Here is a 60,124-nt window from a genome sequence, read left to right on the forward strand (position 1 = left end):
GTCCAGTATGGACCTAACCGATAATTACTTCCATGCATGCGAACGCCAAAACAAAATAGTTATCAGAAAATCTCAAGTAAAACTCCCACATTAATAGAGCAAATGAAAATACCCAACAAAGAATATACATTCCATTATTAGCAACGAGGCATCCCATGTAATGCTAATCAGCATTACCCCAACTAAGATTAGTGGTCCCATTCTTTTTGCGTTCGACATATGAATAATTGGAAATTATGTCCAGGAAAGTGCGTTCGCAAATTTATTTTTTTGTGTGACAAGTTCGCAAATTTAGTTATCAGAAAGTTCTACATACCCCCCCAATTGGTGGAGCCACACATAATCCCACTCGAGAAATGGAAATGTCCGGTATGAAACGCCCGGTTCATATTATAGATGGCAATATTTCTCATTCTAACGCGTTTAAGGTTGGAGATCATATTCGCAACTATAGCCTATAGGCATTCCAAATCAATTCTATGTAGGGAAAAAATACCCAATAACGAAGCGATTGAAACTGGACGAGGGCTTCCGTGTCGGTGACGGAAGCTGCGCAGCCGAGGCTCATCTGCTTCGCAGCGTCGATCTGGGCAGACTCAGGGTCCTTGCGGACATCAGAATCGGAGGCGCTAATAGCTAAAGCCAACTGCAATTGAAACTCCCTCCTCAGTAAATTAAAATCGGATCCCTTGTCGCCACGTAAACCACCAGCACCATCAATATCCGTCCGATCAGCCACCGATTCATTTGGCCGGACTGTGCCTACTGTATTCGATGCCAACGTCGACGAAGATGATGGGAGATTAGGGACGGGACTGGGAGTGATCACCGGGCGGGTATCAGGCAACCTGTGGGGTTCATTGATCCCACCACCTATATGAAGCTTTCGCAGTAGATGCTTCATTTTGGACATGGATCATCAAGAAGGAGAAGAATCATTCAGTGAGCTTCTCTTTCTAGTCTGAAAAGATGTATTGGGGTTGTCCCAACATCTCGAGTCTTCGTGCCCCTCTGTACTGTCTTAACCTACGCCCTTTACAAACAAAGCATATTCGCTTAACCTGCGCCCCTTTCTTCGTCAAGCTAACACCACTCGAAGGACTCAAATTAACCGCTCACCATTCCCCCCTCCAAGCTCCTTTCCAAATTCCAACTATAACTTGTTAACTCGGACTTCCACTCGTTTCTTCGAAATAATCTCCTCCCCCTTCCACCACAAATGGGCCCCTGCTACGGGCTGCATTTAATCCTCACCGTTGGCTTGGTTGACCTACACCAATTAATCTATGGGTTAAGTCAATGGTGAAAGTTTTTTCTTGGTGAAATAATGCGATTAACCTAATAGAGGGGACGAATTTGTATGTGCACCAGTTATTTTATGCTCAATAAACTGCATAGAAAAAAAATTTTTGCCAGTGTATATAGAAAGAATATTTAAATTTAATAAAACATTAAACACATAACGAGCTATATTATTTATGAGTAAGGAACATATGATTTATTCATACTTCACATAATATGGTATAGATGAAATATATTTAATTTGTAGCAAATTAAAAAAATTCCATAACGACAAAGTCCTTAAATTAAAGGATCGTGAAAAAAAATTCCTTTTCCCCCTACATCAGGTAATATTTCATTTTAATCTATTTTCTTAGACTAATATCCATGGCTTCAAATCAAGAATAATTGTTCATTTGTAAAGCAAACTAAAAAAAAAAACCTCTGCAGTTTCTGTCTTCTTTCGTTTTTGTATTTTAAAATCAGACAACCAAACTTCAAATTGAGAAGAGATTAAATACGGTAAATTCAATCAAGTACTATAAAGAAGGTAGAGGTAAAATAGGAGATTCACGGAATGAATTGAATTGGGGTTTAACTATGATTTGTGCATCCCGCTTGTGCTTCAACTCCCAACTGTCTCCACAGGAATTGCTACGCCCTGCTTGTGATTCATAAACAAAGGTTTCGAAATTAAATTATTAGCACCAAAGTATTCAAAAAGATTATTAGTACCAAAGTTTGGAAATTTTATTTAAGTGTGTTTAGATGAAAACTAAATCATAATCTTAAAAATAATTTTATAACATATGAAGTAAGCATATGAGAAAAAAATCATCTTAATTTGCGTGAAAACACTTCTTAAAAAACTTTTTTAGTATACTAAACACCTCCTTAGTTCCCTTTCGTAACTCTCACTACCTCTCTACTTATTGTCCTGGTTTAAATTTTCATTTTATTTTTAAATATATATCACGTTGACAGGTTTTGAATTTCAAGATATCTTGTTACTCGTTTCTAATAATATTTCTGGAGAGCACAAAAAAAAAAAAAATAATTATTGCATGGATCGGACACGTAAATAAGACAGATAAGTAATAATTAGTGATAAATTGCATTTTCACAAATGCGTGATTATACTTCCCTCTGTTTTTATACACTCTTCGATCTGTAATATATGATCTACTTATTAAGTTAATTTTGATCCCAAATATAAAACATATTTTTTATATTTATCAATTTTTTTTCTAAATTACCCTTATAGATACTCTTTCAACCATAATCAAATAAGTGAGAAAATAAGGATATTAAGAAAAATGATTATGGTATCTTAGAAAAAACATGTCATATTTCTTATCATTAACCAACTTACCTAACTTTCTTAATCTAATCAATTAGTTAAATAGATCTTATAGTAATGATTGGAAGTATAAGCTTTACTTTTACGTCCCGTTTGATAGGAAGCATTGAAAATGAGGGATTGAGATTGAGATTGTAATTAAAAAAATTATTAAAATAGTATTTAGCAGGGTAATTACTTGTTGTATGGGACTAGTGAAACCCATAGAGGTGGCATTGGGGAATACCATTTCCCCTTATGGTATTCTCCAATCTCACATATATGGGTTTGACTAATCCCATCTAAAAAGCAATCTCTTATGCTAAGTATTTTTTTTGATAGATTTTTTCAATCTCAATCCCTAATTTTTAATGCTTCCTATCAAACACATCCTTAGAGAGAGTTTTGGTTCGAATATAAGCTTTAATTTTTTATTTGCATGAACATTTATTACTTTTTTTTTATTTTACCTTTAATGGACTATATTTAGTACTCATTAATATTACCCCATATATTTTTTTTATCATTTTTCATTATTGCCTCTGTCATTTATTCTATTAATAAATAAGGGTAAACTTTAAAAAAATTCTGACTACTTATTATTTTAACTAATTTTTAACTGTTAATTCGCTAAACATGATTCAGTTATTTGAAACTTACATATAGAACCAAAGGGAGTATCATGTTTTTAGTGTCAACTAAGGGTGTGTTTGTTGGATGAAACCAACCGTGGTTTGGAAAAGTGATTCTGGAGAATGATTCTGGAAGAATAGATTCTGTGAAGAATAGATTTTGTAAAAAGTGATTCTGAGAAGTGAGAGTGTTTGGATAGTTGTTATCAGAAGCACTTTTTATATATACAAATTACTAAAAAAAGACATAAGTTAATATGATAATTACAGAAAAAATAGATTTATGATATATTTTAATTTGAAGAAATAAAATTGTTAATAATCTGTTTTTACCAACAATTAATAACATAAGATAATATAATTAATAATAATTAATGTCTATATATATTTATAAAATATAAGATTAAAATATTTATAAAAAAATATGTTTAAAAAAAATAACAAGATACATATCATATAGGCCTTCACCCTCTCCCTTTTTTCTCCAAAAGCAAAAAATTTTTGCTTTTTCCAAAACATGGTTTTTGAGTCAAAACCATGGTTTTGACCCAAAACCATGGTTTTGGTTTTTGGAGAGGCTGTTTGGGTAGCATTTTCCCCAAACCATGGTTTGGGTCCCCAAACCATGGTTTGGGTGCTATCCAAACAGAGCCTAAATTGAACTGTAAGTACGGTTTTGTTTTTCAAGTCACATGTAGACAATTTTCTTAAATTTTGAAAAGATAATAAGTACTATAGTTTTTAATTAATTTATGACCTTGTTAATAGAGCTTATTAATACTACCTCCGATCCTACCCAGTTGACTAATTTGAGGAGATTAAGAAAGTAAGTTAAGTTGGTTATTTGTAACAAATAAGTGTTGTCATTCCTAAAATATCCTTGCTAATTAAGTGTGTTGGTTAGAACTATCATTATTAGAAGGACTATCTTGAAAAAAAATGCATAAATATGAGAGACAAAATGGATTGGGGTCTTATAATTAGGACCAAACTAAAAGTCAAACGGGATCTTATATTAAGGATCGGAGGTAGTATTATTGTAGAATATGCTTTTGCCTTTTAAGTCATGTGCAAACAATTCTTTTTAATTTTTAACCTGCATATTTTTCGTGTCATTAAATAAAAAGTAGTAAATTTGCAATGATATAAATATAACTATAACGAATATTACTAGGAGTTTATTTTATGTGGGGTAAGAACTAAGAAATAGTTTCATTTCTGACTACCAATGGATCGTATGATGATGATGGTGATGATTGATGAAGAATTGATTTAATTTAAATAAAAAAAATGGAGACTCCCAATAATTAAACGTGGAGGATACGTAAAGCTGTGCAAGAAATAAAAAGACCCGAAAATAGAAGGCAATGTAAGATGAAGCAAAATTCTGGCTAGGAAATTAATTTCATTTTACAGCTATGAGGTTGCAGTAAAATTTCAGATTTTTATGAAGGCATTTTGACATATATTAGCTATAGTGGCGTTAAATGAAATTTTCCCAAAAAATAGGAGGGGAATTGGAGCCATATGGACCTCACACTCTAAATAGAAGCATTTGTGCGGAGATCTAATATGCCAGCTCCATAAACATGGTTCTGCGCTTTATGTTCATATATGAATACGAATTTTATGAGTACCTAAGCTTAAGCTTCCTAATAATTACAGATATTTACTTCGCTGTGATGTGTATTACGGTCCATGGATAAACCCCCCAAGACTTGACCTTTTTAATTTTTCCATGGCCAGCGCCATCCTAATATATGTCGCAAATATTATATTTTTCCCTTCATTACAGCAACCACCCGACTATTCAACTTTGAGAATTTAAAGAATGTTAAACATTACAATAAGAAATAATTATTAAAAAATTTAAAAAAACTTCATGCATCTAATCGCACAAGTGATAAGTCGCTAATTAGCTTAAAAATAAATTCTCAAAAAATTGATTTTGAAATTGTATTCAATGAAATTTGTTGAAAAAGAGCAATTTATTTACATGTTAATTAATTACATAAAAACAAGATGAGAAAATACAATAATGAAAAAAATCTTCAATCCCAAAATACGCGGCAAAATTTTCTGGGGCTGCCAGCCTTTTGAAGGTCCCAAATTCAAAATCGGAAAAAAGAAAAGATCTGAAAATGAAACTAGCCAGACAAGCCATAATTGACGTGATGGCAAACCGTGAGAAAATCTTTCGGCATTTGATATTTTTCCTAGATTGCAAATTATGGCCGTTTCAAGTTGATACATTAATATCACAGTGGGGCTTTCTATTGAATCTTTGATGTTTCACACAGCTGTGTTAAAATACTAGCAAAACATTCTACAATTCTATAAGGCTATAAGCAATGTTGCCGAGAACCCCTACCTCATTTTGGGACAGAAAGTAAAATGATACATATTTGGGAAGTAAATAAAAATTAATTCCGAGGTTTTCTCATTTAAGTGAGATACATATACATGCTACAGCAAGAACCAGAGGGTTTCTTACTTTCTACACGTATCATATCAACTTTATTCTAAAATAAAAGTAGTAAATGACAGCACGCGTGAACTGTTATTACTCCAGATGTTTATTTGTTCTCCATTGTTCTTTTTTTTTTTTTTTTTTTTAGAGTGGGTTGGGGAAGGGAAAATATTGGGTCGTAGGATTGTGTTGGATGAAATGAAAGAGCATTGAATTATGGCAAACGAGAATAAGTGCAAGGATTGTAGGAGAGTTTATGTACACATTCAGGAATGAAGATAGCGCTCAATGAAACACTAAGCAGATGCAGCAGCCTGTTCCTCAGCAGTCTGCGACACTGAGAGGAGGGTGCAGATGAGGTTACGGTCACCGTATACATTGTCCACACGTCCTGATCAACCGAACCACATTCATTAGTATTTCATTAAATGAATCAATCAATCATTCAATTCCAACACACTCTCAGATTCTGCTTCTATGGAAACAAAGCCATTAGTTAATCTGAACTTCAGTGAATTCCATACAAACCAAATAAAGATGTGAAGAAGGAGACATAGCTGGTACCTGTGGTAGGCCAGAACTTGGCAACGCGGAGCCAGGGAGCTGGGTATGCTGCATATTCCCGAGAGTATGGTTTGGTCCATTCATCTCCCATTAGCATCGAAGAAGAATGAGGGGCTCCCTGTACAAAGATCAATACCATTTTAATTTAGATAAAAGGGATCGCCGATCGACTTGCATTCTAATGATCACATACATGGAGAACATTTAACAGGGAACTCTTTTTTTACCTTGAGTACATTATTATTAATATCAGCTTTTCCTTTCTCTATCTCTCTGATTTCTTCTCGAATGGAAATAAGAGCATCACAAAACCTGTCTAACTCAGCCTGCAATGGTATTTCTTACTTAGATATAAGAAAAGATTATACCTGCTATGAGAAGAGAACAAAAAAATTACCAAGAAAAGCATGATGATACCTTGCTTTCACTCTCAGTGGGTTCAATCATGAGAGTACCAGGCACGGGCCATGACATAGTCGGTCCATGAAACCCATAGTCCATAAGGCGCTTGGCCACATCTTCTGGCTCGATCCCAGCAGTATTCTATGACACGAATAGTTTCCAGTTAATCAGACTATAGCGGATACACTTAAAAAATAAATGAATACAACAAAGTGAACTACCTTAAAGCTTCTCAGGTCAATAATAAATTCGTGAGCAACTGTTCCATTGACTCCTCGGAAAAGAACAGGGTAATGATTCTGTAAATACCAAAGCATTATTAAAGGTTAGTAAACATAAACATTATAACAAGATGCTCACATGAGAGAGTTTCAGGATCAGGGGGGGAAAGCAGAAACCTCTAATCGTTTGGCCATGTAGTTAGCATTCAAAATGGCTATCTTGGATGCTTCAGTGAGTCCTTTCGAACCCATCATGGCTATGTAAGTATAAGAAATTGGCAATATGAGTGCTGAGCCCCAAGGTGCTGCAGAAATGGTACCAAGAGGCTGAGTCTTGTCAGGGACAGGAATGCCGCCCGTGGGTACCTTAACAAATAAGGATGGTTTACTGAGAACATAATGTGCCTTATCAAGAATAATGTCAAACATAGTGTCATCAATAACAAACAAAAATCTATATATTTTTACCACAGGATGTGAGGGTAAAAATGGAGCCAAGTGCTTTTTTACACCAATAGGACCCATGCCAGGACCACCTCCTCCATGAGGGATGCAGAATGTCTTGTGAAGATTGAGATGGCAAACATCTGCTCCAATCCAGCCAGGGCTTGTGAGTCCCACCTATAAACACGAACCCATAATCCAAATTGATCAAGGTACTACATTGCTTGAAATTAGGCACTAAATCTAAGCTGGCATCCAGAAATGCAGCAAAAAATAACCATTAACTTGTACAGTTGAAATATGCATCTAATGTTGACCAACACCACAGTTGAAAATTTTGGATCAACTCACACCATGAAAAATAGCCCAAAAAGTGCACGTGCATGTGAAGATTCACATAGAAAAACAAACCTGGGCATTCATGTTAGCACCATCCATATACACTTGACCTCCATTGTCATGAATTATCTTGCATATCTCATCAATACCTTCCTCGTAAACACCATGAGTTGAAGGATATGTAACCTATAATTTAAACCAAAATCAAATGAATATCAGTAATGCTCAAGTTTTCCCCTCTTTCTCCTCTCAAGCCAAATACAAGTTCAACAAGGAAGCAAGCTATACCATAAGTGCGGATAGGTTGTCCTTGTGAGTTTCAGCAGCTTTTTTCAACTCTTGAATATTGATATTTCCTTGGGCATCAGTTCCAACAGGGACAATTTTCATTCCACACATAGCAGCACTGGCTGGGTTTGTGCCATGTGCTGAGACAGGTATGATGCAAACATTACGGTGGTGGTCTCCCCTTGCCTAGAGTTTCCAATCACCAAAAGAAGCAAGAATCACAAACACAAATAACGTTGTTTGTGAAAGGAGCTAATAGAGGGAAAGAATCGCATCACTTGCAGATTCCAGGAAGAGAAAATTTTCCAAGTTTGAGATTATCTGCTACACCTCAGAATAACATATTCTTAACATGCAAAACCAATAGCAGGTGAACTAACTCTATCATTAAATTTTGAATCAAAAGAAACTAAGAATGTCCTGCAGAATTCTACCCACAAAAAGTAAGCAAACAAAATTATAATGGCCAGCCAAAGTTGTCATACTTTGTGATATGCACGAATAACCATAAGTCCAGCATATTCTCCGGCAGCACCAGCATTAGGTTGCAAAGAGAATGAGTCAAACCCAGTGATGGCACATAGGAGATCGCCCAAGTTAGTGAACATTTCCTGATAACAAATTTTCTCTTTTAGACAGACACAGAAAAAAGCAGATGCATACCTCAAAATAATGGAAATAAAAGCATTCATAATATTTCTTCTATCAAAATTATCATAATGATTTTATTTGAACCTTTATAAATTACCTGATAACCTTGAGCCTGTTCAGCTGGTGCAAAAGGGTGAATGTCAGTAAAACCAGGCCATGTCACGGGCATCATTTCAGCTGTGGCGTTCAGCTTCATTGTACAAGATCCGAGTGGAATCATACTGTGGCACAGTGAGAGATCCTTTGACTGTAGCCGATGAATATACCTTAGCAACTCATGCTCAGTGTGGTACCTATTCGGAGCAAATGAAATTCAGGTAAGCTTCAAAACAAAACCTTGTAGCTTCGGATCTGGTGGAAAGGGATGTACTGTACGTGTTAAAGATAGGATGCGTCATATAAGGACTCTCCCTAGTTAGTCCAGAAGGAATTGCAGTCTGAACCTCTGGAGCGAGAGAAGCGGCTGTGAAGGGGACCTGATAAAACAGAGGTTCAGATGGACTTGGAGGGTGAAAAAAAGCACAATCGGTAATTAAGAAAAGGAAAATATAATATTCTCACAGGCTTGCCACCAGCAAAAACTTTGAAAAGCTTATCAACATCCTCCAAAGTGGTTGTTTCATCAAAGGAAACAGTGATCTGAAAATCAGTCAGACTGCATAATCAAATATATGCAAAGAGAGCTAATTAGATGCAAAATAAGTAAAACACTTACAGAGTTTCCATCAACAACTCGCAAATTCATTTCACTTTTGTAAGCAGCATCAGCAATTGCATGGGCATTAGCAGTCTTAACCTTCACAGTGTCGAAGAAGGGAAGATCCTGAACATCACATGTTCCGAGTTTCTTTAATCCAAGAGCAAATACCCCAGCGAGACCATGAACTCGTTGGGCGATAGTTTTAAGTCCTTCAGGTCCATGATAAACAGCATACATAGCAGACATGTTTGCAAGCAGCGCCTAAAAACAATCAAATCAGATCTAACCAAATCAGCAAAATGATATGGGACCAGAACATGGCTCCAGAAGTATTCTACAACAAAGGTTAATCCGTTCTGCAGGAGATGTTGATTAGACATAAACTTTTTCATGTTATAAATACCCGCAAGTTCATTCTAAGAGAACAGTAAAGGGTAGTACCTGGGCAGTACATATATTGCTAGTCGCCTTGTCTCTACGAATATGCTGCTCTCTGGTTTGCATTGCCATACGCAAGGCTGGTTTTCCAGAAGCATCAACACTGACACCAATAATTCTTCCAGGCATCATCCTCTTGTACTCTTGGGATGTGGCGAGGAAAGCCGCATGAGGACCTCCATAACCCATCGGAACTCCAAACCTCTGAGCCGAGCCGACAACAATATCTGCTCCCAACTCACCGGGAGGCTTTAACACAGTCAAAGCAAGAAGATCCGTGGCCATTACAACCTTAACTCCGTGAGCATGAGCTTTCTTGATAAACTCTCCATAATCCAAAATCTCACCCTCGGTGCCCGGGTACTGAACAAGCACACCGCAAACATCGCCCGATTTATAATCAACATCCTTGATATCTGCTGTAACAACCTTGATATCAAAACCATCCGCTCTAGTCTTACAAATATCGATTGTCTGAGGATGACAGTTGGTGGCAATGATAAAAGTCTTTTTCTTCCCCTTCTGAATATTGTTACACATTGCCATTGCCTCGGCGGCGGCAGTTCCTTCATCCAGCAATGAAGCGTTGGACATAGGTAGACCAGTAAGATCAGTGATCATGGTCTGAAAATTAAGCAAGGATTCAAGACGTCCTTGGGATATCTCTGCCTGGTAAGGAGTATATTGGGTATACCAAGCTGGATTTTCCATTATATTCCTCAAAATCACAGGTGGAACATAGGTGTTATAGTACCCCATCCCAATGTATGACTTGAAAAGTTTGTTCTTAGCCGCCAGATACTGCATGTGCTCAATCATTTGGCTCTCCGTCAGCCCCTCATCAAACTTGTTAAACTTCATTTCATTCAACCGGATCGATTTAGGAACCGTGGCATCGATAAGCGAGTCAAGATGGTCGAATCCGCATGACTGAGCCATTTTGCTCTGTTCCTCAGGGGTTGCAGAGTTATGGCGCCGAGGAAAAGTGTCGCTGGGTTTGAGTGCCTCAACCGAAATCGATCGAGCTTGGGAGGCAACACCCCAAAACGCAACATTACGTGACAGAGCATTCCCGCCCTGCAGGTTCTCAGATTTGGATCCTCTGCCCCTAAAAGCAGAGGGAGAAAGAGATGATACATACCTAGAAGGTGTGTACAATACAGGTGTGGAAGAGTTCAGCGACGATTCATTCTGGCGATGCTGCTTCGCCTGTGAAACGAGGCGTCTCAGAATCGCCCTGTTCGCGATCCGCCGTGCCCGTTCCATGAGAGCGGTTTACAGAGAGATCTAAAAAAGGGAGGGGGTGAATATGAAATGAAGAACTGACGAAATGGAATCTGTTTTATTGGGAGTTGTTCTATGATTCCATTTCAACTGTGTAAGTGGAGAGTGTGGATTGGGGTAGGTGACTATAATATAGTCGCTTGGCCTTTCTGTATAAATAAGATATATAGATGCTTTAAGTGTTGAATAATGAATGATGAGTGAATAAATCACAATATGCGTGAATTTTCAGGACGAAATAGCCTCAAGATCTGGCGGAGATGGTAGGTGGTTGGTGTGTGCACGCCCACCTATGAAGGAAAACGACAGATTCAATGGCATCACTATCGTACTGACTTCCAAATCACCACAGGCTGGGAATTGGATGAATGGAAGGAGTTGAAGATGTAGAGATTGAGTTTCAATGGATCAAAATGCATTTCATGAGCTTTCAGAGTGAAGAGATTTTCTGCATTTTCATTTTTATCATTTCCAATCGTGCTTTTTCTGGGCAGTAGGGTAGGGGGATTTCTGATTTTTTGGGAGTATATTTTCTGAATAAGAGCCCCTTCGCTGGCCGATTCTATTTCACAGCAGGCTTATCCTGGACGCGCAGAAAGAAACAAAAAATTCCAAGGGTTAGGAATTGCGAATCAATGGGTGTCATTCAGATAAGATTCAAGGGGCAAAATGCGAATCAGGCTCTGCCGCCTGTGCCAATGGGCTCCATCCGGCGTCTGTGGAAGCACACCTATATTTGGTGGAGGAGATAATTTCGGCATATGTGTATTTATGACTAACCATGTAATTTTCATTGAATGCAAGTCTCAGATTGTTCTGTGAGGTAGACGTGTGTGTATTCCGCACCTCTTGCCTTCCTAAACATAAAAACAACAATGATATTTATAGATTATAATCACTTATAATTTTTTCTGCCTCAAGTTATAATTTTAATCTTTCATAAACAAAATACCATCTCATATATTTAATTAAATATAAGATTAATAATTTATAGTCAGATTTAAATTATAAATTGTAACAACGAAGGGCGTACATTTTTATATACAGTTATGTCCTTTGTTAGGCTGTCGTAGGTATCGCCTGAAGTTATGGGGACAGGGTCAAAGATTCTGTTTTACATTACATGAACCGGGAAGAGGTTAGAAATCTAATAGACTTTTGTAAGATGCCATCCTTTCCATGGAAACAGGAAAGGGGAAGGGATATACTAGCACAAAGGCGCCCCTCCCGGTTTAGCCTGTATTTAGGGCGTGTTTGAAAGATGAAAATATCATTCAAAAAAAAAAGATGAAAATAGAAATTAAATTAAAATCCACGCTTCTGCAGGTTTGGTGTGCTTAAATTAGAATTCTATATAAAGCCAATTTCGTTGGCTTTCATGGGGTAAGCATGGAATTTTCGGACTTAATGGAATTATAACCAAATCATCATCATGGCCCATTTAATAATTGTTGGGTTAAGCTACATCTAATATTCTGAAATATTTTCTTATGTGCATTCAGCAATTTAAAATATTTTTTAGGCACGTCTAATATTATGAAGTATTTTTTTGTCTTAGTAGTTGATGTACCAAAAAAATATTTTTTGGTGCTAAACATATCTAAAATTTTTTTTGAGATATTAAACGTATCAAAAAATACTTTAGATGCTAGACGTAACTAAAACAAATTTTACAGTATTTGATACACCACAAAATACTTTAAAATATTAAATGTATTTGAGACGAGATATTAAATGGATTGTAACTCATAACCGTTTAAAACCATTATTGCCTCCCATTTTTGGACCCCTCTCCCTCCTTCACCTTCCTTTTCTTTGATTACTTAAATCTTACTTCCACTTGTATTTTTATTATATTTATATCTCCATTTTCATTTTCTCCCAAAACCTTTCATAATGGTAAACACGCCCCTCCAGGATACAGGAATATTTGTTTAAATTTAAAAATAAGTAACTTATATGATGTTTTATACACACATATATACATCCTCATATGTTTTAAACCACTTTCTCTTAATATCTATATATAAGAATATTTTTCATAATTTTTAAATTAATTTTAAAAAATATTTTGAAAAATCATTAGATGGCTAACAAGGTTTTAATTTTACGGAGCATATAATTTGATGCCGCAGCCGCTTTAGGTCCACCTTATGTCATCATGAGTGTCGTTGAAAGCTCGTACCTTGAGAATCCGCGGGCTTTACTTTCCTCCGGATGCTGAAATCTCGTACTTTTTTTTTTACAAAAAAAAAAAACGTAGGAATCTCCTGCTCAACACTCAACAGGTTTTGTTTGGCTGGCATCAGTCTTCAATATCAACCATTGAAATTCTATCAAATGCGAAATTAGACATTATAATCTTGAGTAACATCATTCATTCTTTAAATTCCATATAATAGACATGCCCCATGTCTAATTGCCTGAAAAGGAAAAACATTATATTTTTAAGAATAAAATATAGTTATAACAAAATTTTATAACGAATGAATGATAAGCTTTAGTAATAAATAATGCTCTTCCGGTGCTTAATATAAGACATATTTAACTGATTTGACTAGATTAAAAAAGTTAGTTAAGCTAGTTAATCATAAAAAACGTGACATGTTTTTCCTAAAATATTATAATCATCTTTATTAATATCCGCTCTCCCTCTTCTACTTGATTATGGTTAAGGAAGTATCCATAGAGACAATTTAGAGAAAATTAATAAATATAATAAATAGGTCTTATATTTATGACCAAAACCAACTCAATAACTGGGTCTTATATTAAAGATTGAAGGAGTAATAAATTTCATGTTGCTTACTAATAGTATTTTTTAATAATTATGTTTTTTATTTATAAAAAAAAAAAAGGAATCAAACTGATGCAAGAAAGAAACGGAGACACAACCTGTCAACTACTAATGAAAACTAAAAGGAAAAATACCACCCTCTGCCTCTTTTTTTGGCCAGCAAAGGCCGTCACCTACCGCATCAAAGGCTTTCTTCTTTTCTTTTGGCGTACGATTACATGCACCAGGAATATTAAAACGACTTCACCTCTAGATTTTGGCTGGAAAACTTCTTTCCCTCTTTTGTTTTCCTAGGGGACTTTAATCAGTTCAACTGCGGGGGATCACCAGTTAGACGCTATGTTCTTTCTTAGTGAGTTGGGAAATTAGATAGACTCTGAGATGAAATAGGATAAAGAAAGATGTGATAGAAAGATGATTTTTGTGAATAAAAATAAAAAAAAAGTCACCATTGTTAATCGTTAAATCATAAAAAAGTGACACCAATATTTCTGGTCCAAAAAAAAAAGGACACCCATATATGTATATCTTAACCTGGGGAAGAAAAGGAAACACATCTCCAATTATCTGACCGACCGCTCGACTCAAACAGACTGGTGAGATATTTATGGGGCGTTTTGTGGACTGTTTCTCATGGGCTCAAATGGGCCGCTCAGAGCCTGTTTTCTGGGTGTTAAAACTTAGAAGACTATTGAAAGAATCCCGTAAATACCATCTAGTGCTCTAAAATATTTTTTCAGATATATTTAGTACTCTAAAGTATTATGTGATGTATCTAGTATTCTAAAATATTTTTTAAATATGTCCAGTATCTTAAAATATTTTCTTTCTTAGTACTAGATGCACCAAAAAATATTTTTGGGTACCGAACGCACAAAAAAAAAATATTTTAAAGTGTTAAATACACAAAAAAATACTTCACCGTATTGAACGTATCTGAAAAAATAATTGAGGGTGTTGAATACAATACAAAATACTTTAAGATACTGAATACACTCAAAAAATATTTCAGGGTGCTAGTGCACCTTAACCCAATACATTATCAAGATAGACAGACAGATACATACGCATAGGAGTGCATAAACAAGTATAATAAATAATAAAAATAAATATTCTCATGCAACATTTTACTTATTTATGTTACTTTTCTTATCCTTAATATAAGACTTAATTGAGGAGTTGATCTTGGTCTTATATGCAAAACTTATTTTATGTATTTATTAATTTTTTTCAAATTAACTCTATTAATATTTCTTAACAATAATCAACTAGAAGAGGAAGGGAGGAAATTAAGAAAGATATTTAAGATTTTTTTAGAAAAAATATATCATTGGATGTCCTTGAAGGGACAAAAAAATCATATTAACTAATTTAACTAATATTTTTAATATACTCAAATTAATTTATTAGGTCTTACATTAAAAATCAGAAGGGTATAAAAAGGGATAAAAATATAACTAAGTATTCAACCTAATATTATGTTAATTTATATACGAAGGACATGATATTTTAAGTATCTAAAAATGTTCTAGAAATTATAACATATTTGTAAAAGATATTTCGAAAATTTAATCAAGCGTTACAAAATTATACCCGTTATATGCTTTTAAAAAAAATTATGTGTGCGTGGGTGTCATGTTATTATTAAAATTTTGGATACTTGTTGTATTTTAGTTAAAAAAATTTTATAACAATATAGATCATTTTCTCTAAAAAATAGCATGCATAGAGTTACTTATATCACACCAATAAGTGGTTGGTAGTAACACAAATTTGAATCTCAAAAAACATTTATTATGAGAGTTTTAACCGCTTTCAGTATGATAAATATTAGTTTTAAATCTAAAATGATTTGGGTAAACTCCGAGTTTACGCGAGGATAAAAAAGCTATTCATGCCTTGGGAACAAAAGGAGTAATTTTTCACGCATTCATAAGCTGTTTATTATTTATTTGTTGGGTCGACAATTACATGACATTAAAGTTCTAAAGCTTGCTAACGCTACAAAACTGGCAACAAAATGAGCGACAATGGCTAGCTATGGATGAAGGTAGTAAATTATAAAATAGATAAAATGGAGTGAGCTAATCTATCTAAAATCTAAACAGGAATAGAGGCATAAGATAAATCCATAAGAAGCAGCGCCGCTTGAGCTACTTCATCCGCAGGAAACACTTGCTCGACCACCGACACGTTGTTCCTCAAACTATATGCCAAATCCGTCAAACCAATATTCTTCCTTTCTCCCTCATCAGGCATTCCTGCGCTGCCTGCAGCAGTGGCCTTGCACTTATTCTTTAATGCTGCAAAATTGTTTGTGCGAGCCCTCTTCTCCTTGCTATTCAATCTGCAACTAACTACACCATTTCCAGCTTCCGCCATTAATGCCCTTCTCGCCTTCCTCTGCCTAATCCCACACGCATTGCAGAGTGACTGTAAATGCAAAATGTGTGTCCGTTAATGAATATTGTGAGGTTCTGATAATAGATTAAATCTAAGGGATAGTGTTATCAGAAGAATTAATCTTATTACCTTTGGACCTTTTGGGCCCCCCCTCCAAAGTGGGGTACTGGTTGTGTTACAGTCGGCGCAAACCCTAGTAGTGGTGGTGTTATTTCTGTGGTTAGGAGGGCTTTTATGGGTTTGGGTTTTCTGATGCTCTCGAGTTTGGGTATTTGGAGTGATATTCGATTCTTTACGAGGGACAGGATGACTAGTATTGGGGATCATCATCTTTCGCATCAACCTTATCTTAGAAGGCATCCATTCTGCAGACTCGTACCCGCTTTTGCTTTCTTCCTCCTCATCCTCCTCTTTATAGCCGCCACACACGTTTCTTCGGTCATCCTTGACTTGTTGAGGCTGGCGTGAATTAAAGGGTGAATTCCAAACTTGGTGACTGCTTGATCCTCCGTGCAGCATCAGTCCAGCTTCCTGCACGCACACATACATAATCAAGTTGTATTATCTACAAATTATATGGAGGGATATGATTTAGACTACAAGTGACCAAGATCTTACAGTATTATGAATGATGATCATTATTTTTTCAAACCAAACTGACCCAAGAAAGCAAAACACGAATATATGCGCAAGAAATTAGAGCTTTATGCGTACATACCCATCACAGAAATCAGTCCTGAATGCATAAGAAAACAGCATACATTTTATCAGCTTTTCATTCCCTACTAATCAAGCCATATATATATATATATATGCGTCTGTATACACGTATGCGCATCAATGGTTCATCACCGAGCCGACTATGAAAATTCGTTCACGTTTCAAAAATAAGAAAGTGAAGATCAATAAATAGCTACACGACTACTGATAATGGAAATTTAGACCAATAAGATAAAGCATATATATGAACCTGGAGAGAGTGAAAATGATATAATTATTGATTGCAAAGGGAGAAGTTGACGGTGAGTTTTCAAATAGAGTATGAAATAAGATTGAATCTTGCCTCTTGATCATGTCTTAACTCACTGCGGGTTTCTCTAGTCTGTGTTTGATCAAGTAAGCGGAAGAAGCTAGGACATGATGAGAGAGAATTAGCTGAATCCCGATTAAGAGGAGAAACGAAGAGTTGGTTTTGATCTTCTATTTGATCCCTGAGAAGGAAAGGGCTTGATGGGTTCATAGCAGCAGGAGTCATCGATCGATCCAACAAAGAGAGAGAGGGGATGTTACCGCCTGCAAAAATGGACAGAACAAGGGATGGAATATTAAGGTATAGGGCAAGAAGAAGATGCCTAAATGGGGATGACTACACAGTAATAGGGTTATGAGAAGGGGATAAATTGCAGAAAGTGAGAGAAGAGGACTGAGAGGCATTCACGTGATATGATATATATAACAAAACAAAACATATTAATATATACATGCAAAGAGACAAGATAAAAGCAACTGTAGAATGCTATTCGACCTAGCTCCAGTATATGACAAAACCCTATCTGCAGTTTCGGTCCTCATATACGTACCCAATTGATCAGTCTCATTTACTCGGAACGGTCATTTGGCTAGAATATGATATCTCTTTTTATATTTTTATCAACTTGACCTACATTCTACTCGTTAGGGAATTAAACATCATAAGACCGTGTGGCCCAAAAACCAAAATCATCATCAAACACCACCACCGCCACCACATTTGATTTATGTTATGAAGATTCAACAAAGTTTTTCATTGTAAATCAGAAATCTGTGATACAACCCTTCTCCTTTATATCTGGTTTTGACGCCATCCATGAAGAAACAGAGGCAGAAGAGAAGTTCCTAAACAAAATCCTGAAAGTAAAATTTCATACACACAGAGTCACTATGAAGTTTTCTTAAAATTAGCGGTTAAGGGAAACATATATATTATAATGGGAGAACGTTATTGGCAGCAAGAAACTTCAACTTGTTAATTTGACTTCCTAGGTGATTTTAGCGATAGTAATATCTCTTTAATTTATACATGCCATTCATACATATACCCCCATTTGTTAAACTTAGTTTTCAATGAGCTGTACGGTAGAATTTATGGGGAATAAATGTTTTAGGAATGATGAGGATAGTGCCGCAGATCTGAAGATATAGGAGCAGATACGCATGATGTAGCGCCTTACTTCCTTAGTGTAGCCAAAAAACATCACCGTTGGCACTGCAGAGACAGTTTTTGTGAGATAGACAGCGTCTCCCAGCAGTCCCCACATACACCACACCTCTTGCAATATCAATCATTTACGCCTTTTGAATTTTCTATCCCTCTTGTTTTATTTACCTCCTGTCAGAATTATTTTCACTCATTTTCTACCTCCCTTGTAGATATTTTAGTTCTGTGTGTATTTGGTTTTTCCTCTCGGAAGCAAACAGATAAACTGTGTGCCCCGCCCCATTCATATGCATGTGGCCATGGCATTTAAAGGCTCCCCCCCCCCCTTTTTGACCCGTAAAAAGGCTTTTCACTTTGGATTTTAGGTAAAATAATGGATCTCAACGAGCAGTAACGAGCTAACATGAGGAATAATGATTATATGCTTTCCCAATATAGCAGACTTTGGATTGATATACCTGACAGACATTGAATCCAACCCTTCATCTGAGGAAAGTATATGTATACATACATGAAGAAGCCCAGAATGATATATATTCATTTATATAAAATTCACATATGTATGTTGCAGCCTTGCAGGCGAGTGATGTAATAAAAGTATTAAACATGTTGATAACGGATTTGAGGAAGACAGATATGATCCACACAAAAATTCTAAACGAAATCACAACTTAAAGGTGTGTGTTATATAGCTTTTGGCAGCCATCGGAGTCGCTGAAAGGCTTGCTGATAATGGTGGTTGCTTCAAGAAGCTAGTAATTAAACAATATGTGCGTGCGTGTAATTAATCGTAATTTGAGTTTTTTTGTTGTTTGTTTTTTGTGATGAAGAGGGACACTACGTATGAGACTGCTATGGCCGCACAAGATCCTTATCTCAGATCGACGTGGATCATACATAACGATGGCGATGGTGGCTTTGTCTCAACATATATGAGTTAATTTTGTAAGCCTGAGATAGATGGAGAAACATCCATCTTAGTTGCTATATATATAAATATATATAAAACTGCGCGTCCTTAATGATACTAATATTTTGGAGAACAGGATTTTTCTTGCAACGGAAAATTATATGCTGCCGTTTTTATTAAATTTAAATGGCCATCAATCTAATAAACTTAATTTAATATCATAGACGAGAGGATGATGATTCTTGTAGAAGACACGTGTTTACATTTTTTTTTGGTTGGATATGGATCGATTTAATTCTAAATTAAAGTCATTCAAATTAAGTCTAAATAATCCAAATAAGAGTGCATGGAATTCAATAGGTTTAAAAATGATATACCATGAGCAATACGAAATTGGTTCGGAAGTTAAGATTGTGATGAGTTATAATTAAAGGAAAGGCGATGGGCCAGGTCTGGCAGGATTTTATACCATAAATAATACGAGCATTTATTTTTTTATATGAATAATACGAGTATTTAGATATAACAATTTTTTTTGGTCAAAGCATAGGTATCCTCCCATTGAAAGCAATCCTATTCGAGATACTGTCGGACACTACATGTGGACATCTCTCTCAATGGGGATTCAAACCTTGATTCGTCACGTTGTGAGAGACTAATCCCTTTTGCTAGACCCAACCCTGTAGATATAACAAATTAGTAATGGGTAAGCGCAAACGAGTGTATGGGTCATGAGGTCGGCAAGAAAGCGGACTTAGGTAATCTGTAGTTTAGTCAAATTGGGCCAATGGGCTGGAAGCCCAAATCTATCCACCGCTCCTTTCCAAAGAAAATCCTATCTGTTCATCTGTTATTGTCCATTACGATGACAAAGGCGATGAGGGGGAAACTACCACCAGGCTGGTAACCCACTGTGATGTTGTGTTTGAAAGAAAATAACAACAATGATTATGTTTTGCAGTTAACTTATAAAACCTTGACCGAGGCTTGGCAGTTAACATGCGGTCTTGCATAATTAAACTAAATCTTTAACCCCCGAACAAAAAATCTTTAATTTGGGTATGAGCTAAATATCAGAAAGTTCACCCATAACTGTTGGATCATCATTGTGAATAATACTAGGCTTGAATACAGTCATTTGTATTTTTATTGGATAATTCTTCAAAAAAAATTGTGCCATGATGAATCATAAAAATCATATAACTAAGATATTCTTATTAAAAAATTTGATAAAAGATAACATAGCAAATTACACAGCACGAATTTGTTTCCCGCAAATGAGAGATTAATGAAAAGACAGCTCCCAATGAATAGTACCAGTAGCATAACACTTTCGCATATCCATCAACCGCGCCCCAGAATTGCAGCAACAATTAATAATAAAGACACAAACGTTGGGACAGAAGATACATAAATCAAAGGTGGCGTATAAAAACAGGCCTGGCCGTAATAAATTTAATGGCTGGTGTATGGTTTTGGGAAGGGGGTCCATAATAAATGAGGCACAATTGAATTAAAAAACTGAATCCCAATTCTGAGACCCAGGCAAGGAGCCAGAGCCGAAGCTAGCTAGTGGATAAAGGGCGGGCCACATAGTAGTGTGGACCAAATCTCTGATTCTCTTCTTCCTACTTTCAAAAGAGCAGATGGTGACCACAACCATAGCTGTTAGCTCAGGCTCTATCCTCATTTAAAATCTCGTACTTAGCGTACAACTGGTTAGTTGACATGTCATCTTCTAGTGTTAAGTCCAATCCGCCAATCTGTCCTGCTTCGTATACTTTCTCGGAGTGACATTACCATCATGTCTCAACAGGTGTCTTCAATATGGGACGTGGAAGAAGCCATATATGTCCACTGTTGCTATAAAGTTAATTAATCATATTCTATAACTGGGCGACGCTGAGACGGGTTCATTGAATTTGTGAAATTAATGATTTTGGTGGGATCGTGAGATGATGTGTGATCCATCATCCATTGGTATTAATGGGTCTCACCTACAAAGTATGAGTGCTTAATTAATTGCTGGTGGCGTGGGAAAGTGCACATTAAATACAATATGAATCCTCCCATTGAAATGTTGAGACTTTCGTCAAGAAAGCGAGCTAAATGAGGTTGGCTTGGAATGAAGGGAATTAGGGAAACCAAAAAGAAACACACCAGAAAGAAGCAGGAGTACTGTGATTTACAAACTTCAAAACACAGCTGATATTATATATTTATATCATTGGCAAACCCAAAACAGTAGACAGCAGTTCGTCCATGTGATACGAAAACCCACACAAGCATGTCCTACAATATTAACCAACGCTGGACTATACAAGATTACTGTGCATTTCCCTTTGGATGATGAGAAGGATCGGATCAGAACTGTAAAAAGTGAGGTTCCTTCAAAACCACAGTTTGCTCTCCACGGGCTGACCCTGTTCCCAGCTAAGCACTCTACCCAGCCATTCATCGTCAAGCTCGTCAGTATCCTCACCTTCTGCCTCCATTTTCAACTTTTCCGAGCCGACCAACTGGATCCCTGCCATCACCGTCGAGTTTGAATCCGAGACAGAGGCTCCGCAGCTTCCGTTGTTGCCTGCGTCCGCTACATGCGGCGGTGACGATGGCTTTTCAGGCGGGGTGACAATGGAGCCGGCGAGTTCGTTGTAAAACTGCTGCATCACCTCCTCTATGGTTTCTTCTTCGAAGCAAAACTGGGCCGTTTCGCTGTCGGATTCGGTCAGCAGCTCTTGAATCTTGTTGACCAGAGCTTCTTCTTCTGTTGGTTGGGGACTGTTTTCCATGAGGCGATGGAAGCGAAAGAACCTGGTGAGAGAGACAGGCGAGGGCAAAGATATAGGTGTATGCAGCAAGGTACTATGGGTGCGTATGGCTTAAATAGGCTGTGAAAATTCGAAAACGAGAGGGGCCAACCAAGATGGCATTGGCACAAGACGTGGCAGTGTTTAATTTGATGCATTCAAAAATTAAATTAACTTATTCATTTGGGAGTTTTAAATAGCCTCCAGTAACTCGGTGGATCAAGTCCAACCCCCTTCGCCGTAGGTTTAACTAGATTGAATTGCCCTTCAAACCAGACTTTGTAGCCTTTTTTCATACTAGACTTCCGTCTGGTTTCTGTGCAACCCCACAACAAATCCTCTGTTTAGGACATGTGGTGCAATGGAAAGCAGTTAGGCTTGGAGTTCCTAGCAGCTGATCATGTTTTTTGTTTTATTCGCACAAGTATTTTTTTATTAAAAGTAGGTGTGTTCGAATTATTGTTAGAGGCTAAATATAAGTATATTTTTTAAGATTCGACGGTTGAGGTTGAAGTTCGAGTAAAAAAAAGAAGCGGGTTCAAGATATTGGGCCATCTACCTAGGGCAACTTTTTGGACCACTGTATTTTGTAATGTCACCGTATGAAACGGCCTTAACATTCAACGAGTAACGAAAGTGAACGGTTTGGAGCATCCAATTCAACCCTTTGTCTCAATTCATGCATTTGATCACGGTCCCCTCCCTCCGCTGTCCTCCGCTGCCGACATTCCGTAATTTTATCATTTTTACTGCCACAACGTGAATGGTAAAACTGTCAAAAAGAGCATCCCCCTTCTTCCCTTCCCCCCACCCCCAAAAAAAAGAAAGCCAGCCTGCATGAAATCTGTACCCCAAGCAAAAGGTAACAGATTATATGCCACATACCAAACCTAAATTTGACTTTTGAGTCATAACCTCAGCCAATATATTTGACATTCCATATAAACACTAAATTAAGTTCAAAAGAAATAAGGTGAGCAGAGGCTGAAGTGGGCTAATGGCGGACCCGGCATGTAAATTAGCTTAGTGCTTGTTTGGAGCTTCATTCAAAACAGACTTTTAAGCAAGTTCATTTAAATTAAAACAAAACTCTCTTCACATATTTATCTCGTATTTCGTAAATTATATTTGAAAAGCTACTTATAAGTCAATCCAAACAAGCACTTAATCAGACAGTTATCTTCGTGTTGGACTGAGTTTTTCTTTTCATCAGTTAATTATAAAGGGAAAATTTTTTGTTTGAACGGGAATTTGGCAGCCTTTGCAATTAGTTAAAAAAATGATTTTATATAAGTTGAGATAAAATTCTTCTTACATACTTATTTTACATACCATAAAATCATTTATGAGATTCCATTTGGTACAAAACATTAAAAATCAGGAATAAGATTGGGATTGAAAAAAAGTCTATTAAAAGAATGTTTGATATGAAAAATTGTTTGTTATATGGGATCGGACAAATCTATATATATAGAATTAGAAAATGTCATGGCGGGAAATTAGTATTCCCTAATCCCATTTTCATGAGTTTGTCTAATTTTATGTAACAAGTAATTATTCATATTAAATGATTTGTTAATAGTTTCTGTCAATGACAATCATAATTTTTATCTTTTATTTTTAATACTCCGTGTCATATCTAATGGGACTTTAAAAAGCTGACTCAAACACTCGTGTGGCATGGGCTGGATCAGATTTATAACCTAATAGTACCGACAAGAGTGATAATTGTGCCATCTGGTTAGAGGGCCATTAGCTCTGATTGGGTTCTGTAAGAATGACCAGGACAGAAAAACTTCCTGCACCTGTTAAAAAACTGGTAAGTACTATGATCAATAACAATCTTTATGAACAAATTTATTGTTGCCGGACTTTGTGCCATGATTCCCTTTTTTAACTTGTATATTAAGAAAATGACTTACCATGTAAAATAATGACAGGTTTAATAATTGGCGTAAAAGATCACAACTTTTTATACTAATTTCAGGATCGATGTAAAAAATTAGTTTAGCCTTGAGGAATATGAAAAGGAATTTTCAACCCATGTTAACATTCTTTTCTTCAAGATTTATAACTCACTAAACAATAAAAATAGAAGATGAAGAAGAGAAAAAACAGGAATATTGAAAAGCAAAGGTTAAATCCACAGATCTAAATAACATTAAAATATCACAAAAGAGGTTCGACATTCAAGAATGAGAATACACCGACAAATTCACTGAAAAGAGCTAAAAATCAAAGCACACCAGCAAGATACTTCCCAAAAAAAAAAAAAAACACCCACGCACAAACAGACGCGCAACATATCATATCACAAACTCTACGTTCGTTCATGTAATTCTGGTCTCTGTTAAACTCACAAAGGGTTTATTTATAGTCATGAGGTAACTAAATTAAAACAGTGTTTTGACATGATTCAAACTATCCTGATTCCACATTCTACCAACATTAATTTTCACTTCATCATCTAGTTTCTTGAAAAGGCGAGAAGAAAGATTTACGACAAGAGCAAAACCAGCATGACAAAGAGGCAACGGAAGCCAGGAAAGAGAGAAGGAAATACTCGCGTGTATTTTTGAATCACAAAGAAGCCTGATTTTAGTTAGGGCCAGAAACATGTTGGTCGATGCCCAAGGATACAAAGAAGAAGCATCATAATGCGATCTATTGTGAAGTAGTCGGATTTATTTATGGCCCGTCGTGAGTAGCAAGTGAATGCCGTATATACTTATAAAAGAAGCCATGCAATGTGGCTTGCCCGAAGGCCTTGTTTCTGCCTCGTGGAGGAGAAAAGGAAGTTTGAATGGATGAAAAATCAGAATGTTAGGGCGTCCCTATAGTTCTAGTCATGGCTAATGATGCGCAGAAATCCCTGAGTATGCAGAAGATACTAATTTCCAATGTGATTTCCTGATTGCACAGAAAACGAATAAAACATCGGCTACCATTTCATTCTTTTGGTCGATTATCATCGCTCGTTTCTTGGATGCATCCTATGCCAAGTCATTCAATGAGTTCGCTCCTTAACGCTCGTGCGGGCTGGAAATCACAGCACACTCCAGAATGAGGGCAGATTAGTCAGGGTGACATTTCTTTTTCATTCCTGGCATTGTGCTTTTCCCATTTCCCATTATCAGTCTCCACAGGCGCCCCAACTCTGCTCATTTTCTGACAACTAATGTTCATTATCAGTGGCACCGCATTACTTCATGAAATTATCACCTTTTTGTTTACCCTGAATCAACGAGTTTCGGGTACTATATATATGATCCTAAAAATCATCTGCACAATTTTTATATTACATACAGATAAATTAATTTGGCGACCATTCTTCCATGCACAATTTGTATGCGTGATGTTCATTTAGCAGCAAGTATTATTTAATTTGCAAGTTTTATTCAAATAAAATTAATTAATTGATAATAATATCTGTATCTAAACATTAATAATATTAGCGACAGATAACATAGTTAGTGGTCCAGGCTTAGTTTCCTTGTGCTTGGAGTGAGGAGGGCAAGAAATGGACGATGCATGGAGACGATTCTTCAGAACATCCCCCCAACATAATCAAATCCTCAATTCATTTCATTAAAACATCAATTAAAGTTACATATCTTGGGCCCAATAGTTTGGACCATTCATGGACCATTATCTCAGTCCTCGGTGTTCTATCGCACACAAGAGGGAGGAGGGCAGGACATCAATGACGGATGACTCTTTGTGCTTGTGTTTGTTCCCGCGTTCCTTGCTTCGTATGTGTAGTAGATGAAGCATGTGTCCCGGCAATCTTCACGTTATTTATCTCCCCCTCTCTTTGTTACCGAGCAGAAAAATGCCCCTGAAATTATGTACTCTGGAATCTTACAAATAAAAGGGATCAGGCCCAGATCGCAAGCGAAGCCATCAATCCAGCTCCGAGAAAAAGCATACAATATGAAGCTATCTGCAGCCTGAAGTTACAGCTCATTCTCTTGCTGAGAAAATCGGCAGCTATCAGGTCCACCAGAGCCATATACACTAAAATCCCAGCTGACAGAGCATCCAAAACGCCTTCCGTTATGAGTGCTCCTGAACTGTATGGGTTGTAGCCTGAAGAAATCGCCGTGCCTATTCCGATACCCAAGGGCGTCGTTAGGGCGAAGAAGCAGGCCATTATGGTTACAGATGAGGTCTTGAACTGAGCTTGGGAGATGCAACCTCCAAGAGCAAATCCTTCAAAGAATTGATGAAATGATAGGGCTGCTATCAGCGGCCTTATGGTACAAGGGCTCTGCGACACTCCCAGAGACAGCCCGATTATAACAGAATGTGATACAATCCCAAGTTCCAACACCTGCATATCCAAGTTGGAAAACACATGACAACTTGTAATATTGGTTCCCACCTACCCTTTTTCTTTCTTATTATATTTTTAAACAACTATTCATTACTGTTCCAAATGGCAAATGCTCCTTTAAATACATAGCACACAAGATATTGTTAATTATTACCCATGTATCGATTATTCAGTATCGAGAAATATTCCTCGGACAGAAACAAGACGCTGAGAATAGTTAAACAACCTATTCATTACTGTTCCTCGATATTGTTAACTACGAGTACATTGTTTGGCCGACCAATTGTCGACTAAATGGGAATCAATTAAAGTTTAGTTTCTACTCAGGTTGATTTGATGAACGTTTAGAGAATCGAAGGACCAGGATTGTGATGATGTTTCAAGGGGCCCAACTGGCCAATGCACGAACGGCCTTCTTCACAAAGAAAAATGGCAGAGCAAAATGTCGAGACAGCTGCTATACATAGAAGCAGTCCGAAAATTGAGATTTGGAAGATCATGATCAACACTGAACTAAGAATCACAAAGTGAGAAGCAAAACAGAGGTAGAGCAGTATATGACCTGCGAAACGACGACGTGGCGGGCACCGTTTTCATCCTCATCGTCTCCGAATCCATGGGAGTGGCTATGGCCGTGTCCGGTAACATGCGACTGTTCCTTAAAACCACCATGACAAGCGTCGTGGCCTTGTGGGTGGTTGTGCCTATGGTGCGCGGCGTGTGCATGCATCCCCACTATGTGCATTCCACCGCCATCTTCTTCCCCAAATACTTTCCCACTCAAGTCCTTAACCTCAATAACGGGCACAATTCCCGATTCCACACCCGACTCTGACGTCCCGACCCGTCCTTGGATTTCAGTGGCCCGCGCCAACCCCTGTTTCCGTTCGTAATATTGGGTTCCCACGAAGTCAACCAAGAGTGTTAAGAGGGCCGAGATCATGGCGAAGAAACCGGTGAAGGGGAACTTCGACCATGACTTGGGCAAACAGGGATCTGTCAGGGCCTCCGACGAACCCGATAACATGTGGACAAAGCCGGTGGCCAGAATCACTCCCGCCGCGAATGCCTTCGCGGCAACGAAGAGGCTGCCGTCTGTGCGGAGATTACACCGATATTTCCCGAAAAGTGGTAAGGCAACGCCCGTCATCCCCGCGATGAGTATGGATGCGATCGCCACAAACTTGAGGACGAATGCGGCGGAGTCGTCTCGGCAAAGCTCGAAGTCGGTCCCTCCGCAGCTTGAGTTCGTCATGGTTTCACGTAAATACTGGAACAGCGATCCTTTTTTTGGCAGAAAAACGAGTGCAGAAATTTAGAATCCCTTTCAAAACAATTGACCTACGCCAATCATGCAAATCAGGATTTTAAAACTCCCCTTAACATCTCTGACTCAATTTAAACTCTATGAAGGGGAAGAAAAATAATAAATCAAATACTAAGATTTCGCATTGCACATCCGGCGTTCATGTGAGAATTTCAGTTCCTTCTGGGAAATTAAGTTACTTCAAATTGCATCCAGTTCTTCGCTCATTGATCGCAGCAGAAACACGGACCATAAAACAAGAATTTTATTCATCTTGGCTCTATATATCCAGGAACAGGGGGTGGGGGAAGAAATTAAAAAACAGAGAGAGTGAGAAAGAGAGAGAGAGGAAATCAAGCGTTACCTGACGAGCGAGAGTTTCCTAAAGGACGCTCAAGCTGGAGCATCGACCAGAGATCCTGAGAAGAGAACAAAAGGAGTATGAGCAGCAATAAGCAATAATGTAAACATCCAAACCGGCAAAGGGAAAAAGAAAGAGAAGGGATCGGGGTAAAGAAAAACCAACCTCAATTACGGACATGGGAGAAAAAATGGTTGGAATAAAGGAGGTTTTAAAAGGCGAGGAAGAAGAGAGAGGAAGCGGTTGAGAAGGATGGAGAAGAATCTGACATTTATAAGCACGAGGAAGAAGGGCTACGATAAGAGACGTGATAGATAGGAGGGAGGCGACCGAAAACGGAATTATGGCGGGTAAGAACGCAGACGGTGGAATGAAGTGGTGGGAGAGAGTTGAGGTGAGGGAGGAGAAGAGAAGGCAGAGAGAGTGGGAAAGATGTAGAGAGAGAATGTCGTCATTTTGAAGAAAGAAAGGGTGGGAAGAAGCGGGTAGATGCTCTGCTCACTGACCCTTTGGATTCGATTTAGCGCGACAATGTCGACATTGTTTCATTATTATTATGAAATCCCCACTCTCCAGCCCCTGGCGGTTCCCTTATTTTATTTCTACCTTATTAAATTAATTAACATCTTTCTTTTATTTCTCTCTCTCTCTCAGGCCTTTTCCCATACAAGTTAAGATCGTGCTCACATCGTTGGCCAAAAAAAAAAAAAGGAATCGTGCTCACCTCATTCCAGATTCTCTCTGTTGGGCCCGAAGACAAGGCGGTTCTGTGGGCCTTATCCGCCCTACATATAATTGGTTTTAATTTTTACGTCATAATGTCTGCATAAAGAAGCCGCTAAATGTATTCACTGGTAGGAGAAAAGTTTTGTACTAAATAAAAATGCCAATAACTTTTTTTTATTTTATCCATTTTAAATACGGCAAAAAAAAATAAATAAATGAGCGAAAATGTACAACGCTTTTTTTTAATATTCCTTCTTTGATGAAAATAAATGTAAGAAAATTATTATTTTGATGTATTTTTTAGCTTGCCAGAATGAAATATAAGCAACCTATTTATAAAATCAAAGTGATATACTTCACCGGATATTGTAACATGTTTATTTGATGCTAGTCAACTTGTTGGTTGAAAAAGAGAAAAAATTTTGCTACTGTTGAGGTCAGCAGGGTTATTGTTGGAGACACGTACCCACCCAAACCTAATAACATTTTTCATGAATTTAAAAATAATTTACGACAACAACAGTAACAGTTATTAATGATAGATGATAGATGGAAAATTCATCTTCTTTCGTTTAACTGAAAAGGCATCACGATCATATATAGATTTAAATATTACCTCCGATCCTAATTATAAGAGCCAGTTAACTAATTTGAAGAGATTAAGGAAGTAAGTTGAATTAGTTATTTGTCCTAAATAAGTATTATCTTTCCTAAAATATCCTTGCTAATCAAGTGCATTAACTAGAACTATAATTATTAGAAGGACTGTCTTGGAAAAAATTAAGTAAATATGAGAGACAAAATGGATTGAGGTCTTATATTTAGGACCAAAATAAAAGTTAAACAGGGTCTTATATCAAGGACCGGAGGTAGTATTAAAAGATTAAACCCCGAGCGGCCCGATTCAACACGAAGTGATATTTTGAATTTAAATGTCCTTATCGTGTTTGCGTTGAGACATTTATCACCCAATAAGTATCATGTTAATTCTCGCTTAGTGGATGGCGCCAGTCCCCATAGACAAGCAGAGAGGACATTAAATTAAATTAAATTAAATTAAACTGAATGTAAAACTTAACAAAAGAGAACGAAAACCACCGCAATTAAAAAAAAAAATGCACATCATGATTTGGGGTCTTGTTTTGGATACTTATACACGGCATCTTCTTTTTGTTTTTTATTTTCTAAAAACATTCCCATTCTGCTTCTAAACACTGTGTCTGTCATTATATCAAACTTTTAAGGAAAAGATTTGAACTGTTTTCTAATCAGGAATACGTTCTCTATTTTTTTTTAAATATCTTTTAAGTTGCAACGTATAAAAGGCTTTTTCCTTCATTTTCAAAGTATTTTTTATTTTTTTAATTTTATATACCAAAGAAATTTGTAATAGATATTACTATATTAGTAATAGTAATTACTCCCTCCGTTCCTTATTATAAGAGACATTTGGTGCTTATGACATGTTCCTATATATAAGAGACACTTAAAAGTTGTCTCTACTTTTTTGTGGTGATTTCCTATTTTACCCATATTTATTGTCTCCAACTCACACTCTCTCTTCTTCTCACTTCTCTTTCTCTTTATAAATTACCATTGTTCTCTCTCATGTTCTCTCTCCTTATTAATGAGGATATTTTTGGAAAAAAATTATACTTTTTACATATTAATTGTTCTTAACTAATTTTAACTGTTTTTTTGATCAACGTAATTCGGTTATTCGTCTCTTATAATAAAGAACGGAGGGAGTATTAATTAATTCCAAAAAAAAAATCAGGGGAAGAGCTTTCGTAGGGCGAACTACAACTTATCTCCTTGCGTGTTGGCCCAGAAAACAAAGACTATGCCTATATGGACTACAAAATGATCTGTCACAAATTTTCTCCATATTTTTTTTATTGCAATTAAAAAAGCGAATATTGATTTTATGTATAAATTTTCCAACTCGATTCCTCAGGTGGCTGTGTGCATCAAGGAAGCCAAAAATATTTCGTGGATCCAACGATAAGCGGCGCATGTGCGGGTCCGGAGTGACGTTGACTCTCGCATCCGAATATATTTTTTTTTGGTCCAAAAAAAAGTTATCACATCTGCGGCGCGTTACATGAGAAGGGTTCTCACGTAATTTTGACGCGCCCAGTAAATTTGTAATTGCCAAGCTGAGCATTGAGCTTGCTCTGACCAGCCATGAAAAATGACTGCTCTTTTCCATTTGAGGCTGTGTTTCTTTTTTCAAAACCAGCAGTGATGCAGTATAGGCTGAATTTAAAGTATATGCATTCAATTTTTTTTAACCCGAATAATTTTTAAACAACATCTATGATACTCCTCTGGTCTTAAATGTAAGACCCTTATACACACTAGTGTATAAGGGTCTTACATTTAGGACCGGAGGAGTAAATAGGGATATTTTATCCGGTTCAAAACATACTGCTTAACAAAATAAACTTGTTTATATAAAAAAAAAAACAAAATAAACTAACAATTGAACGGAGAAGCATGGAGAAAAGAGGTTTGGATTAGAGCATTTTATGTTATTTATTTATATAGATGAGGATATATATATGCATAATTTATCAATAACGAAGCTTTCTCAAGTCAAATCATCATAATATTCGTTTTTCAATGGCGTGCTGCGAATGAATTGTTTGTGGCCCCTAAAAGAGGGATCATTTCTACAAAACCATACATGTCAGATCACAAGTTGCCTGCCAATTGGCATCCCTGCAAGGCACGGAACTTGCCACCTTGACCTTTGAAGCCACATGACATCATTGCATTTTACTAGTTGCCTCTAAAGCATCCATTGATTTCGTTGCCCCTCAGTTGTTTTCTGTGGGCGTGTGTCTAGTGCAGCAACTGTATTGTTCATGTGCGTGCTTCTTCTCCCTATCAAAATTATTCTCTCTCCGATTTTAAATATAGTAATCACATAATTAACCTGCAGATATTTAGAACATTTAATTAGATTAGTTATTTATAAAAAATGTGTATTAATTTTTCTAAATCTTCTTTTTCCATCACTTGTATTAAAACCTATTATCTTAATATGTGCCGTTAACATAAAAAGTTAGAAAAAATTATACTGCCTCCGGTCTTAATTATAAGAGTTAGTTGACTAATTTGAGGAGATTAAGGAAATAAGTTAAGTTAGTTATTTGTAATAAATATGTGTTATCTTTCATATAATATTTTTACTAATCAAATGTATTGGCTAAAACTACAATTATTAGAAGGACTATCTTAGAAAAAATTACATAAATATGAGACACAAAGTGAATTAGGATCTTATATTTAGAACCAAAATAAAAATCAAACAAGGTTTTATATTAAAAACTGGAATTAGTATTTATAAACCAACTTCTTCGGAAAAAAGCTTTTAGGAGTAAACGTAGGCCTCACGTTTCTTTTTTTACCCCTTCACTTTGCATCTTCACTTTGCATATCATCTCTTACTATCCAAATAGGCAAATATACTGTTCCTTATTCTTTCCGTCTCGTTTTCCCTTTTTCCCGCCTTTCTGTCCATCCAAAACGTAGGTTAAAATACATACAAAAGTATTTTATGACCAGAACAATAAAAGGCGAATCTAGATTTTTAATTATATAAATAAAAAAATTAACCGGAAAAAAACTACACTCTATGTCATAAAACTGACAAAATTCATTGACATGGTTAAGCTTCTAAAATTCCTAAACTTAAAATTAATTATTAGACAAGAGGTACTTTCCCCCCCCCCGACCCATCGGTTGACGAAGTGAATGGCAGGTCAGATTTATGCATATACATGGAGAGAGGCCCATGCTTGTGATGGCTGGTTGGCGAATCTGGTTTGAGCATGCAGGCTGGTTCTCATGGTTGGGCTGAACACCAGCCCAACTGAAGACGTGGAAGATCCACTAGTTTATTTGTATTTTCCTGGTCTTTAGCCCATTTGTCTTTGTACAAAAAAAATTTAAAAAACCGTCGTTTTCTGGAATCTTGTTTGTTTGTGAGACCTATGGTATGTCCCCACGTGTTTCTCGAGATCCCGATTTCCCCCAACCATTCCAAAATCTATGGGGAGCCCACTTGCCCCGCCTTAAACAGTCTTTCCCACTTATACCCCTATTCAACTTCCAATTTTTACCACTCCCTCCCACATCTCCCTTAAGGGCAGAGAGAGAGAGAGAAAGAGACAACATCACTTTCTCAGTACATACCCTCCCTCCCTCTCCCCCCTTGTTGGCTGTCGTCTCCCACGCCCTCCGAGAGCCATGTTTGGAGAATCTGTATCATCTACTCCCTCGATCTGGGCCGTCGTCTACAGCTGGTTCACTCCCACTGTCTTCTTCCTCCTCCTCCAGCTCATGATTGGCACCATTTTCATTACTTCCACCTTCGCCAACAACAGACCCCATAACGAACCAGAATCTCACGACGACCGTCCCCCTCAACAACTCGCTAGATCTCCCTCTGTCCTACAGAGACTCAAATCCATCAATTTCTACAATTACAGATCCCAGGAATCCCCTCACCACACCTCAGAATTTCAAACCTCCCATGAAGCTCCTCAACCTCCGCTTCCGAGATCTCCATCTATGCTTCAGAGGCTCAAGTCCATCAACCTCTATAATTACTTCCCTACTGACCCCATTTCTTCCAGGTTCTCCTCTCCTGACGCAACTCATGAACCGGCCAGCCATTTTGAGTTGCCGAATGCTGTTGAACAGGAGAAACACCATTTGGACGATGCGCCGGTGGTGGAGAGCGATGGAGAGGTAGAAGAGGAGGACGGTGTCGGGGAAATCCAGCATACCGAGCTAGAGCTGTCTCTTGATGATGTTTACAGCGATTTGCAAGGGGTTCACGTAAGCAGGACTAAGTCGGACACGAAGCCGGCGTCCGGCGAGGTGCTGGAAAAGCTTCCCAGGAAGATGAAGAAGTCGGCGACCACAAAATCGGCATTCTCGCATTTTAGGGAAGAAGACATTGTAGAGAATCGGCGGCCGGCGACCATGAGAGAGGCGAAGGTGAGCGAGTCGGAGGCAGACGAGGAGGTGGACGCGAAGGCGGACGATTTCATCAACAAGTTCAAGCAGCAGTTGAAGCTGCAGAGGCTTGATTCCATAATGAGGTACAAGGAAGTAATCCAAAGAGGAAGCGGAAAGTAACAACAGGGAATGGGATTTCCTTTTTGCTGGGTGGGTTTGCTGCTATAATTTTCGTTATTAATCTGAGAATTGGGTCCTGTAAAAGTAAAACTAGGGCTTTTATTTGATTTTGTACTAAAACGAAACTAGTCTGTCAGATGCCGGGGGATGTTGAAGCTTAATATTTTTACATATATGACCCTTATTGTTACTCCATTCTCGGCGAGTCATTGATGCGTTTCTGGCTTTCTGCCCATTTTAGCTTTATGAGGGCATTTCTGGTAATATGTATTCCATGTTCCCGTTCGGACCAATAATCACTATTGAGGTATAGCCATGCTAATCATTTAACAAAATATCTTTTTTGTTAGAGGATATATAGGATGACCGCAAACAATAATCCATACATAATAGTAAATCCAGGGGAGTCCCGCCAAACGAGTTTAAAAGGGAAAAGATAAAGGGGGGAACTTGAGAATGGTCATTGTCGTGGGGAGACGGTGGAAGAGGTGGAGAGAGAAGAGGAGGCACGTGGTGGGGAAGCCCAGTTAGATTGATAGGGTTTTATTATTGAAATGGGCGCATTAATGAGGGAGTGATCTGATGTGGCTGTGCGGAAGTGAAATCATGGAGCCGTGTTTATCTGATTTGGGCCCCCGAGAGAGAGAGAGAATAGTGTTTGTGGTAAACATTCGGGGGATTCGCTGTAACTCACGTGAGGATCTTTCATTTGTCTTTTCCGCTTCCACTTTCCCCGCTGTATTCACCTTTATTTTTTATTGTCATGGGTGAAACTTGAAAGCATTAGCATATTATTTTATGATTCCCCGCCGCAACAACAGCTCAGGAGACGGAAGATGAAAAGAGGAAGGAGCTGTCCATATTTAGCCTTGCCTAAAATGACCGCCAATTCTACATAGGAAACACCACATATTGATGGACGCGAGGGAACTGCATAAAGATAAAGGTTGTTTTAATTCGGATTCCAAGAATGGGCCATGTAGTTGGATCGGATTGTACTTGGAAAAAAAATTGTTCGGGCTGCTTCGGCCTTGTTGTCGCTTGTCCCTTCTTTTTTTTTTTTGGGGTGGTTTGGCGTAAAGATTGTTCATCTTCTCTTGGAATCCTTCGAGACGCGGAAATTGTAGCCGGGTTTCGGGGACTGAATCCAGTGTGCTCATTGCTGGACTAACATGATTTTGAGGTGGGTTGCGTAAACAAGAAAACATGTATGAAAGGAACCATGATGTGAGCGATGGAAATGATTTTGGGAGTAATTTGAGCCTGTGAGATGGTATCTATCTGCCAGGTGTCAAAGGAAATTACGTTGATTGTGTACGGTGACGACACAAAATGTGTCTGCCGTAATTTTTCCGGATGTGCATGGGATGAACTGAACGGGCTCACAAAAAATGAAAAGTGAACAAGAGAATGAAAACAGAGGCTCAACATAATTGATGCTCTGACCAAAGAGGAATTGCGCGAGACTGGCAAGTATTTTAGGGACTCTTTTTATTCAGACGTACTCTGCAGTTTCGGAGTGATCCAAGAGAGGAGGCATGGTTTCTGGTGCTGCTCTATATTTTTGGGTACTGGTACTGGATGGGTGAGTGGAATCGGTGAAGGTGGGGCGGGTCAAATACGAATTGCTCCCCACCCAATCAGCAAGAAGCATTGAGCATATTTATTGGTATTCGCTGTATGTGTCAACGGTGAGCATGGACTGTATAGTAGCATGCGTCGTGCAGAGCGGTTGGGGAAGATTTGGAATTAGTGATTTACATTTCCATTATTCACTGTGCTAACTTGCGCGTAAGGGGTAAGTCCAACCAACAAAGCAAGGAGGAAGGGCACATGGTGGATACTAGAGAGAGATTTGCCAGCTCCGCATGCTGTTTCGTTTCCCTATCGCTTCCCTTTAACTTGAACAACTCTATTCCTGGCTGCCCATATATATATATATATATATATATATATATATTCACAATCATGAGGCTGTTCCCCCGCACATGCATCGCCACTTACTATACTATTATTGGCGTCTTCTTAACAGAGATCTACATTTATGCCACGGCCTCATTTCATTCGGTTTAGTTTTGTGTGTAAATATTTGAGATTCAACTTCTTGAAGGGAATCACCAGCATTTCGCTGTTACGTACAAGGGTTAGTTCCTTATATTTTAGGGTTTCCCTATATATATGAACAACTGATTTGCTTTCAGACATACGACACTACTCTCTATTCATGCACGCCTGTGCATGGGAGAGATGTTAAGACGGCTGTATACTGGGGCAAAAAAGAAAATAAAGAAATTTTCCTTCGAGTTAACTTTCACATTCTTCTTCAAGTCATATTTTCCTGGTTGATGATGTTGGAAGAATTCAAATTCCCAGCTAACATCTTCAATGGTTTATACTGTTTTTATTCCTGAATTCAAATTGGTTAGAACTTACCGTCTCTGCCTAAGGATGACAACGAAAACGTGAATGTCCCCAGGAGATATTATCGTAACAGGAATGACTGAAGTTGTTCGTGGCACCATAATTTGAACATTGAACATTGATCATCGACATATCATGCAATGAGAACATGTTACATAATTTTGTGACCTCCAAGTCCACACAAAAAAAAAAAGGAAGATATTTAGATACTTGGGCAATGACGGATCTAGACCTCCCAGTGCTCAGAATCTAAGAAATGGTGGGGCCAGCATCCGCCAATGTTTACAAGGCACAGGAATTTACTGCTGCTATTTAAATTTTATGTTAGTAACTAGCTACTACTATATATATCTTTGGAGTGACGTAAAAGAAACAATGATAATAATTACGTAATTAAGGTCATGGTGCATGCTAAATCAACCCGTCATCATTATAAACTGCACTTGACCACTCGAAATTTAACACTTCGGATCGCACATCCAAGTGTGCCGTCAAGTCAACAGCCCGCAGTGCGATGTGTCAACTACAAATACTACATTGTAGTATTAATTAAGGTCATTTGTCTTCCCAGCTGTTCATGATTGGAGGTTATATTTGCAATGCTTTAACCAAAAAAAGATGGAAAAGGACAAATTAAAGGGGACCTTCGATGTTCCTGAAAATTCACTCAATCCCACGTTATCGAAGCCCCCTCACCAAATCCTGAAAGGGAGAAATAACTTAAAATAGAGAAGCGCGAACCTTTGTTTGCGAAAAAAATTACTCCCTCCATTTCTTATTATAAGAGACAAATAATTAAATTATGTTAATAAAAAAAAGATTAAAATTAGTTGAGAACAATTAATATATAAAAAATATAATGTTTTTTCCAACAATACCCCCATTAATAAGGAAAGAGAGTACGAGAGAGAACAATTAAATTATTAAAAGAAAGAGAAGTGAGAAGGAGAGAGAGTATGAGTTGGAGACAAAATAAATAGAGGTAAAATAGGAAATCAATACAAAAAAATAGAGACAACTTTTAAGTATCTCTTATATATAGAAACATACCATAAACATCAAATGTCTCTTATAATAAGAAACAGAATGAGTAATTAAATAACAGGACATACCATGCTTGGCATTCAAGTTTTAACTGAAGGGAGAAAATCTTGCTCACATCAAATGCAGAAATTAATGAAATCAAAATTGATTTGTGTGTGGTGGAGTGGAAGCATCTCTTTTGGTGCTCAGTACCAATCCAGCTCCTCCCTCCTCTCTCTTTTTCTTCAGCAAAGCTTCTTTTCTTGGCCTCCGCCACCGCTTATTCTCTTCACACTCAACACATCTCTCGTTCCTTATTATCTTCAACATGACGGACAGAGTCCATCCATCTTCCAAACCCGCCGCCGCTGGCGGTAATGGCGCCTCCTCCAACTCCAATCCCGGCCCTGTCAAGTCTCAACTTTACAACCCCACCCGCCCAATGTACCGGCCTCCCCAGTACAACCGTCGCCGACGCTCCAGCCGTAGCATCTGCTGCTGCTGCTGTTTCTGGAGCGTCATCGGTGTTCTGGCTCTTATTCTGCTGGCTGCCATTGTTGGTGGTGTGCTCTACGTTCTCTACCGTCCCCACCGACCCCAGTTCTCCATCACCAACCTTCGCATTGCCAAGATGAAGCTCGCTACATCCGCTGATTCCTCCTCTCACCTCACCACTCTTCTCAATCTCACCCTTATTGCCAATAACCCGAACAACCACCTGGTTTTCTTCTACGAACCGTTCACCGTCACCGCATTCTATAACTCCGTGCCGATCGGGAATGGATCCATCCCGGCCTTCACGTCGGACAAGAACAACCAGAGCAGCCTGCGAGCGGTGCTGTCGGACTCTCGAGATCTGGATACGGATTCGTTGACTTCGCTGAGATCGGGTCTTAAGATGGCCAGTGGGTTCCCGGTGGTGATTCAGATGGACACCAAGGTGGAGATGAAGATGGAGTGGCTGAAGAGCAAGAGGGTGGGAATCAGAGTGACATGTGACGGAATCAATGGGAAGGTGCCTGCCAGGAAGACTCCGTCAGTGGCGTCGGTGACGGACTCCGAGTGTAAGGTGGACCTCCGAATCAAGATCTGGAAGTTTTCGTTTTGATCACGCGGTCATGATCACCGGTGACTGGTTGATGATCATTGATCAATTAATCCTTTTGGCTTGGTTTAAATTTTTTCCATTTGACATTATTTTCCAAACAAAGTCTCGTTTCAACCTCGGAAGAGTTGAAATTTGATTTACAAGAAAAAGGAAAAAAAAGAAGAAGACCAGAAGTGTATAAATTTCAGGTTGTTTGAGGTTTAGAGCAAGAAGGCTCTAAATTAAGATTTCTTTTTGTTGTCTGTAATTTTTTTTTCTTTTGGGTATACTTGTTTTTTGTGGATGTTCAAGTGATGGATTTTAAGTTTCAGAAGTAATGGAATATTCTATATTAGACGTGGAGGATGATTGAAGAGAGTAAAAGGTAGATATGCATCCAAGCTCACATGATTTTTTTTTTTTTTTGGGTATACTTGTTTTTTGTGGATGTTCAAGTGATGGATTTTAAGTTTCAGAAGTAATGGAATATTCTATATCAGACGTGGAGGATGATTGAAGAGAGTAAAAAGTAGATATGCATCCAAGCTCACATGATTTTTTTTTTTTTTTACCGAGTTGATGTTGGAAATAAATTATTCACTAACAAAATTCTCGTATCCGCGTTGCATTCAAACTCACAAATTTGGGAGTTATGAACCGACGTGTTGTTAATTTAACTGCCTCACGTGATTGAAAGTGAGGCATGCAGATCTAATTGTAGGCCACATTTTCAGTGGCCCTCATTGTTCAATTACTTGCAAGAAGCCCATGCTTTACTTTACACCGCCCACAACATAGTGGCCCATCCCGTATTCGTTGCAAATTTACTCATTTAATTCATTAATTCCAGTGGCCGCTTTGATTAGGCTTTGGCAGGTTTGGATAGCAAAGCCTTTAATATCTGCTTCCATCAAATCTCTGTTATGTCACACCCTCTGATATCCCCTGAATCAAATAGAGAGCGTTTGAAGCTAAAATATTAGGGGAATCTCGTCTTTTGCTCCTCACAATTCTCCCGTTTCCTTTTTTTTTTTTTTTGCCAATTCTCCCCTGTTTCTAATTCACTAGTCCCCTCACTATTCCTGACTTTCTAAAGAACTACTCCTAAAACAAACGCGGCACAACTGGTGGTCACGATGAGCTGAGTTGCAAGATATCTCTAACAGCGGGCAGAGGACTATTCCGGATAGCCTTCGTTGTTCCTTGCCCTTGTATTAAGGCAGTAAAGCATCAACACATTATTGCTTTCCCTCTATTCATATATATATATATATATATATATATGGTGAACTTCAACTATCCACTCTGGCCCATTGCTTCTTCGGATCTTCTTCGACGACAGATGGCATGTTAAAACCCCATTCCCAGCACGACTCCAACCCTTCTAACATAACGTTTAATCCATTCCTCGCTATCCACATCCCGTCTTTCCCTCTTTTGACTTTCCATCAACCTTCAGTTTACACCAACCTTGAGGGGGTGACTTCCAAGAAACCATAATATGAAGTCTTGTGGTAAGTATGAGACGATTTGAAGATAACTTTTGTCTCAACAGGATATTGTCGTCAGTATTACAGCGCAGCGGATTCGGCGGCGCGTGTAACAGAATGGCCGACCACGCTGATGTCATCGTTGATAGTTTTTGGGCCTTCACAAAACAAAAGAACGGGTCTTGTTTTTGGTGTGATGTTTGGGTCAATCATTTCTAGTGAGTGGAATAAGAACTCATGAAGGATGGAGATGATTCTGAAGCAATGAATTTATTCCTCTTTTCACCCATAAATAGAAAAGAATTAATTGCCCTTTCAGGTCAGCGGCATGTGAGTGATCTGACATAAGGACCCATGTTATTCGCATTCCCGCATTGAAGAAACTAAGAAGGAAGCTATTATATCATAGTGGATAAGCATGGACATTGACGATCTGGTTAGACATATCATGTCTTGTAAGAATTCTCCTCTGCTTTGAACCCAAGATTTTATGAATCCAATATCTGATTAGGGTATTGAGCATTATAACAGGAAGATGAGTCTTATAAAACTGGTTTGCTTGTAGTTCGGCTTGGTACTGTTGTGATGTTTATTCTTGTACAGGATAGTTTTATTTTCCTGGGGCGCGCGCACACAGAGAGAGAGAGAGAGAGAGCAAGCATGGGCCTGCTAAAAAAGACACCTTTATAACAGATGGCTTCAGCTCTAAGCCCTTCAACAATTCTGCAAAATTGACTCAAGTGTGCCGCTGAAAAGTACAAGTTGCACACTTGCAGACACTGAAGTTGTAAGAAAATATCGGACAGTTTCAATTTGGTTTTCTCTTTTCTCATCGGTCAGAGTGTATAGAACACCCCTCTTCCCTTTATAAAACGTTCATCCATAACTAATTTAGGCGCCTTTCCCTCAAGTAAACAAAAATCCCGCAACACACGAAACAAGTTGCAAACCATACGATGTTAACCATAGCTAACATTTTCAACAAACTGATATGAGCAACGAAACTAGAGGAACATTCAGTACATTTGAATGTAACAAATGCTTCAATCCTCGTGGTCCAGAGAAGACAGTAAAACATTCAAAATAAAAAGAGAAGACAGTAAAACATAGAACAGTGTACTTACATGCCTCTCCTCGGCTCAAGGGCTGAAAAGCGAAAACAAACAAGATAAAGACTATACCAACCTGCAAGTGATGGGTATCAGTAATAGATGGGATTGAAGCTTCCAAACAAAGTGCATAACAATTATTCTTTCCCAAAAATCACCCTCAGATGACCGTGTCAAGAGCATCTCAGGAAGCTTCGCAGGGTCCCCTTAACCGTGAGTGTTAACAGCTTCCCAAACTAAATTTTTGGGAATGGGATTAGAGAGATTGCGAGCCTGGAAGGCTGCATCTCGGAGTGTCTGAATCGTCAGTGCATTGGCTTCCCAGAATGACACACAGTTGTAGGGCAAATTATGTGTTCTGCATAGCTCGCTCACCAAAGGCGAGATTTTCCTCAACTGGCACCGGGGTATCCTGGGAAACAGATGATGTGCCACCTGAAATTGCAATCCTCCATGAAACCAATCCATCCAAGCTGAGCACTTTATATCAAGCGTCCCACTGGTCTGCTTCTCAAACCAATCATTGGCGTTTGGTTGGCCGACATAGACACTGGCAGAGAAATGATTCAAACAGAACTGAACATGTTGTATTCCTGTGACAGCAAAACTAGCAACGACAAACAATATTCTCTCACACCAAGTGGGTAAGCAGGAAACCAGTAGAGGATACCAAATCCAGAAAACAAGCAGCCCAAGAAGCTCCTGGACTCTATTAGGCACCTTCCTCTTGGACAGCAATAAGGTGAACGATTGAGCGAATAAGTTTACTCTGGCAAAGCACATTACAGGGTAAAACGTCCAATGCTGACAGCTAACCAGGAATCTTGATACAGAATCAAAATTCAACTTCCTCTCGTAGAAGTAAGATGTAAGGGAGTTGAAAAATTTCGAAGACACCGCAAACAAGGGCATGTGCTGAAGATCAGGATCGAATTCGAGACTGTTACAAGCAATGTGATGAGCATTGTGGTTCCACTTCCACCATGCAATACTGATGCCTGCAAGGCAATTCCCAGCAAGGATCTGGGCAAACCGATTGAATCCCCGACTCGTCATTACCTGATAGTGACCAGAGTCATGCCCAATCCACCCGCTCTGTATCCACAAGAACCCCATTAATCCACCGCAACCCACATGCACCCATGGGCTATCACAGCACAAAACACCATAAACACAAACACAAAACGAAATTGCCATGAACAGAAGTGAGAAGAACACTCCATGTCCTTTCTTTTCAAATAAACCCATCTTGGAGAACTCAAATACAAGTTTCTGATAATCCTTAGACACCTCTGATGTGGTGTAGTCTTGGAGATAATACCCGGTAAAGAACCTGTCGAGGTATTGCCATGCTGAGCCAGGGTGGAAAGCAAGAAAGGCGTTTGTAACGTCCTGGCCGGCGAGATTGAACAATGGAAGCTCACCGCCAGGGTGATCATCAATCCAATGAGAGACGTCATAGATCTTGCCCTGTATAGAGATCCAAAGATCTCCCCTTTTATTGTGTTTGCTGAGGTCTTGCTGTGAAATGTATTTGGTTGGCTCCGCCATTGCAGCAGCAAGGAGAGATCTATCAGAAGATGCTCTTTCTGCTGCGAAGGAGAGAGGTGTAGGATTGCAGCAGCAGAAGACCAATCGTTTCTAAAAGATGCTGATACTAAGAGAGACGAGGAAGAAGTGGGGTCAAAGGGTGCGTGATTGTCTGATCGCTGCTAAAAATCTTCTCTGTTTGGGCCCATTCATGGATCCAATGATTCAATGACCGCCTCACAATGCTTGAAAAGTTAAGCGAGTGGTCACACGGAAACAAATCTTATTTATTATTATTGTTTCTCATTATCTTTTTGCGCTCTTAATCACGATCAGGGTGATGCATGAGGACTGTTCTTTTCTCCTTTTTCACTTTTCCATAAGCACATGAGGGTTGTTTCTCACCGCATTTTTTGAAAAAGGGAAAGCTCCACAATGAAGACCGTTAACTTTTCCGAGGAATCTTGGAATTAATTTTTAGATTGATGTGTAAATGTCAGAACGGAGCAATATTATTATGTTATTATGTTTCTGATTTATTTATGCGTATGACTCATTAAATAAATTAATCATTCAAATGACTAATCAATGACAGACAATTTTATATTTAATAGATGTTATATCGTAATTAAGATGTATTTTGATATTTCTAGGTACATCGTATGGTCACGCGTTTATTTTATGATAAATGCTTTCCATCCATCACCCCCAACAAAATCAATCTTCAAAAGTTTTTATTTTTATTATTTTGCGTTCTCGTGTTATAAATTAATAATTTTTAATTAATATTATTTTTTGTTTTTGATATAAGAACTAGTTAACTAATTTAAGTAGGTTAAAAAAATTAGTTAAATTAATTATTTGTAATAAATAGGTGTTATTTTTCTTAATCATGTGTATCGGTTAGAATTATTATTTAATAAAACATTTAACATGTGTAATTAATGTAATAATTATCTTAAAAAGATAAATAAATATGATAAACAAAATGAATTATGATCTTATATTCATGATCAAATTAAATGTCAAATTAGATTTTATGCTACCTCTAGTCCTTAATATAAGACTTTGTTTGACTTTTATTTTGATCATAAATATAAAACTCCAATTCACTTTGTCTCTTATATTTATGTATTTTTTTCAATATAGTCCTTTTAACAATGGTATTTCTAGCTAATACACTTGATTAGTCAAGATATTTTAGAAAAGACAACACTTAATTATTACAAATAACTAACTTAACTTCTTTTCTTAATCTCCTCAAATTAATTAATTAGCTTTTATAATTAGGATCGGTATTAAATTTTAAAGATAGAATAAGATATCACCGTACTGCGGGCTTATTAAAACACCCGGGTGGCTTTAATATACAGGGTTGGGAGGGAGAAGGGGAAATGAGATTAACAGAATAAAAGAGGATAGGCGAAATATAGTGATAATTATCCAAATAATTATTCAGTGAGTGTGCGGTGTTGAAGACAGACAAAGTGACTCCGCCTTAAATTTTTAGAACAACGGCCGTTTTGAAACAAAATAAAAAACCTCACCGGTAGAGTCCGTAATATAGATTGAGCCCATAGAGTCAACCCGCCAACTCATCAAGAAGTAACCAGCTGGGTTGATGAAAATCATGTTCATTTTAAAACGGATTTTTTGAATCTGTAACTTCCAAAACCAAACCAACGGTGGGTTAACCCATAGGGTTGGAGGCTGACATTTTTTTGTTTTTTTAAATTTTTTTCATTCCTCAAATATAATCATATTTACTTCTTTAGTCCTTTCTCTCATTTCTATTTACCCACAGGGTGGAGGGACCGGCTTTTTTTTTAAATTTTTTTGTTCTTTCCTCAAATATAATTATGTTTACTTCTTTAGTTCTTTCTCTCATTTTTATTATTTAAAGTCATCATAATGTAATATATCTTTTACTTTGTATTATGAATTTTATTTGTATCAAAGTTAGTTGAGCAAAGAAAAGGTGACTCTATTTATAAAGCCTAGCCAAATAATTTATCATCTTCGTATCATTCTTCAAACTATATTAACATTGAATGATAGCTCATAGTTGAACACTTGATAGTGATTTGTAACATTATGTTTGTATTATCATTAATTTAGATTCGCTATGTTTTAATTTGGAATGTATGTTTAATCATTTAGGATAATGTATCATATATGCTTATAGTAATATTTTGGAATGTTTGAAACTTTAAATTTCATATTTTATTTAGGGAAAACCATATTGGAGGTACCTATACTTTTTTCTAATTTTGTTCTTAACTAAATCTTTAGTTTTCCTCTATTAACATCATTAATCCTTATGTAGAGACTAAAAATATCAATAGAATAAAGTTATAAGAGCTAATGTTACTAAAAAGATAAAATTAAATGTTTAATTAAAGGGGAAAAAACACATAGGTACTAAATTAAAAATTGAAATAAAGTATAGGTACCTTCAATATGATTTTTCCTTTTATTTATAATAATTTATATATGCATATTTTATTTTAGGTGTTTAGAAATTAGAATAAATTTTATTAAAAGAAAACAAAAGACAAAAAAAAATTAAAAAAAATTGTGGCTAGTTGGGTTGGAAAAATATCAGCCCATCAGAAGTCGGCCTTTTGGACCGGCTTGTTGGTCCTTGAGCATGCCACAGGCCAACCCATATCCAGTGGGTTGGCTCGTATTGCTAGCTCTACTCATTGGTGTTAGACAGCAAGAAAACTATTTTATAAAATTCATGGGCCAAATGATAATTCTGAATAAAATCAGAAGATCAAATAAAAACGATTTTTTATAACATAATATACGACACACACAAATAATATGCACATGTATAATAAACTAATATGTCGCATGTCATTATCATTATAGTACTGCCTACGATATTTAATACTCCTCCGGTCCTTATTATAAGACCCTATTTGACTTTTTATTTGGTCCTAATTATAAGACCCCAATCCATTTTATCTCTTATATTTATGTATTTTTTTTCAAGATAATCCTTCTAATAATGATAGTTTTAGCCAATATACTTAATTAGCAAGGATATTTTAGGAATGACAACACTTATTTATTATAAACAACCAACTTAACTTACTTCCTTAATCTCCTCAAATAAGTCAATTGGGTCTTATAATTAGGACCGGAGGAGTACTATTTATGATCCTTAATATAAGAATTAGTTGACTAATTTGAGTAGATTAAAAAAAATTAGTTAAGTTAGTTATTTGTAATAAATAGGTGTTGTCTTTCTTAAAACATCTTTACTGATCAAGTATATTGGCTATAACTACTATTATTATAAGGAGTATATTAGGAAAAAATTGACAAATATGAAAAACAAAGTAGATTATGATCTTATATTTAAAACCAAAATAAAAGTCAAATGAGTTTTTATATTAAGGACTGGAGGTAATATAAAAGTTAGATAACTAATTTAGAGAAATTAAAAAAATTAGTTAAATTTGTTGTTAACTTTTCTAAATTATCATATTTAATCATGTGTATTTAAATTACTTCTTAGTGAAAATCTCTTATAGATTGGAGTTAGTATTTAGTACCGAATATAGTACTTCTCCGGTCCTAAATATAAGACCCTTATATAATGTGTATAAAGGACCTATATTCAGGAGCGGAAGAGTATTAAACAGGCCTTGATAAGCTTAATTAAAGTCTAATGAAAACCTTTAAAGCTTAAGAACCTAAGGCGAGACAAAGACGAAGCATGGCGCAAATTGAAGCTGAAACTTAGGGTCAGGATTGTATAAGGGGACGGGTAAGGCCTATCCATCCCGACTCACTTCCCCCCCCCCCCCCAGTCATGTGCAGAGGGATGGGACATTCAACTACTTGCTCCCACACAATACAAAGAAAGAGAGTGACAAGGAAAGCAAAATATACTGCAAGCATAATAATTTTACGTTTTATAGCTCCTATATATTCTTCATCTTCCCTGGTTTCCGTCAAAATAATACACATATATTTGAATAATTTATATAGTTTTCATATCAGCTTGAACCTAATTACAAAACCTGAAATCATGAAGTGCATACATAATAATGAGAATTGTTCCTGGAGGGGCGAGTCCAAGCCATAGCGTCTGGTTGTCCGTTGTTGTTATCCATTCTTCACGGGCTGGCCAGAAGTTCCCTCTGACAATTGGGAAGAATACTCCAAAAATCATGGTTATTTGTACGAATGAAGTACCAAGAATACTGATGTATGACTTTTTTTATTTTATTTTATTTCATTTTTTATCATTGCATTTTATATTTTACTTGAGAACAAAAAATAAGGAAAGAATAGAAGACGTTATGGTTATGGTTATGGTTGACGATAGGCATGCGATTTAAGGGAGGTGGTTGGGCAGAAGGGCGAGATAGGGAGCAGGGGTGGGCATTATGGGAAGCCCAGGTTATGGTTATTGAGTAGTGACATCAAAACCCCCGAGAAGGCCCACAAATCCCCTTGGGCTGCCCCATTAACCATATAACCGCTGAATTAACGTGGGACCAGGATTTTGCTGGAGAATTGCGGGGCCACAGCCTAATATATTTATGTCACGCAAGACTCGTTCCTCGGCTTCTCCTCCGCATCCATAGAAATCCTACCCCTTGTTAACACAAACTCCATCAACTCATCACCTTTAATACATCCTTTAGATTTTAACAAAATTCTCAACTGAAATTTTTTTTCCCGTTCCACACATGTATCATTTTGTTGGAGGTAATTATATTTAAAATACTGTTAGGCACTAAATTTGATCACATCTCCTTATAGGAATTCAAATCTTGGTTTAACTCTATCTTATTCTACATCATGCGCTCGTCATAATGGGCCTACATATGAACCAAGTCTGTATAAAAAATATGGATTCAAGGTCACGGGCCAATGTCAAACTGCTTCCAACATACATTGATGTTTGATTGTCATGTCTTGTAATGGGCAAATTGAGTTTGTCATGTCTTCCAACATACAGTCATGAAAAACCTTAAGTTATGTATATATAATATCAAATTGAAGTTATCTCATTTCTATATTTTCGAAAAGCTCACTATCCCTTGACCTTGGCATCCCAAGAATGACCAGCCTTGACAAATTTGTTTCCGCTTTCTAAAAGATGTAAAATCTTCATAAACTATATTATGGATTTAAAGCTTTGCTCGTCTCTTACTGTGTCACTGTCAAAAAGCTTCTTAGTTCAACAAGTTGTCCTCAACACATGCATTGACATTTTACTTTTGACGTCCCATTGTTATTCCTCCTTTATTAGCTTCTGTTCTTGTACCTTTGCCGTCATCTTGAATCAAAACATTAAGACAAATATTAAGCCGTCCATCGTAGAACCTTCATTTCCAAGCTAAAGACTTTTCGGTTCGTGATTATCTTGTCCGCCATTTCCCGTCCTCAATATTTTCAACCAATTTCTTCAACTATACTTAACGCATCCCAACCAATGTCGTGGATTCATAAGAAGGCCACTGTTTCAATAATTTGTTATATCAAAATAAATTACACAATTCTCTAGGGTGAAACAACATTATGCATGTTCATTTGCATTTTAGTTCTATGTTTTTTTCAAACACTGATATGTAATAAACAATCGCAGCTGTATTTAGCTTGTCACGCCAAAGAGAAAAAGGAACTAAAATTGTTTCTTGAGTTAGAATATAAATAGTTGCTCAGTTTCTATTGCTCAAATAATCAGAAGTAATCAATATATGATTCATTGACGGGTACAACACAACCACTATACTTTTAGAATAGGTACACCAATTCACGCTGATATTCCATTATAAATTTAAAAAAAAAATCGAGCTTGGGTTTTTTTTTCAGTTCTTTTCCAAACAAATCTCATACTCCTCCGGTTCTTAATATAGGACCTAATTGTTGAGTTGATTTTAATCCTCAATATAAGATACATTTCTTATATTTATCAAGTTTCTCTAAATTACCTCTATGGATATTTCCTTAACCATAATCAAGCAGAAGAGAAAGGGGGTATTAAGAAAGATGATTATGGTGTTTTAGGAAAAACATGTCACATTTCTTATCATTAACTAGCTTACCTAACTTTTCTAATCTAATCAAATTAGTTAAATAAGTCTTATATTAAAAATCAGAAAAGTATTTACACAATTATAAGTTGAAAAATATATTGATACTTTCTGTAATAATGATAGTTTTAAAAAAAGCAGAGACCAGAAGGAAAAACAATGCGGACAAAAACAAATTACGCGTGGAAAACGAATCCCCATATATGCAGACTCGTCCCTCGATGATCTTCCCCTTTTCTGTTGAACCATCACAACAAGAATTCTTTTCACTTCTGTGCATCTCGTTTTTTTAATGGGAAGTGCAGTATTCTTCCTCATTTTAAGGTGGCCTGTCGTTTTTTACTTATTATTACTTCAAAATTTGTACAGATTCATTCCAATAAAATAAATATAAATAACAATTAAACTGTGACTAGAATACATATATAGCTCATTGCCACTATTCTAAGCTGGCCCTACCGGATATGCATGTGTATCAACTGTTCATTTTTATGTACTTCAAAAGTGGCTTTAACTTCATATGTATACAGCTTTCTTTTTTTCTGTCAAAAAAAAAACATTCTTCTTTAATTTTGGGGAAAAGAGGAAACCCATTACAAGTTAAAGAGATGGACAGGTCGATCGACACAAAGTTCACAAGTAAATAGTCACAGGTAAAGAAAAATGACTTCACGAGAAAGACAACAGACAAAACAGTAATAATCATGCAAAGACAGGAAGAGCCCTCATATATTCCATCGCCTAAGGATAAAACATCACTGTCAAACTGTTCATTTCTTTCCCTTTATCTGCGTTACGTTTCCTTCATTGTGTACTTCACTCATATATAGCTTTTCACTTCGTATACTATATATATCAAGGGTTTCAATATATATCACCTCCCCCATATCTACATTCAAATTAAATTTCATATTCGCTGGTAAAAAAAAATTAAATTTCATATTCCCTCTGTGTGCGCGCGTGAATGCATGCATGTATGGATATGAAATGAGCTAGCTATAGACATATATATGTAAATATCACGAATAATATAACGTCGGCAACCATTCTTATCATGAACCGAGTTTCCAATAATCATTAAACCATATAATGTGTACGCTATTGTAAATATTTAACTACATGCTCGCGCATGTGTTTATATCCATTGCCAAGGGGAAAATGAAACCGAGACAATATATTTTATATCCACAATTTATTTAATTAGAAAACTCGTCATTTTGATTTGTATCGCAAGTGCTAAGTGCAAATGAGCAGTAATCTTTGGGGAGAGTGTTTTCAACGGAAGGGGCAGCGGTAGATTTGTGGGTAAAAATTTAGGCATAGAAGTGATAAAAAATGTGTGCGGATTCTCACAAAATAATTACACATCGTACTTAATTATATTATAAAAAAACACCTCACAGAACAAGCGAGCTCTGCGCCTTTCTAAGATAATGATAATAATCACTTACGACAAAGCCTAAGATAATCTTATGTCGGCCATGCAGTTCTCCATGAATTATGAAATTATATATTTGTATTAAAACAACAAACACTTTTGGCACTCTACCAGCTTGGATCGATGTCAGATATATCGCTAAATATAATAAGAATCATCAAATTAATGAAAACTTGTGCTGAAAATAATATTACGAAAATTAGAACTTGAAGGCTGAGACGAATAGTTGTCCCTTTACAGCACTATTCAGTGTCCATATTCAACTACAGGAATATGCCTTAGCCAAGGAAATTAAAATTAATTTGACGAGTCCATGTAAGACAGAATTGAAACCTTTTGGAAGATGTATAAATACCACCAAGACAAGGCATTATTGGATATATATTGTACATCGATTTCATGTACAAACAAACCTAATTAACCTTGCCAAGGTGTTTGGTTGCGACTTTGCTTACCATACGACGAAGAACCCAAATGGTCAAGCCCCGATATGTTGAAAAAATCTTTTTGAGAAAAAGCCTTGAGACCCAGAAAATCTCGGGTCATTTCATCGCTAGCAGTGTCTCTTGCTGGATTCAACATTCCTCTCAAAGCATCCTCGAAGGAAGATCTCTCAAAGGCTGTAGCAGAAGAAGCAGTATTCGCCATCATGTCATGGAAAAGAGAAGTAGCAGGTGGAGATGCTTTGTTGCAATTTACAGCAGTAACACCATCTTCTAAGTATTCAGAAGGGAACCCTGCAGCTTTATTCCCATAAGAAGCCAAGGCATGAGGCAACCCCATCTGGTCACGTGAAGGCATACCCAAACCAGAAACGGCTGAAGAAGAGGATGAATTAGGCATGGTGGTACATTGACGATCAGATTGAGGCATGTGACCTATTTGTGATGCTTTCTGCAACAAAGCAGTGGCTGACATGTAAGGAGGGGCTGGGGATTGGAAATGAGGAAGGGACGGTGCGGGGTTAGGGTTTTGATGATGGTGATGGATTAAATTGAAGGAATGATCTAGATGTGAGGGGGAGACTAATGGCCTGAAAGTGTCTCCATTTGCAGCTTCTCCCAACCATGGTGGAAAATCTTGTTCTTTTTTTGCTAATATTGTTGGTGGTGGTGGGGGAGCTTGGAGGGGATGGCTATGAAGAAGGGGGTTCACTGCCGTAATTGTTCTTGCACTCTCCTGTGCTAAAGCATCACAGAAGGCTCTGTGTGTGATGAAACTGTCCCTTCTGCAATAAAAAATCGGAAAAGGCAACCACTAAACAACAAAATCAATATCACAATATAATGTTCCACATTACTCTCTCTCTCTTCCTAGTGTCGTCTTTTTGAATATTCCTTCTAAGTGTTATAACCTCACACATATCAGATGTTGGCCATTGAAGTCCTTGAATTGATATATACAAGGTCACCACTACACTCGATGCATTTTTTGTGTTGAAAATCCGTAATTGATCAATAGAACAAACTAATTAACTGGAAGGTTTTGTTACCTAGAGAAGATGGTTCCGCAATCACATTTGTACTCCTTGGTGCCACAAATTTTAGAGTGAGCCTTCCAGTCAGACTGAACAGCGTAACGCTTGGAGCATTTTTCACACTTCCATTTTTTCTCGCCGTGCTTCCTGCAGAAATGCTTCTTGATGCCAGTGAGGTCTCCGAGGGCCCTTGAGGGGTCATGGTGAACACATGTTACCTCCGGGCACACATAAACCTTCTTTTTGATGACTTCTTTGTTGTTTCTTTGCTTGAGCTTCCATGGCAGGTTGTGACCTCTTCTGTGAAGCTGAAGATTTTGGTCTCTTTGGAACCCTTTGTTGCATATTTCGCAAATGAATCGGTTTGTCGCCAAGAGGGACTTGGGAGATAAGGCTATTACTTCAGCCTCCGGGTCTGAAATGATTGAAACCAGCGAATACTGATTAAACACATCGTAATTGAAGAATAATTAGCTAATCATATAAGAAACAAATTAGACCTTGCCTTTTGCTCCAAACCCAATGCATACCAACACATTTAAAAAATAAAGGGAATTGAAAAACGGATAATCAATACTACTACTGATTTGATTTATGTGACCTGGATTTCCCGGAAGGTTTCTCTTCTTTTTGGGTTGTGGTTCTTGATTTGTTGAAGTGGAGGAGTACTGCTGAGGATAGAGAGAGACAGGAGTATCATTTCTGGTCCCAGAAGAAGCGCTTATTTCACTAGATGCAGATGTCAAATTTGACATATTCTCATCCACCAGCAAAGCTTTCATCATCTTTTTACAAACTAGCAGTGAGATATAAATCTATGGCAGATCGGCATTTGCAACACCAGCCTGAAGAGAAATCTGAGATCTGAAGTGCAAAACCTGATTGTATATATATAGAGACTGCTGAAACTGGAAACTATACATGCAACGATCAATTGAACCCGTTAAATAGAAAAATTGAATTCGTCTGCGGTGGTGATCCCACTGAATTCGAATAAATATATATAGCTCTCTTGTTACTAAGAATTTGAGGGAGAAAAAAGCCGAGAAAAAAAGTGAGTGAATTTCAAGATGGATAATCCTGAGCAACTGGAAACCTATACGGTCATAATAATTGGAATACGTTTAGCTGTAGGTGAAGCAAGCTGAAGGAAAGTGCCTGAAAAGAGGGTAGCTGCTAAACACAGTTAAATTTTGTAGATAGTTGAGGAAGTTTCATGGAGTTGTCTGGATGCGTGAGTATGAGAAGGGGAAGAGCAGGAAAAGGAAAGAGAGGGAGGGAGGGAGGGAGGGATGTGGATGAGAGAAAAGGATTCCTTTGAAGCTCACATCCATACAGGACCATAACCCAAGCCAAACAGGGCTTCTTCTGACGTGCCCTTTCTGTCTTTTCCTTTGTCTTTTTCCTCCTTTTTTCTAAATTTTTCTCCCTTAATAATTGCTTGACATTATGAGATCATGATTTCCCCCTTCTCTCCTTGATTCAAATATTATCAATTACTATATTTTTCTAATCTGAATGTGCCTGTCTGACACATTATTGAATGATTGTTCAGGCCAACATTCTCCCTCCCTAAAAAGTAGAGATAAAGTAAACCAGAGAGATTATGAACTTTTAACATCATGGGTAAAAGTGATAAAAAGCAAAACTGCTTTACCTCTTTCTGCACTCACTGCCATCAATGCTTCACAGATTGGAATTTGCAGATATCCTCCCCACGAACTACAGTTCCCAACTCATCATTACCATATGTTCCTATCTCCAGCTTTCTGTGCTATTTGATCTCACACACACAGAAATCTCTTCAAACGAATTAATTTATATGATTTACTGTTTATGACGCTGTTCTTTTGAAAAATTGAACTCTTTCTTTAATGGCGTCATTTATTTTCATGGTTTCTGAGGAGAAACGGGAAGGAAGTGTTTGCGTGTGTGCATAGGTCGGCCCCCCGTGCATACTGCCAACCCATCACCGCTTGTGATCAGATTTTTTTGTCGAAAGAAGACACAGAGAGAGCTCGAGGCGTGTCGGTTTTATTCTAATATATATCACGAAAAGCCGCTGCCGATTTATTTTGAGTGCCATAATAGTATATATAAACATAATATGAAAAGTTATACCATATCAATGTTTGTCCACAGTAGAAGATGACAACGTACTAGATAAACGTGGGTGACATGATACGGCTGGCTTTTACCTTTCCTTCCTGGTCAGTTTATATCTGTTGGGTCATTTGAAATTAAGTTGGGGTTTCAACCTCTGAAACATAAAATAACAATTAGTGAATTAATTAATAAGAGGGACATTATGATCAGAGATGATGATTAGTATAATTGTGGTGGAGCCGATCAAAGTGAAAAGGAAATGAAACTGGGGACTAGGTAGTACAACGCAAAGTGGGACGAGTAGTGAGTCACCATTCCATATTTGTTCTGTCAAAATATATAATGATTACTTTGCATGCCCTGCGTCTGCTATTTACATGACAAGTCTTGCTGAAAACAAGAATTAAAACATCAGATCGAAAAGATGAATAAATAAATGTCATGATCCACCACGACGTTGTATTTCTCGAGCATATATTCAGTATTCAGACTCCGTCACAGCTTATTATTATCTGATTGCATACTCGCGTACGTAAACCAAAATGTGTGTGCGTGTGTGTCTTTGACTTCAACTCCAACTGATCAGCCAGTAAAAGAGGAAAGGTTGAGATTTTCTTGTTCTGCCTTATAGCAGCTTCCTGCTTTCAATGAATATTATTCATCTAACGCAAACTGAAGCCGCGAAGAGCCTTTCATTTACTAAATTTGATTTTGTTCCTAATATTTACTCAACTGGATGTACTGTGCTTTCAATAAATATTATTCATCTAATACCTTCCATATTAAAATATGAACAATAACATACTCTTTTCATACGTAAATTATTCCAGAATTTGTTAACCTATCCATATTCAAAATATGAAACAATTTGTTATTTCAGTATATGTTATCTTCGGAAAAATTATTTGGTAAAAGAAATCTTCCAATAAATTAAAATTTAAACAATGTGTTCTATGTTATTCCCATATAAATTAGATTTTAAACAATATATTCTAATTCAGAATTTCTTTAATCACAAAAGTAATATTAAAAATGTAAACAACTTGCTCTAGTTTAGAGTTGTTTCTCTCTGTTCATAATAAAATATAAATAACACCTTATTGTAGCTTAAAATCTTTTAGCCCGTGCAAATTAAAGTTCAGATAACAACTAACTGATCAGGACAATAAAGATAAACTATGTCATTGACAGTGAAGACGGGTCCACTAACACTATTCTCCTCATTATACATCAACCATAAAAAATCTATTGGAGAGAAGAATTGAAAAGAAGAAGAAGAACTGCTGTTTAAAAAACTATGGTTCTACAGTGTAAGGTGACGTGCTTTCCTGAAATATAGAATAGAATATAGATATGGATGGAAGAGGGTGGGGGGAACAGAGATAGGTCACTCATGAAAGAGTGGGTCTTACCCTTTGGACTTTTTAAGCCCACAAAAAATGCATAGTATTGAACAAAAATCTTTCTAATAAAGTGCTCTATGTTATGTTGGACAAGCCAACGTAGTTTGATTTCAGCGAGAAGGATTAGCTTCTGATAACACGTCGAATCAAAATTTTAAATGATACATGCGTCTAATAAAAACTATGTTCAACCGTACTCTCTGTATATAGTGTTTGTTGGATGTATAGTTTGAAAGAATAATCAAGGTTGACCGCATGCACAAGTTGGTCTTATGAATATTTCGAGTCCAGGATGGTAAACTTGTTTTTAAACTCTCTCTCACCTTTCTTCCTCCGTATGTAATCTGAAACACTGCTTCGATTTAACGATTGATCAGAAAGAAGATGACAATTCGTTGATGGAGCTTTTGTGAGTTCTTCTGCATGCACGAATCTTGTACTCGCTATCCTTCAGCTCAAACTCGTCGCAATAGATTTCTGCTTCCCAGGATGTATCTGGCTTCCAGCAAGGAAGACTTCATCAAGCAGCCACTTCATGGGGAGTTAAGTAGTCTTCCGTCTTCATAAAGCCTTAGCGTCTACGTTGCTGGCTTGATGGCTATTGGCTGGCACTAATTATCACACCCTTCCTTCAGTATTCGAGATTCCACTCCACGATTTTACCTAATCAGCTACGTAAAAGTGTTCTCTTTTTTTTTTTTTTAATAAGCTGATGTTAACAGTTGACATTTTTTTATTAGCACATATATCCTTACAGTCATATTTATAACACTATTAGGCATCAGGCGTGTTACTTTTTTCAGCAGGAATTTAAATTTTAATTCTAACTCATTCTGCTAAACTTAACTTGGCATCGTACGTGTTACCATTTGAATACTATTTTTTTAAAAACAAACATTTGAATACTATTTAATACTCCTCCAATCTTTAATACAAGATCCATTTAACTAATTTGATTAGATTAAGAAAGTTAGGTAAGTTAGTTAATTATAAGAAAAATGACACATTTTTCCTAAAATACCATAATCATTTTTCTTAATACCCCCTTCCTTTTCTATTTGATTATGGTTGAGGAAGTATCCATAGGAGTCATTTAGAGAAAATTGATAAATATGAGAAATGGATACCAAAACCAACTCAAAAATTGAGTCTTATATTAAAGATCAGAGGAGTATTATCTTTGTTCTTGCGATTTGTTGGGTTAAGCCCATTCTACGCTTGACAAGGGAAAAGGCTCCCATAAGAATTCCGTGAATATTCACTTTGACCTTTATCAAAAAATAAAAAATAAAAAAATGCGTCAATTCCTTGTGAGTCCGTCGTCCTTCAGGAGTTTGGCTAGCCAATTGCCAAGTGGCGTTCATTTCGTCATTTGTTAATAGAAGATACTCAAATTAAATGATATTCGACCACCCTGCAAGTTGCAGTTACCACTTATACCAATCATCCCGAAGTGTTAATGTTTTTTTTTTTTTTTCCGGCGAAGAGATTTCGATAGTTAGTCATAAGTTAAAAAAAAAATCAACATATTATAATCCTAAAATGGCCCCGGGCACCACCGAGCAGAAATCAAGCGTGCTTTGGTGAGAATAAAACCAGAGAATTGCACGAAGGATTGATTATGGTCACGGGCATAGATTCATTCGCTTAATCCTAAAATGGATGGCGTCTTCAAGGGAATGAGTGGGAATTTGAATAAAGCAAATAAGCAGTGAGGGAGGTGGAAGGAAGGGCTGGGAAGACGACGGAGGCGGAGATTCGAACGACGTGAGCAGAGCAGCTGGACGCACAAACAACAAGTTCTGTATTGAAGCCCTACTCTTCACTCACTAACTTTTGCCGTGATCTGATGGCAGAGGCGGTCATGGGTGGCACGGTGCACACGATTGTGGCCCCAGTGGAGCGGGCCAAGCTTTTGTTGCAGGCCCAAGAAAGCAATATGGCTATTGTTGCCGGTGGGCGTCGGAAATTTGAAGGCTTGTTTGATTGTATACTCTGTACTGTCAGTCTGTCAGGAGAAGGCATTCTCTCCGTGTGGAGAGGCAAAGCAGCAGTGTTCTTCGCTGTTATCCCCACGTCACCCTCAATTTCTTACTCAAGGTTTGTTCTCAACTTTTTACTCTGCAATTGTGTATCATAATCTGTTTTTACTCTGCAGTTGTGTGTATCATAATCTGTTTTTGTGAATGAATTCTCCGGAAGCTTCTCATATTTACGGTGTCTCTGGATTACTCTTGTGCGAGGCTTTCTTGCGTTTCTTTTGTCTTTGTGATTGGTTTTTTGGTGTTATTCTGCCTTTGCTATTCTTTTTTTATGCTTAATTACGAGAAGCAAATAATTTGAATTAGAACCTCATCAATCTGTGCATCACCCCTAAATCATATGAACCGTCATTAGGAAAAGGAAAAGTCAACTCACTGCAGCCGAGCTTCTGATGCACACTGATCATTCACTCTTCATCCGGCTGAAATTTTACCTATTTTTGGTTTATGTTATCTAGAGAATGCCAGCAGTTTGTGTATTGAACTGTATTATCATTTACCAATGTTTCGGAGGGAGCAGAACTAGTTTAGTGTATTGACTGTCAACATAATTTGGGATGAGATGGCTAGACTACTTTAAGAGCAATGCCGGAAGCAATTTGATCGGAGGCACTGTGTTTTTTTTTTTTTTTTCCGGGTTCAATTCCAAAACTAATATGAGATAAAGAAAAGAACCAATGCCCAAACATTTTAAAACATACCATCGTTACAGCAGAAGATGTGAAAAGAAATAAAGGGGTTTATGATTTTTGGGCTGGGACAAGGGGACGGATAAAGTTTCTTCTGAAGAAGGACAACATAATTATTGCTACTATGATGGAATTCCTCTTAGGGCATCGTAAATTTTTAACGATTTCTCTTTATTTGTCATGAATAAGGGAGCCCCACCAGCCACGAGGTAAAAGAATAGCTTCCAAATCTGTTGTATAATCCATTTGTATCGTATTATTCAGAAACAACTTCTTTGGACTCAAGAATGTCATCAAATTTCCTCAAGGGGGTGAAAAAACACATGTCATTAAGGTAGGGAATCAACTTGGGCTGCTTTAAGATCAATGGCAGCATTATCAACCAACAAAAAAAAAAAAAACAAAGAGGAAGTTCGGCTAATCCAAGGTAATGAAATGAAGAGCAGTAAATGCAAAATCCCAATTAGAAATTTCTACAGAAGAGATCTGATCATCTTTACATTGTTGTCTTGTTTGCTTTGCCTTTCCCTCCTTCCTTTCCTACTTGTATTCTTTGCAAGGGCCCTTGTATTCTTTAAAGGGCAAAATGACGGACAATAAAAAATATCATCCAATCAGACTATTCGTACACTTTAAAGAATACATTGCAGAAAGAAGTTAAATTTCCAGGACTCAGACATTGCTTTTGCAGACTACGATATGTTATTACCTCTGTTATTCGCTCATTTTAAGTGATGAATAGATGGAGAAAGTGCAAGCATATTAAATGATGATACAGTTAATGCAGAGTATTGAGGGAGCATTTTATTAAACAGGATCTCTGCAGAAACATATTGATAGTGATTTTTCCTGGGGTGCATCCGCTAATTTTTTTGTTGGGGCTGCAGCCGGGTGTACAGCGCTGATATTAGTATTCCTACTTGACATTGCGCACACTCGCCTCGCTGCTGATATTCGAGGAACACAAGCCCCCCAATTTCGGGGCATCCACCACTTCCCGGCTACCATATACCTATAAGAACAGGATCATAGGGATTTACAGGGGTCTTCCTGCGTCTCTATAAAGACACTGAGTGAAGAATCAAGGCCTGAGTTGGCATTGTGGAGACGTTGGATGGTGGCTCAGGCGGTAACGACCTCCGCAGGGTTGATATCATATCCAGTAGACGCAGTTCGAAGAAGAATGATGATGCCGGCTGGCATGGACAAGGCCGTGTGCAACGGCACCCTTGACTGCTGAAAGAAGATATATCGGACGGAGGGGTTGCCTTTATTTTACCGCGGGGCAGGTTCCATTATGTTCAGGAGCTCAGGGGCAGCAGCTATTCTAATTCTAGTGTTGGATGACGAGGTCAAGAAATTTCTGAATATTTCTTTTGGCCAATGATTTGCTTCATGTCAACATCAGTGAGTCACTGTGGCCTTCAGAAATACGCCAGGGATCCAACGAATGGTTCATTGACCAGGTGGCTCTTGGGGCTGCAGGGATTTGTTCAATTGTTAATGATTAGGCGTTACGTGAGATGCCCATCCTGCTGTGTCTCATTCAATTCTATATTTCTGTTCACAGGAATCGTCCAAAAAGGAATTACGTGAGATAAAAGGAGCGGAGGTTGTGGAGGAGGGGCCAGCAAAGTCGGAACCTTGAAGATGCATTGCTTTTTGAAAAGGGGAATAGGGAGCAGCTTAAAGCAATGGGAACGATGGGAAGTATAGGGTGCGAAGGTGAAGGAAGTAAAGGGGCTTTTGGAGGGAAGAGAGTGCATCAATGAAATTAAAATAACGAGTTGAGAACCCAAGCATTAAGGAGCATTCATTGCCACTTTAGGTGCACAATGGTTGTTTATTGACGCAACTTGCAAACCAAACAAAAGAAAAAGAAGCATAGTGGAAGGAGGGTTGGGGCAGACGGGGGAAGAATCCTGGGGAGATTCTTATTACGTGAGGCGTGTCGAGATTCTAAAAGAGGGGGAGAGGGAATGGGATGGCATGCATGCCAGCCACGTTTGATATTTGTATATCTTCTATTTTCAAATTATGAGGAAAAAGGGAAAGTGAAGAGCGCACTCAGAATGCCATTGCTGGCTTGTGGCTGTGCGACTAGTGCTTGATGTCCTCACCTTCTCTTTCCCTTCCCGAATTATATTAACAATCGCCTCACTCTTTGCCGTTAATGACCACCTCTCCTCTCTCC

General features: G+C 37.5%; 8 protein-coding genes across 10 annotated transcripts; 3 read left to right on the top strand and 5 right to left on the bottom strand.

Annotated features, from left to right (window-relative positions):
• Window positions 1–5,918: 5,918 nt before the first annotated feature.
• Window positions 5,919–11,438, bottom strand: LOC114761761 (glycine dehydrogenase (decarboxylating), mitochondrial). Its single transcript, XM_028951190.1, has 15 exons — window positions 9,773–11,438; window positions 9,347–9,592; window positions 9,193–9,270; window positions 9,007–9,107; window positions 8,729–8,924; window positions 8,466–8,591; window positions 7,981–8,166; window positions 7,765–7,878; window positions 7,378–7,530; window positions 7,087–7,275; window positions 6,910–6,987; window positions 6,704–6,829; window positions 6,514–6,612; window positions 6,287–6,404; window positions 5,919–6,113 (listed from the first exon to the last, which is right to left on the bottom strand). The coding sequence occupies exons 1-15, from the start codon at window positions 11,033–11,035 to the stop codon at window positions 6,019–6,021; spliced, it is 3,168 nt and encodes a 1,055-aa protein (XP_028807023.1). The 5' UTR covers window positions 11,036–11,438; the 3' UTR covers window positions 5,919–6,018.
• Window positions 11,439–15,768: 4,330 nt separating this feature from the next.
• On the bottom strand, window positions 15,769–17,679 carry LOC114761763 (putative GATA transcription factor 22). Its single transcript, XM_028951194.1, has 3 exons — window positions 17,317–17,679; window positions 16,383–16,784; window positions 15,769–16,283 (listed from the first exon to the last, which is right to left on the bottom strand). Exons 1-3 carry the CDS (start codon window positions 17,506–17,508, stop codon window positions 15,951–15,953), a joined length of 927 nt encoding a protein of 308 aa, XP_028807027.1. The 5' UTR covers window positions 17,509–17,679; the 3' UTR covers window positions 15,769–15,950.
• An 8,055-nt stretch (window positions 17,680–25,734) lies between these two features.
• On the bottom strand, window positions 25,735–30,460 carry LOC114761762 (zinc transporter 4, chloroplastic). Of its 3 annotated transcripts, XM_028951191.1 has the most exons (4): window positions 28,339–28,595; window positions 28,177–28,231; window positions 27,069–27,790; window positions 25,735–26,503 (listed from the first exon to the last, which is right to left on the bottom strand). In XM_028951191.1, the coding sequence occupies exons 1-4, from the start codon at window positions 28,351–28,353 to the stop codon at window positions 26,048–26,050; spliced, it is 1,248 nt and encodes a 415-aa protein (XP_028807024.1). In that variant the 5' UTR covers window positions 28,354–28,595; the 3' UTR covers window positions 25,735–26,047. The 3 variants fall into 3 exon arrangements, with proteins under 3 accessions (XP_028807024.1, XP_028807026.1, XP_028807025.1); XM_028951193.1 differs by lacking the exons at window positions 28,177–28,231; window positions 28,339–28,595 and adding an exon at window positions 30,455–30,460; XM_028951192.1 differs by lacking the exon at window positions 28,339–28,595 and having other exon boundaries at window positions 27,069–27,847.
• A 2,596-nt stretch (window positions 30,461–33,056) lies between these two features.
• LOC114761764 (pathogen-associated molecular patterns-induced protein A70) lies at window positions 33,057–34,248 on the top strand. The gene has a single exon (XM_028951195.1). It carries the CDS (start codon window positions 33,157–33,159, stop codon window positions 34,051–34,053), a length of 897 nt encoding a protein of 298 aa, XP_028807028.1. The 5' UTR covers window positions 33,057–33,156; the 3' UTR covers window positions 34,054–34,248.
• Window positions 34,249–37,650: 3,402 nt separating this feature from the next.
• Window positions 37,651–38,968, top strand: LOC114761765 (NDR1/HIN1-like protein 13). The gene has a single exon (XM_028951196.1). The coding sequence runs from the start codon at window positions 37,826–37,828 to the stop codon at window positions 38,603–38,605; it is 780 nt and encodes a 259-aa protein (XP_028807029.1). The 5' UTR covers window positions 37,651–37,825; the 3' UTR covers window positions 38,606–38,968.
• A 2,058-nt stretch (window positions 38,969–41,026) lies between these two features.
• Window positions 41,027–42,820, bottom strand: LOC114761756 (acyl-lipid (9-3)-desaturase-like). The gene has a single exon (XM_028951184.1). It carries the CDS (start codon window positions 42,732–42,734, stop codon window positions 41,391–41,393), a length of 1,344 nt encoding a protein of 447 aa, XP_028807017.1. The 5' UTR covers window positions 42,735–42,820; the 3' UTR covers window positions 41,027–41,390.
• Window positions 42,821–50,375: 7,555 nt separating this feature from the next.
• Window positions 50,376–52,983, bottom strand: LOC114761777 (protein indeterminate-domain 11). The gene is made up of 3 exons (XM_028951212.1): window positions 52,292–52,983; window positions 51,706–52,105; window positions 50,376–51,441 (listed from the first exon to the last, which is right to left on the bottom strand). The coding sequence occupies exons 1-3, from the start codon at window positions 52,473–52,475 to the stop codon at window positions 50,631–50,633; spliced, it is 1,395 nt and encodes a 464-aa protein (XP_028807045.1). The 5' UTR covers window positions 52,476–52,983; the 3' UTR covers window positions 50,376–50,630.
• Window positions 52,984–56,798: 3,815 nt separating this feature from the next.
• On the top strand, window positions 56,799–59,913 carry LOC114761747 (probable ADP,ATP carrier protein At5g56450). The gene is made up of 2 exons (XM_028951177.1): window positions 56,799–57,299; window positions 58,818–59,913. The coding sequence occupies exons 1-2, from the start codon at window positions 57,049–57,051 to the stop codon at window positions 58,852–58,854; spliced, it is 288 nt and encodes a 95-aa protein (XP_028807010.1). The 5' UTR covers window positions 56,799–57,048; the 3' UTR covers window positions 58,855–59,913.
• Window positions 59,914–60,124: the final 211 nt, after the last annotated feature.

Source organism: Neltuma alba, unplaced genomic scaffold, assembly GCF_004799145.2.
Source record: "Neltuma alba isolate B1F8T4 unplaced genomic scaffold, ASM479914v2 tig00011134_pilon, whole genome shotgun sequence".
NCBI lineage: Eukaryota > Viridiplantae > Streptophyta > Magnoliopsida > Fabales > Fabaceae > Neltuma > Neltuma alba.

Excerpts from the sequence above, each read along its gene's own strand:
- LOC114761761 (XM_028951190.1), bottom strand. The coding sequence starts at position 11,035 with ATGGAACGGGCACGGCGGATCGCGAACAGGGCGATTCTGAGACGCCTC. Across the intron at positions 8,167-8,465 it reads TTATTCGTGCATATCACAAA|GCAAGGGGAGACCACCACCG; the intron begins GTATGACAACTT and ends TGGAAACTCTAG. Across the intron at positions 6,988-7,086 it reads ACATGGCCAAACGATTAGAG|AATCATTACCCTGTTCTTTT; the intron begins GTTTCTGCTTTC and ends TGGTATTTACAG.
- LOC114761763 (XM_028951194.1), bottom strand. The coding sequence starts at position 17,508 with ATGACTCCTGCTGCTATGAACCCATCAAGCCCTTTCCTTCTCAGGGAT. Across the intron at positions 16,785-17,316 it reads AGTTAAGACATGATCAAGAG|GAAGCTGGACTGATGCTGCA; the intron begins GCAAGATTCAAT and ends GTGTGCGTGCAG. Across the intron at positions 16,284-16,382 it reads GGGGCCCAAAAGGTCCAAAG|TCACTCTGCAATGCGTGTGG; the intron begins GTAATAAGATTA and ends TTGCATTTACAG.
- LOC114761762 (XM_028951191.1), bottom strand. Across the intron at positions 27,791-28,176 it reads AGGAAACTCTCGCTCGTCAG|GATCGCTGTTCCAGTATTTA; the intron begins GTAACGCTTGAT and ends TGCCAAAAAAAG. Across the intron at positions 26,504-27,068 it reads GCCACGTCGTCGTTTCGCAG|GTGTTGGAACTTGGGATTGT; the intron begins GTCATATACTGC and ends TTGGATATGCAG.
- LOC114761764 (XM_028951195.1), top strand. The coding sequence starts at position 33,157 with ATGTTTGGAGAATCTGTATCATCTACTCCCTCGATCTGGGCCGTCGTC.
- LOC114761765 (XM_028951196.1), top strand. The coding sequence starts at position 37,826 with ATGACGGACAGAGTCCATCCATCTTCCAAACCCGCCGCCGCTGGCGGT.
- LOC114761756 (XM_028951184.1), bottom strand. The coding sequence starts at position 42,734 with ATGGCGGAGCCAACCAAATACATTTCACAGCAAGACCTCAGCAAACAC.
- LOC114761777 (XM_028951212.1), bottom strand. The coding sequence starts at position 52,475 with ATGATGAAAGCTTTGCTGGTGGATGAGAATATGTCAAATTTGACATCT. Across the intron at positions 52,106-52,291 it reads AAACCTTCCGGGAAATCCAG|ACCCGGAGGCTGAAGTAATA; the intron begins GTCACATAAATC and ends CAATCATTTCAG. Across the intron at positions 51,442-51,705 it reads TGCGGAACCATCTTCTCTAG|AAGGGACAGTTTCATCACAC; the intron begins GTAACAAAACCT and ends TTTTTATTGCAG.
- LOC114761747 (XM_028951177.1), top strand. The coding sequence starts at position 57,049 with ATGGCAGAGGCGGTCATGGGTGGCACGGTGCACACGATTGTGGCCCCA. Across the intron at positions 57,300-58,817 it reads CCCTCAATTTCTTACTCAAG|CCGGGTGTACAGCGCTGATA; the intron begins GTTTGTTCTCAA and ends TTGGGGCTGCAG.